This window comes from Nicotiana tabacum, chromosome 8 (assembly GCF_000715075.1).
Source record: "Nicotiana tabacum cultivar K326 chromosome 8, ASM71507v2, whole genome shotgun sequence".
NCBI classification, from domain to species: domain Eukaryota; kingdom Viridiplantae; phylum Streptophyta; class Magnoliopsida; order Solanales; family Solanaceae; genus Nicotiana; species Nicotiana tabacum.
Window position 1 is genome coordinate 202,918,723 of NC_134087.1, and position 72,089 is coordinate 202,990,811.

General features: G+C 37.4%; 3 protein-coding genes, 1 long non-coding RNA gene and 1 pseudogene across 6 annotated transcripts in view; 1 reads left to right on the top strand and 4 right to left on the bottom strand.

Moving 5' to 3' along the window:
• Positions 1–28,022: 28,022 nt before the first annotated feature.
• On the top strand, positions 28,023–35,107 carry LOC107785436 (uncharacterized). Of its 3 annotated transcripts, XR_012694416.1 has the most exons (4): positions 28,023–28,547; positions 31,322–31,396; positions 32,761–32,813; positions 34,277–35,107. It is a non-coding gene; the product is annotated as an uncharacterized LOC107785436 (long non-coding RNA). The 3 variants fall into 3 exon arrangements; XR_001647868.2 differs by lacking the exon at positions 31,322–31,396 and having other exon boundaries at positions 34,277–35,028; XR_012694415.1 differs by lacking the exon at positions 28,023–28,547 and having other exon boundaries at positions 28,554–31,396.
• A 1,607-nt stretch (positions 35,108–36,714) lies between these two features.
• Positions 36,715–39,589, bottom strand: LOC107785434 (putative pre-mRNA-splicing factor ATP-dependent RNA helicase DEAH2; annotated as a pseudogene).
• Positions 39,590–39,822: 233 nt separating this feature from the next.
• On the bottom strand, positions 39,823–40,803 carry LOC142161719 (putative pre-mRNA-splicing factor ATP-dependent RNA helicase DEAH2). Its single transcript, XM_075220790.1, has 3 exons — positions 40,792–40,803; positions 40,315–40,502; positions 39,823–40,228 (listed from the first exon to the last, which is right to left on the bottom strand). The coding sequence occupies exons 1-3, from the start codon at positions 40,801–40,803 to the stop codon at positions 39,823–39,825; spliced, it is 606 nt and encodes a 201-aa protein (XP_075076891.1).
• A 5,807-nt stretch (positions 40,804–46,610) lies between these two features.
• Positions 46,611–47,136, bottom strand: LOC142163498 (zinc finger BED domain-containing protein DAYSLEEPER-like). The gene is made up of 2 exons (XM_075220791.1): positions 46,704–47,136; positions 46,611–46,621 (listed from the first exon to the last, which is right to left on the bottom strand). The coding sequence occupies exons 1-2, from the start codon at positions 47,134–47,136 to the stop codon at positions 46,611–46,613; spliced, it is 444 nt and encodes a 147-aa protein (XP_075076892.1).
• A 17,907-nt stretch (positions 47,137–65,043) lies between these two features.
• LOC107774542 (putative RNA-dependent RNA polymerase 5) overlaps positions 65,044–72,089 on the bottom strand; it is a 10,390-nt gene continuing 3,344 nt past the window's right edge. Inside the window, exons 5-19 of the mRNA XM_016594094.2 lie at positions 72,005–72,089; positions 70,895–71,096; positions 70,718–70,805; positions 70,390–70,530; positions 69,873–69,947; positions 69,673–69,744; positions 69,409–69,515; positions 69,126–69,274; positions 68,479–68,704; positions 67,477–67,702; positions 67,097–67,239; positions 66,342–66,513; positions 66,086–66,224; positions 65,840–66,003; positions 65,044–65,364 (exon numbers count right to left, since the gene is read on the bottom strand). The exon at positions 72,005–72,089 is cut by the window's right edge and continues 69 nt beyond it. Coding sequence (XP_016449580.2) covers positions 65,089–65,364; positions 65,840–66,003; positions 66,086–66,224; positions 66,342–66,513; positions 67,097–67,239; positions 67,477–67,702; positions 68,479–68,704; positions 69,126–69,274; positions 69,409–69,515; positions 69,673–69,744; positions 69,873–69,947; positions 70,390–70,530; positions 70,718–70,805; positions 70,895–71,096; positions 72,005–72,089 — 2,265 coding nt within the window. The 3' untranslated portion in view covers positions 65,044–65,088. The remainder of the gene's footprint in view (positions 65,365–65,839; positions 66,004–66,085; positions 66,225–66,341; positions 66,514–67,096; positions 67,240–67,476; positions 67,703–68,478; positions 68,705–69,125; positions 69,275–69,408; positions 69,516–69,672; positions 69,745–69,872; positions 69,948–70,389; positions 70,531–70,717; positions 70,806–70,894; positions 71,097–72,004) is intronic.

Sequence of the window (72,089 nt, forward strand, 5' to 3'; positions counted from 1 at the left end):
GGTCTGAGAGAGATGATGGGGCGAGGGCGGGTTTGGTCTGGGGGCGGGGGTATGGTTTGGACTTATATACGGGAGGGGGCGTTTGATCTTGGCCGTTGGATCATTCACGATCAACGGCCCTGATCACTTCACTAAGGAGGAACGGTGTCGTTTGGAGTGGTACTGGGCGGTCCGGGTATTGGAATGACGGGTCAGGGGTCGGGTTTGGTCAAGGCTTTAGGACCGTTTGATCAGCTGAAATCAATGGTCCAGATTGAAACACCTGAAACAGCGTCGTTTGGTTGAGGCTGGAGACGGGTCTGGGCTAGTTGGGCCAGTTTCGAACGGGTTTGGATGATTTTGTGTTTGGGCTGGGGATTTTTGGCCCAGATCTTGTTTCCTCTCTTTTATTAATTCTATCTTTATTTTCTTCCTATTTCTTTTATTCTTTTCATTCATTTTGATTTCTAAATTATTTTCTAAAATCATAAACCAAGTTAACTTACTAAAAATACCAATTATCTTTTAATAACATTTATCACATACAATTAAATGCCAATTAACAATAAAATCACACAATTCAACATTAAATGCTAAAAATGCCAAGTACATTATTTTTTATGATTTTCATTTTCATAAAATAAATCACTGGTTAATTAATCCTAAATTGTAAATGCAAATACAACACATATATTTTTGTATTTTTCTTAACTAAAGTAGAAATAAACACGCGCAGACAAAAATACCAATAAATTACAAACAACACAAAACCATTTTATTTTAAATTTTTGGGAGTAGTTCTCATAGAGCAAAAATCATGTGCTCACAGCTGCCCCTCTTTGTCCGAAAACACAAAGAGTTTTCGTGCAAAGATAAAGTGAGCGGATACGAACGATTTTTGCCCGTTGGAATACTCCGTGTGAAGCATTTTTTTTGAAAAGATTTAACTGAACCTTTGCTTCAAGGTTTCCTACATATCCCTTGCTAAAAGGGAATCAGGTTAATGTAGTTCGGGAAGTTTTGGTAGCTGGGACTACCATGGGACTACGATGTTGTTGTTACTGTTGTTGCATGCTGTTACCACTGCTTTTAGACCTCCTTATTACACCATTGCTAGAAATAAAACAAAAGTTAGACTAAACTAATGATTACAGAATCTTATCTATCTTCGACTTGCTCTTGTAGTCTTCTTTCTGATTTCTGAAGTGGGATTCGTGCTGGGGGTATTTTTGTTGTGACCCTCCGCATTACTGACTTCTGACTTGCTCTTGGAATATATTCCTCTGTTCTGCAGGCGGGCTCCTGACTTCATCAACTTCCAATATAACAACCTCCATTCTAACAGGCGGGCTCCTGACTCCTTCAACTTAAAATTTAACAACCTCCATTCTACAGGCGGGCTCCTGACTCCAACAACAACTTAAAAATAATTCAGTCTCCATTCTCCAGGTGGGCTCCTGACTTCATCAGCAACTTTGAAAAATAAATCAGCCTCCATTCTCCAGGCGGGCTCCTGACTCCAACAACAACTTAAAAATAATTCAGCCTCCATTCTCCAGGCGGGCTCCTAACCTCGACAACTTCTTAAAATGTAACACCTCCATTCTCCAGGCGGGCTCCTGACTTCAACAACTTCTTAAAATGTAACACCTCCATTCTCCAGACGGGCTCCTGACCTCAACAACTTCTTAAAACGTAACACCTCCATTCTCCAGGCGGGCTCCTGACCTCAACAACTTCTTAAACATATAACACCTCCATTCTCCAGGCGGGCTCCTGACTTCAACAATTTCTTAAACATATAACACCTCCATTCTCTAGGCGGGCTCCTAACCTCAACAACTTCTTAAAATGTAACACCTCCATTCTCCAGGCGGGCTCCTGACTTCGACTTGAAATTGTAACAACCTATAACACCTCCATTCTCCAGGCGGGCTCCTGACCTCAACAACTTCTTAAAACGTAACACCTCCATTCTCCAGGCGGGCTCCTGACTCCAACTTGACTTTAAAACACATCACCTCATTCTCCAGGCGGGTTCCTGACTTCAACTTCAACTTGAAATGACAACAACCTCCATTCTCCAGGCGGGCTCCTGACTCCATTAACTTGAATCATCTTCTTTCAACTGCTTCCCTCAAAACTGGCGTCTTATTCCTCCGAAAACTATTGGGGATAACACCGGTGTTTTATTCAAAAATATGCCATTTTCCTACTTCAAAGACTACTTTCTTTAAAGCTGGCACTTTCCTTCCACTGGAATTACTTCCCTCCGACTGGTGTTTTCGCTTCTCTGAAACCTACCGGGAATAACATTGTTGGGGAATTATCTTCCTTCTTTAAGACTAGTTACTTTCCTCCTTTTAACCATGGTGGGGATGACACTGATTCAAAGGCCACTACCTTTAAAACTTTGGGTTATCTTGCTTCTTCCAAGATTTCTTTCTTCAAAACTTACATTGCCTTCTCCCGTAAATTGCTGGGGATTCCACTTCCTTCAAGACTTGTGTTATCTTCCATCTTCCACAAGAAAATTTTCGGAATGAGAGAAAATTTTCTGCCGCGGTTTGATATTCTTCTTTGTGGTCATGTCTTCCCGCTGTCAATAGCATTTCCTTTCCCTGCTTCAAATCAAAGAAAAATTTGTTAGTTTAAAACATGGTGAGTGGTCTTGCCACTCCTATTGGGGATGGTTTTTCCCTTTTTCCTTTCTCTGCTTTGCGTTTTATTACAAAACTTGCTGGGGATGATATTATTTACTGGGGATGATATTCCTGCTGGGGATGGTTTTTCTTTTTCCTTCCCTTCCCGCTCTGTGTTGTCCGACCATCGCGAAACTTGGTCGATAATCTGTCGGAGTTGTTCATGTATCTCACAAATCTGTTGGGGATCCTCTTGGAGTTTGATCCACAATTTTTCCACTATTATTTTTCTGTTTTTCTCCAACTTCCCCTGGAATCCTAGATCAATCCATCATTTGGTCTTGCAACGAACGTCTTTCTCGTTCCATTGCATTATTTTTGGCCCGTCCTATCCACATTGTGCTTTTGCACCATCTTGGCAACTGGTAATAAGCTATGAAAATCCTTTTCAAAAACAAATTGCTGGGGAGATAAAGTCTTTAGACCAAAAATGAAAAAATGATGATTTCAAAAGATAGAAAAAGAAGAAGTTTTTCTGAACAAATGCTGGGAAAAAAGAAAGAAAAGAACTTATCTGAATGATATAACCGATCCCAACGATCATGTCGTGCATTCCGAATTAATCAACTTAGTCTATTTGTATCAATCAATCTTTCAGACGGCCTCATCCTGCCGGGGATAAACAAGCACTCAACCCTTTGCCAAATGTGGATCCTTTCCGCCAATCTTGTCTTGTCGCCTCATAGCACCCTTCGAGGGATTTTCACTAATAAGACTCTCTCATTTCTCTCAACTCCCGTCACCTTATGGTGCCTGTAAAGGTTTTCACCGATAAGACTCTCTCATTTTATTTCTCTCAACTCCCGTCGCCTTATGGTACCTGTGGAGGTTTTCACCGATAAGACTCTCTCATTTTATTTTTTTATTTTTTTCAGCTGGGGATTGGAGTGTTACCGATATGACTCTCTATGCTGGGGATTCTTTTCAACTATCAATTCATTTCCAGTTTATGAACCTCTTCTCTGCCGGGGATCAGAGTGTTATTCCCGACTTCCATTTGCATGACTTGGCACTTCTCGGATACTGATCGGGAGGTCTTTTTGCACATCAATATGGGCTTTTGTGTATGGCTAAAAGAAAAGGGGTATTAAAAGGTTCAAAATAATTTTGATGGGTAAAACATTACAACTCTTGGAATCGAACTTTCTTTCCAAAATTACCAACAAAAACTTCTGCCCCAGTTTTCTTGCTTGGGGATTTTTTTTTATTATTATTTTGGTACACTATGACCGAGCCGTGAGGCGCCTACGTATCCTTCTTTGAGGAATTAGGTCAAATGTAGTTCCCACGATTCCTTTGTATTTCTTTTTCTTGTGGCTTTTCTTTTTGTTTTGTTATTATTTTTTCTTCCTTTTTTTTTTCATTTTCGTTAGTGATTCCAAGAGAGGGGTATGAAAGAATAAATAAGGCTCAAAGGGGAAAGCAAAGGTTAAAGTGTTTGGATAGAAGAAAGAATTGCCTCCGTCATTTCATTCTCCGACAAATGCCAAGTATAAACAAACCACAATTACAATCAAAAGAAATCATACATAATATCTCTTAAATGCGTCCGAATTGATAGTCATGTCGACGCATTTCCCTTCAATATCTATTAAACATAAAGCGCCATTAGACAACACTCTGGTTACAATGAATGGCCCTTGCCAATTCGGGGCGAACTTGCCCTTTGCCTCAGCCTGATGTGGGAGGATGCGTTTCAGCACTTGCTGGCCCACTTCAAACTTCCGGGGATGTACCTTTTTGTTGTATGCTCTTGCCATTCTCTTTTGATACAACTGGCTATGACACACAACTTCCAATCTCTTTTCATCAATCAGGTTCAACTGCTCCAAACGGGCTTTGACCCACTCGTCATCATCAGTCTCAGCCTCAGCGACAATCCGAAGGGATGGAATTTCAACCTCCGCCGGTATTACTGCTTCAGTTCCGTATACCAATAAATAAGGAGTTGCACCTACTGAAGTACGAACAGTAGTGCGATAACCCAATAATGCAAATGATAATTTCTCATGCCATTGTCTGGATCCTTCTATCATCTTCCTCAGTATTTTCTTTATGTTTTTGTTGGCCGCCTCGACCGCTCCATTCGCCTTGGGACGATATGGTATGGAATTACGGTGTGTAATCTTAAACTGCTGACATACCTCTTTCATCAAATTGCTGTTAAGATTAGCACCATTATCCGTGATGATCACCTTTGGGATTCCAAATCTACATATGATATGGGCGTGAACAAAATCTACCATTGCCTTCTTGGTTACCGACTTGAAAGTTTTAGCTTCAACCCACTTAGTGAAATAATCGATGGTCACCAGAATGAACCTATGACCGTTGGTAGCTGCCGACTCAATAGGTCCAATGACATTCATGCCCCAAGCAACAAATGGCCATGGTGCTGACATTGTATGCAATTCTGTCGGTGGATAATGAATCAAATCTCCGTGTATCTGACACTGATGGCATTTTCGTATGCAATTGATACAATCACGCTCCATAATGAGCCAATAGTACCCTGCTCGAAGAATCTTCTTCGCCAACACATATCCGCTCATATGTGGCCCACAAACTCCAGCATGTACCTCTATCATAACTGTCGTGGCTTGACTAGCATCTATACATCTCAGTAATCCCAAATCTGGGGTTCTTTTGTACAACACTCCTCCACTGAGGAAGAATCCATTTGCCAATCGCCGAATGGCTCTCTTTTGATCTCCGGTGGCCTGTTCCGGGTATATCCCCATCCTGAGGTATTCCTTGACATCATAAAACCATGGTTTGCCATCCATTTCTTCCTCTATCATGTTGCAATAAGCATGTTGATCACGAACCTGAATATGCAATGGGTCAACATGAATTTTGTCTGGGTGATGCAACATCGATGCCAAAGTGGCCAAAGCATCGGCAACCTCATTATGAACTTTTGGGATGTGTCTGAACTCCACTGATCGAAATCGCTTGCTCAGATCGTGCAAACATTGTCGATATGGTATGAGCTTTAAATCCCCTATTTCCCATTCACCCTGAATCTGATGCACCAGGAGGTCCGAGTCTCCCAAGATCAAGACGTCCTGGACATCCATGTCTGCAGCTAACCGTAAGCCCAGAATACATGCCTCATACTCAGCCATGTTGTTGGTACAATAGAAACATAGCTGAGCCGTAACAGGATAATAATGTCCTATTTCAGAAATAAGTACTGCTCATATTCCAACTCCTTTCGCATTTGCAGCTCCATCAAAGAAGAGCTTCCAACCTGGTTCCTTAAATAATTTCAACTCATCTATATGCATCACTTCTTCATCATGAAAATATGTCCTCAATGGCTCGTACTCTTCATCAACAGGATTCTCAGCCAAGTGATCCGCCAATGCTTGGATCTTCATGGCCGTCCTCGTCACATAGATGATGTCGAATTTTGTGATTAATATCTGCCATTTCGCCAATCTCCATGTAGGCATAGGCTTCTGGAAAATATACTTCAGTGGATCCAAGCGTGAAATGAGATAAGTAGTATATGATCACAGATAATGCTTCAATTTCTGGTCCACCCAAGTTAGGGCACAACATGTCTTCTCAAGTTGAGTGTACTTAACCTCATATACTGTAAACTTCTTGCTGATATAATAGATAGCTTGCTCTTTCCTTCCTGTAATGTCGTGTTGCCTCAGTACGTAGCCAAATGAATTCTCCAGGACCGTTAGATAAAGAATTAACGGTCTCCCCGGCTCAGGTGGAACCAACACAGGTGGACTTGATAAATATCCTTTAATTTGGTCAAATGCCTCCTGACATTCTGACGTCCATTCTACCGCAGCATCTTTCTTCAGTAGCCGAAAAATGGGTTCACAAGTTGTTGTGAGTTGAGCAATAAACCTGCTGATATAATTCAACCTTCCCAACAGACTCATTACTTCTGTCTTGTTCTTCGGCGGTGGCAAATCTTGGATAGATTTGATCTTTGACGGGTCCAACTCAATACCTCGCCGACTGACGATGAATCCCAACAGCTTTCCAGATGGAACACCAAATGCACATTTGGCCGGGTTGAGCTTAATGTCGTACATTCGAAGTCTTTGGAAAAACTTCCTTAGGTCTGCCACATGGTTTTCCTGACGCTTAGATTTTATGATCACCTCAATCTCTTTGTGTATCATGTCATGAAACACCGTAGTCATTGCTCTCATGTACGTTTCCCCAGCGTTCTTCAAGCCAAAAGGCATTACCCGGTAGCAATAAGTCCCCCACGGCGTAATGAATGCCATCTTTTCCGCATCTTCTTCATCCATCAGAATCTGATGATACCCAGCATAACAATCTACAAAAGACCCGATCTCATGTCCGGCACAATTATCGGTCAAGATATGGATATTGGGTAATGGAAAGTTGTCCTTGGGTCTTGCCCTGTTCAAATTGCGATAATCGACACACACTCTAATCATCCCATCTTTCTTCGGCACTGGCACCACATTAGCCAACAAATCAGGATATCGAGTGACCCGAATAACCTTTGCTTGCAGCTGCTTGGTTACTTCTTCTTTAATCTTCACACTTATATCTGTCTTGAACTTCCTCAATTTATGCTTGACGGGAGGGCACGCCGGGTCAGTGGGCAATTTGTGAACCACTAAATCCGTGCTTAACCCCGGCATGTCATCATACGACCATGCAAAAACATCTTTGAACTCAATAAGTGCTTTGATTAGTTCTTCCCTTGCCAGGTGTTCTCCTTCGTTTCCCTCGGCGCTCTGGCAGTCGGTGACTCTCTTCCTCACTTTCCCTTCTAATTCCAGCAGATTGTACTCTAGATATTCCAAATTTTAACTAGCTTTGGCGGCACTCTATTTCCACTCGTTGATTTGATCATTTGATGGAAGACTCCTCCACCAGTCTAGCAAGAGTGGGGGCATGCTAATCATACCAAAACTTGGGACCTCGTGCCTCATTTTCTGCAAAATAAAAGGGTTAGGCCCTTACCCCCACCAGACTCGAGTATTTAATATCAACAATTAGCATAAACGCATCTAGTTCTCCAAATAAATGCACATAACGTGATGATGTTCGTTTGGGTTTTAGGGAAACCCAGTGGACTGTGGACAAGGCTATCTTAAAGGATCATTATGTGGACAACATAACTGACCTGGCTAGGTTTGACCATGATGCATGCACAGTTAAACAGAGTAAGGTTTCTATGGGGTTTTAGACTGGTACCCTTGAGCGGAAAACTCAAGGGGGAAAGGCACGGAACCGTCGACTACACCGTTGATCGACTAGTTTTACTGCAAATACGCCTTTTCCGAATTTAGGGGGGTTATAATATCGGAAGAGCGCAACCACTCATTATAAGCGTTGCTATAGTATTTTGTTTGCACGAGTGGAATATGATGTTGATCATGATTATGCAATAATTAAAGCAGATTGTCAAGTATTTGCACGTTAGGAAAGCAGTAAATACAACAGTTTTTCATAACTTAAAGCGGTAGTAAAGGAAAGCAGTAAAGGAAAGTAATAAAGGGAAGAAACAAAAGACAAGTCAGTTTTGCAATCGAAAAGGAAATTGAATGCTTAAAAGAAATAAACAAATAATTACACATAAATAAGCATAAATTCACAATAATAGTCTGAAATGGTAAAAGCCTAAAAGTCCCCAGCAGAGTCGCCATGCGGTCGCGCCCCCTTTTTCTCACGAAATTGGGTTTATGATATTTAGGAGACAACTCGTTCCCTTTTGGGAATTGGGTTTTAAATTGAAGAGTCACCACCTAATGATTCAAGTGCATTAGAATACTAAAAAGGGTTTGTTTTGAGTAACCAGAGATTGTGTAAGGGCTTGAAATTATCCAAAGGGGAAGGTTTTAGGCACCCCTCAGGATCCACTAGTGTGGTTCCCCGCCAAACTATTGTTATGACTTAAGTGCAAATAACACATATGCAAATAAAGGCTTCAAATAAGAGGGGATTTTCACGTAATGGTTACAAATAAACAAAAGTAAGAAAAAGGAACTAAAAAGAGTTGATTTTCTTAAAAGAAATGGTTTAAAAAGATTTAAAATAAACAAAGAATACAAAAGGAAGGAGGGGGGGTCCTAGGTTTATTAATAATATGGATCATCCCACACAACATCCGGTAATCACTCCTCAGTGAGGGGCTACACGTGATGTTATCGCGTGGTCATCATATCCATATCTACCCTTTCCCACTCTGTTAAGGTATTAAAGCGCGGAATGGTCTTGTTTACTTATTGCATGCTATTACCCACCCCAATCCTATCAGCCCTGGAGGCACTTGGGACTACTAATCTTAGAGGGAGGAGGTATTGGGCTTATTTGTGGTTTCAAAAGGTAAAATACTAAGGCGACAAATAAAATACATATAGCAAGTTTAGGGAAGCATATAAACAAATAAAATGGCTCAAACAGACCTCTTTTAAACCAAAGAAAGCACATAATGTAGCATGACTGTATGTACTATTTAGGGTCTGATTAAAACTTAAAAGGATCGAGGTAGATTGATTTATTACATAGTTCAGATAAGAAGCCCGAATCAAGCCTGCTTGCTGGTTGTAGCTGATAAAAAGTCTGATTCAGTTTATAAACTTTCACCCTATGGCTTGCCGGAGTGTTATATGAAGACCCTATAGGCATGATATCTACCGATTCCAGAAATAATGAAGTAAACATAAATACATACTAATTTAAGAAAAAATCATCTGTTATTAAAGAAAGGCAAGTTTTAGCAAAAGAGCATGTGTCACTGTTACTGGCTTTAGACTTATAAGTGAGTGAAGCGATTCAGATTCGATTAAAGCTCCTATAGGCATGCTTTCTATGTGTTGTCGATTTTGGACACTTTTGTAAATATGGTATAAAATGCAGAAGTCCTATAGGCATGGCATCTAGATGTTGAATTTCGTTTAAAGCCTATGAACATGATATCTAATTGCGGTTGATTATTTAAGACCTATAAACATGTTTTCCTAATGAGGAATGCATATCCAAGATTCAGAAAGAACCTATAGGCAGGATATCTATATGATACGCAGAAAATTCAGAAATTCCTATAAGCATGATTTCTATATGATATGCAGAAATTCAGAAATACCCTATAGGCATGGTATCTATATGGGAATGCAAAATTCCTATAGACATGGTATTTATACATGAGAATGCAGAAATTCTTAGAGACATGGTATCTATATGAGAATGCAAGATTCCTATAGACATGGTATTTATATGAGAATTGCATACATAGTTACCCCTCCCTTTTCACTAGCCATCTTCGAGAGTCTTATTACAAAGTTATTATATCCCAGAAAGAGTAACGTAAAGAAAAAAATACAATCAGAAAAGTACAACCAAGGAGAGCCTGATTCAGACTTCCTGTCTGAAGCATGAAGTAAACCAACTCCAAGAGATCTTATTTTAAAGCCTTTCTCCCATCTGGATGTGTTAGAGTTCCCTAAGAGTTTCATAAGAACTCCGGGCAGTGCTTACACCCAAATACATTATAGATGAAGACATAGTGTAGTGTAAAAGGGTCAGCCCTCAGGTGTCCAAGTTACGAGGGAACTCAAGGTCCCAAGGCAAGGCTCACAAGAGGGGGGCAGAACTTAGGGACTAAGAGAGGGTGCAAGTGCAGAATTCTGAAAAGGGGAAAGGGGAAGGGAAAATAGGTCACGTTAATACACATAGGGGTATAGGGAATGGGGAGGTGGTAAATAGGCAAAGATAGGCTGATGGGCATACCCAGCAATGGGAAGTGCTGGCACACCTATAAGCTTGTTAGAACACACTGTTTAGAGGTTAGAATGCCTTAAGGGACCAAGTTCAATCCATGGACAATAACTTACATATTGCCATGTTTTAAACCATAACTCAAAACACAAAAGGGGGTAGGGAGCAGGGATTCATAGCAGAAACAGATAGAAAGAAATCAGTATGCTAGTTTAAACATTGAACCCTACAGAAACGGTAAATAAACATGGAAAATACATTGTTGTGATGCTGAAGCTTAAATTAGGACATACCAGTTTCAAAGAAACAAATAGAGAAATGCAGTAGTCTTGTAAAAGCCACAGTGCAGACAAGAAGAGAGAATATTGTTATGTATAAGTAAGAGTTCAGAAGGATTGTGAAAAGTGTGTCTTTGTGAAAAAGGGTCATGCCTTTTATAGTATGAAAATCATGAAAAACTAAGGTAAGAAAATAGTTAAGGAACTGATTGTCAATCAATTACACAAGACTTCCCTTAATTAAGGGATTCAGATTCAAACGGGTAAAAACAATTTAAGAAAAGAAAAATGAATAAGCATTTTGTGCACAACATGCAATTAAGGGTAAATACATAAAGGTTATTTAAGGACAGAATTTCTGAAATACGCGGTTGCACAAACAAGGCAAGAAAATCAATTAACAGCCAGTAAATCAAAGGTCAGGGATCTTGCAAGAATGAACCGAGTCAGAAAAGATGAAGAAGGGTTTTAACTTAGGCCGAGTCACAGAGAAAATCAGCAAATAATGGAAAGAAATCAATCAAGCCATATTCAGAAGGAAGTTTGAACTAATTGCAAATTTGAAAACCATTTTAGAGGGAAATTCATCATATATAAGGAGCATACGAACATGTTAAGCATGAAAAAGACTGTGGTGTCATTGTAAAATCAGTAAAAGATCCAGTACAGAAGAGTTTAGCAAGAGCTGGAATCATATGAAGAACAAATGTTTTGAAACTCATTTCAGAGATTCAAAATAGGTTCAGAGGTCTCAGAAAGAACTGAAACCTCTACCATGTTCCTCTCAGCAACTGAAACTTGTGAGAAACATGATATAAAAGTAACATGCAGAGCATAGCGGAGGAATTCAAAGAAAATAGAGTAGAAGAAGCTAACACGAAACGTAATGGAAAAGACTGATAAGATTAGTAGCAAAAACATGCTGAGAAGTTTTTAGAAGAAACTTAAACAGAACTTAGTAGAAGGAAAATAGTAAAACACTTAAGAACACAGTAGAAAAATATAGTAGGAGAAACATATCAGAACATGGTAAAAGAAAGTACCAGAACACAGCAGAAAAGCATACGAGAACATATTATAGGAAAACACAGTAGGAGATGCATACAAGAACAGGGTATAGAAAACACAGTAGAAGAAGCATACAAGAACATGATATAGAAAACACAGTAGAAGAAGCATACAAGAACGTGGTAGAAGAAAAAATATAAGAACATAGTAGAGGCAGATGCACACAAAAGAAAAAAGAAAGGAAGTCAGAGAAACACTTAAACATTTTTCCAAAAAACCCTAGATCGGAAAAGAAATGGTTCTGAAAGTAATTTTGAAAGAAAAGCCAGAAAAACCATTTGAAAACTTAGGGAAAGCATAGATACACAATAGATCTAAAAGAATCGGAGAAAACCTCTAAGGGCTAGGGTTTCAGAAGAACCCTAGAAGTAAGAAAGCCTTTGAAAAGTCACCGATTTGAGTCGGAGAGGTCAAAATCAGGCTCAAACAACCATGGTATGCCTGAGCAAGGCCGGAGATGACCATGGAACCTCGAATCAATAGAGGTCTGGGTACAATCCTTCAAGTTCAAGCCTTAAATCTTCAGAAATCAGGCATGTGGGAGTCATAGGAGGCCGATGTAGGACTCTCATAGCCTTGGAAGCCATAGATTCCGGTGGCTTTCAGGGCGGAGATGGTATGAGGCGGCTAGGGTTTGAGAAGGTTCGAGAGTGTTTGAGAGAGTGGAGGGTTCAGAGGTGGCTGGTAGGTGAGAAATGAGAAGGTTAGGGTGGTCGTTTAGGTTAAAAAAGGTAAGAGTGAATAGGGGTCGTTGATCTCAATGATCAACGGTCAGGTTGAGAGGGGTTTGGGTCGGGTTGGATTTAATTGGGCCGAGTTGGGTAGGGTAATTTTAGAAATTGGCTTGGGGTTCAATTGGGTTTAATTGGGGTAGAATTTAGGCTAAAATTGAAATAAGTAGGGCTAGTATTTAAATAGCCACTTTTCCCTTATTTATTTTATTAAAATAGTAAAATGATTTTCGGAAACAAATTAAAGGTACTAAATTAATTAATAATATGTAAATATTAAATTAAAAATACTGGAATTAATTTTATAATTATAACACAATTAAATCTAAAATAGGCTAATATTGCAATTATATGCAATTTAGCTTTAAATACTAAATAAAAAAAATGTGCGAAAATTACCTTAGCTATATTTTGGTATAAACAAGAGAATCAAATAAATGATTTACCAAAATGCCAATTTTGGAACACTTATTGGTTTTTCTTGATAAAATACGATAATAAAATTAATTTAAAAATCTTTAAAAAATTGAGAAAAATAATAGGACCTTGGGATATGCTTATATATGCATATATATGTTGATTTAAAAGGTGTTATACTTATGAAAATATATAGGGAAAAATTGGGTATCAACAGCTGCCCCTCTTTACCCGGAAAGGATGAAAGAGTTGTCGGGTAAAGATATGATGGTCAATTAGACCGAACGGAATGATTTGAAGAATTTGACCAAGCTCTGGCTCCTGAGCTGCCTACATATCCCTGGTCTTACAGGAATCAATTCAAATGGATTCCAAGAGTTGTAAATATATTAACCTCGTTGTCTTAGTTATTTTGAGATTTTATCCTTTCTTTCTAACCCTGTCCAAAAGCCATATTACGGTCCAAAAAGACCTCCCAGATAATCTTTGAGAGTGCTGAGTTTAGACATGCCAAGAGTATATGATATTTTTACCATGGTAATGTCTTGTCATATGCAGAATCAGAGGAAATAAGAAGAAAAGAATAAAATGAGAGAGTCTTATTGGTGAAAATCTTCACAGGCACCATATGGCGACGGTGAGTTGAGAGAAAGAACAAAATGAGAGAGGCTTGATGGTGAAAACCCTTCGGGCACTACAAGTCGAATGAGAATCGTGAATCAGAGTGGATAATTGGAGCATTGAATCCCAGTTTCACGGTTTAGGGGTATATCAAGAGTTGAACATCAGGCTTGCTTGACAGATTAGGCCACAAGTGCATTTCATGGTTGTTAGTGTTGGTATCCACATCTGATAAGTTTCTACTTTGTAGTTTTCTTGTTATGAATCATCTATTTCCACTGTCCTTTACGTTATTCCTTTCGTCTTGTTTACTTCCTCTTCCCGAGTCTATTTGGTCAGAACAAGTGAGAAATGACTTCAAAATTTACCACCAGATTTCCAATTGTACAAAACGGGATCTGGCTAGCACATCAAAATGGCATAAGTTAGGAAAGAACAGCATGCGCACTGAGTTGGTAACAATCAACATGCTTTGGATTCATGTAAAATACAAAGGTTTGGTATATGTCAATTCATGAACAATGCAATGGACAGAGTATGTTGGGTGAACGGATCAAAGGTATTTTCTGTGATAAGGTTGAAAGAGAAGGTGGCTAACCAATGACAAGCAAGGTCTCCCAAGCGAAAGTTAAAGTTATCATGACAAGTGAAGGAGCAATAGACCTCAAGTCCAAGGCCAGAAAAGAATAGCAAGCGCATCGAGTTGGTAAAAATCAATGTGTTTTGGGATTCATGTGAAATACAAATGTTCGGTAAATATCCAATCATGAGCAAAATGCAACAGATAGAGGATGTTGGGTTTGAACGGATCAGAGGTATCTTCTGGGATAAGGGTAACAGAGAAAGTGGTAGGTCAATAAACAAGCAAGGTCTTTTAAGTTGAAATCCAAGTTATCATGGGAAGTGAAGGAATAATTGCCCTCAAAGCCAAAGCCACAAACCAACCACCATATTTATAAACTCACAAGTTTTTTTTTTAAACAGGGACGAAAATTGTGTCCAAATCAAAGCTTGGAAGTTTGAATTTTTTTCAAGTGTCATGCCCAAATTTTGTCAGCACAAAGGCGGTTTGAAAAGGAGAAAGAAAAATTTGTTCGATCTGCAGGAACCCTCCATGAGGAAAGGCATGATTCAGGGGCAAGGAATTTTGTTCGTTTTGTAGAGATCCTCCAGGAAGAGAGCGCGGCTCAGGTGAGTTCATTCTCGGCTTCTCAGGACCCGCCTGGATAATGGGATTTAATTTGAAGTTTTCAGGACCCTCCTGGATAATGGGAACTAGTTTAAAATTCAAACATGCATGAGTAACAAGATCTAGCATAAGTCTTACCCCAAAGAAATATAAGTTGGCCATAACGAGATTTAGCGGAAGTCATACCTTTAGGAAACATAAGTTAGCTTTAAAACTATCATTTAACTAGGAGTTTTCAGGACCCTCCTGGATAATGAGATCTAGCTTTCAAATTCTTAGAGATATTTGGTAACATGATTCGATTAACACTCATAGATGTTCCCGATATCAAACTGGGGCAGAAAATTTTCTTTTGTTTTGTTTGTTTTGTTGTAATCAGGTTCACAGGCAGCAGTTTCAGGAAATATAGTTAAAGTTTGGAAATCAGGAGCCCACCTAGAGAACAAAGGGAAGCAGTTCAAGTTTCAAGAAAAGCAGTGCAAGTGTTGGAAATCAGGCGCCCACCTGAAGAAAAAAGGGGAGCAACAAGGTTAAAAGGAGTTTAGCAATCAAGATCCCACCTGAAGAACAAAGGGAAGCAGTTAGAGTTTCGAGGAAAAGCGGCGCAAGTGTTGGTAATCAGGAGCCCACCTAGAGAACGAAGGGAAGCAGCAAAGTTCAAAGAAAGACAGCAATCAGGAGCCCACCTGAAGAACAAAGGGAAAGCAGCAAGGTTCAAAGGAGTTCAGCAATCTGGATCTCATCTGAAGAACAAAGGAAAACAGTTCAAGTTTCGAGGAAAAGCAGCGCAAGTGTTGGTAATTAGGAGCCCACCTGGAGAATGAAAGGAAGTAGCAATGTTCAAAGGAAGACGGCAATCAGGAGCCCACCTGGAGAATAAAGGGAAAGCAACAAGTTTCGAAGGAAGATAGGTCGAGTATTGGCAATCAGGCGCCTACCTGGCGCATAAGGGAATTCACTTCAGGATGCAATTCAAGTCAGCAACAAAAGAAGCTCGTGGCAAGAATGCGAGTCAATAGTCTGAGATGATCAACGGAAGTTATTCACAATCCAGAATTAAAAAAAAGGCAAGAAGTGAATCCAAATGCAGAAGTTGATGAAAGATGTGAGCTGCTCGAGACATGACTGAAGTCACAAGCATGATATGTCCAGTTTTGATCCGAAAATCCAAAGAAGAATGAACTAGCACCTGCAACTAGCAAGCATCAAGGTTCAAATCCAAATTCTACATGAAGAACCATTCAAGACTCAAGATCAAGCTTCAGAAGACTTATAGATAGGAATCTTGTAACTCATAGTTAACAGGTTTAGTTAGTCTTTTTCATTTTTGATTTTTGATGTAATAACAGGACCACAGATTGGAACCTCGGCGTACTCGATCGGCTCTCCACCTCGGTATACTCCATCACTGTTCCTATTTCTGAACTACATGTGGCCAGATTCCTTTATAGTTGAGGATATGTAGGCAGCTCGGATACCAGGGCTCAGTCATATTCTCCTTCCTCTTAGTTTTGGTCTCCTAAATAAGGGTCGGGTCAAAAAACTTATCTAGTCGTTCTTTGTCTGAAAATACTTTGTATTTCCAGTCAAAGAGGGGCAGCTGTAGACATGTGATTTTTGACCCTCCCCAAGATTTTACATATTTTAGCATGTAAATATTTTTTAAGCCTAATATAGCTATTACAACTCATTTTTACTCTTTTACTTTTATTTTATTACAAGAAACGAAAATTATAAAAATAGGTTCATTAATGTTTTGTAGTCATTTTTAATCTAGAAAAATACTAAAAAATAGTTTTGTTTTAACAGTTAGTCTTATTTTAATAATTATTTTTACTTAAGTAGGGTTAATTAATATTTTTGGTAATATTTCTATATGGATAGATTTTTTTAGTTAATTAAGCTAATTTTAAGCAAAACTAGTCATAAAGGCCCATAATTCCTAGGTCTATAACCCTTAACCTAGAAAACCCTACAAATACCTAGACCCCTAGAGCTAAGAGAAAAGGGGCTGAAAAGGGAGACAAAAATAAGGCCTAATACATAGATCTAAGGATCCGCCGTTCTTCAACATACACGGCCACCCACCCCTTTCTTCATCTTCTTCAAAGAAACACAAAAGATAAAACAGAGCTTCCCCTTCAAATTTCAACGCTGGAACCAGCCGAAAAGAGAACAAAAAATGAAAAAATAGACCTAGATGCCAAGAGTTGAGACCCGCCGCTGACACCCCAAACGACCCCTGAACATTCTGTTTCTTCTTCAACAAAAGTCATGACCCCTCATCTAAAGACACACACACAGCCATATACAGAGAATAGAGTGAATAAAAATGGAATTCGACTGAAATTTGGATTTGAGTTCGCGTTCGATTCGAGAGTCTTGGTGCCGAGTCGAGTTCCCAACTGTTGCTTGAGGCTCTAGTCACAATTTCTGCTCGTTTCTTTTTTGCTATTTCACAACTGATTTCTCGGAGTCTAAGGCATGTGTATTCATCGCTTCTTTATTGTTAATTGAAGAGAATTTCGGCTTAACAGGTTTGTTCCTGTATCATTCTTCTTTATTCGAACTTGTTTCGGATGGATTGATCTTTGGAGTAGTTGTTTTATGTTTAACTTTCTCTCTATTCGAGTTTACATTTTGTGTCAATTGCGTGTTCATCGAGTTCTTCTGTTGAAATCTCGTAGATTTTAAAAGGGCATAAATTATTTGGATCTCTGTTTGATTTAGTTAAATGTAAGTAGATTAATATTGAAGTTGGCTTTCTTTCTCTTGTGGGAAGAGCATTTGGTATTACACCATTAATTGAAACAAAGGGTTGCTGCTGTCTGGTTGGTGTTATCTGGAAAAGGACGTTGTATGTGCTAACCTTGGTGATTCTAGAGTGGTATTAGGTCATATAGGGAGATCAAATAAAAATTTTGCTGAGCAATTGACCAAGAATCATAATGCCAGTATCAAGGAGGTTAGGAAGGAACTAATGTCATTGCACCCAGACGACACACACATTGTGGTTAATGACAATGGAGCATGATCGTGTTAAGGAACTGTTCATTCAAAACCCGAGATAATTTTTTTTTAAAATCATGTTGTATAAACTTTATCAATACCACATTCTGTAGTACCTCCAAAACAAACTTGATACTGAATCGTAAGAATATCTCAGTCTAATCAAATGCGTAGTTGCTCTAGGCGCGACTAATAATGAATCATCATGGCTACGGATACAGTTCCCGTGGAATGATTACGATACGTGAATCTCCATCTGAGTGTGCATTTCATATGACCCGATTCTAATTTCCAACAAGGTTAAATAGAACATGTCGTGAATCACGGGCGCATTTCATATAGCGTGGCTTGCGATATGTTTTAAATAACCTTGAATTAATTCTTTAAATAAATAAAAGCGGCTAAAAGGTTAAAAAAGGCACAATAGGTTTAAAACGTGCAAAAAATCAGATAATTAGGCCAATAATAATAGTTGAGTGACCGTGCTAAAATCACGAAACCCGGAAATGCCTAACACCTTCTCCCGGATTAACAGAATTCCTTACCCGGATTTCTGTGTTCGCGGACCATAAATAAAGAGTCAATCTTTCCTCGATTCGGGATTTAAACCGGTGACTTGGGACACTATAAATTATCCCAAGTGGCGACTCTCAATTTTAAATAAATAATCCCGTTTCGATTGTCACTTAAATTGGAAAAACTCCCTTATATACCCTTGCGGGTGTGTGAAAAAGGAGGTGTGACAGCTCTGGCGACTCTGCTGGGGAGAAGAACCCTGAATCCCTGGTTCAGGGTTCAAGAATTCGAGCTTAGAATAATTGTTATATTTGGCTTTATTTATTATCTGGTTTTATTTACATGCTTGGGCCTAATATGCTAAGTGTTCCTTTTACCGCTTTGATATTGCTGAACTGTATATAAATTGATACGAAACCCTCCTCTCTCTAAGTCTTCTAAATCATCTGGAAAGTGTGCACTTCATGTGACTTCTCTTCTGTTAAAGTCATATTCCAATTTTAGAACGAGGTTCGGACAAGTTGCAAAGCCAGTGAAGCTTCTGTATTCTCGGTACGCTCCCCCCCCCCCCCCCCCGCTCGAGCTGTCCACTCGGGTAAGCCAGGTCTAGAACAAATAAACCAGGTTTTTAAACCTAGAATAGCATAGCCTCATGCCGGATCCCTAGTAGGAACGTTTTTTTGCATCACATGCATTTGACTTTGGGAACTCAACACAAGGGTTGGGTCCGTTTAGGACAGGTGTACCCAAAAATAACAGACTATCTTGATGCATCCTACGTGCTACATGTTGCATTTCTTCAAGGGTAAAAGGGTCATTTGGCGGACCAATGATAGTTGAGGGCCAATGAAAAATATAAAAAATGAAAAAAAAGAGGATGAAGTGTGAAAAATAAAGCAAGTAGTGTTCGATTATGTTTTCTGCCACATTTTTATCAAGACAAAGAAAAAAATGAAAAATTCAAAAAAAAAAGATTTTGAACTTTTTCATCATTTTCCGAAAATCAAAAAGCAAAAAAAAAAAGAAAGGGAAAAGAAAATCCAAAAAGAGTTTACGTGTTTCATCATTTTTCAAAAAAAGACAAAAAAAATTATTTTCTCTAAATTAGTTGTTTTTTTTAATTCTTGCCCGTATCCAATCTGTCTGAACTACGCATACCTGATTCTCGTCTTTTGGGGCGTGATACGTAGGCAACCCACATAGGGTCCGGTCTTCCTAGTGAGTTAAGGTTCTTGGCTTCGCGTTGTCTTAGCCAAATCTTGCATTATTGGCCAAATAAGTCATTTTGCAAAAATAGCCTCAATCATGTCTTGCATGTGTCTAGCAGGGAATGTTATTGTCTCACATAGTGTTGGTTTAAGTTTTTTCATACAGGTGTGGATCTGCTTACCGGAGTTTGAGCATGACAGACACCCCAGGACCATCCAATCAGGATCGCTTATTCAAGAGTTGCTTAAGAAGATTTTTGTTTTTATTTTTTATGCTTTGAGTCTGCTTTTCTTTTTGTGTCGTCTTTTACCTTCAAATTTTGTACAGTAATGCCGAGTTTTTGTTATTACTTTCTATTTTATATTTGAAAAAGTATGTTATAACTCAAAAATCCAAAAAAAGAGATTTTGCATTTTATATTTCTGTTAGAAGTTTTCTTTAGAATACTAATTCTAGAAATGAAAAAACAATTCTTTAGAGGCGGCTTTTCCTTTAGAAAATTAATATCTAGAACTCAAAATAAAAGTTATTTTTATATTTCCTTTAGTATATTAGGACTAAAAATTCAAAAAAAAGGAATTTTCTTTTAGTACCCCTTTAAAAGTTTTCTTTAAGATATTAATTCCAAAAATTCAAAAAAAAAAAAATCTTTTGAGGTTCTTCTTTGGGAAATTGCTGAAAAATGGATTAAAAAAATTCTTTTTATTTTTACTAGAACTTTGGGATATTGTACATAGAAGAAAAGAAAAAATTCTTTATCTTTTGTTTATCATTAGAATTTCTCCTTTAGGTAATGAAAAATTGAAATTCAAAAATATTTTTTTTATCTTTTTCATTTCTTGGTTCGAAATCTTTCTTTCAGGATATCAAACGAAACTCAAAATATTTTTCTTTGGTTTATTCTTTAGACTTTCTTCCAAAAAAAAAAAATCAAAAAATATTTTTCTATTCTAGGGTTTTTTCCTTAATAATTTCTCATAAAGTGTTTGTTTCAAAAAGAAAAGAAAAAACATGCCTGTTAAGCATGAGTTTAGAATAGGTTATAGAACATTAAGTCGAGAAAATTCAAAAAAAAAGAGTTTTGCTTCTTTTATTTCTCTTTTATCATCAAAATAGTCATTAAGGTTAAAATAAAAGGAGAACGTCAGTTTGTTTACTTTATTCTCGATCTTCCCGAACTACGCAAAGATCTGATTCATGCGGCGTCATGATACGTAGGCAACCTATATAGGGTTCGATCGAATCATTTTTTTATCAAAAGAAAAAAAAGGAAAAAGAGGGAAAAAAGATAAAAGGAGATGAAGTTACGGGATGTGAGAAATGAGAGGAAATAAAAGTGTGATAATTAGAAAAAAAAGGAAGAAAAATGAGCAAGCAAGTGCTAAAAAAGGCAAAGAAAATAGAGGATTGAAACGAACAAATTGAGATAATGCCAAATGACCTTCATACCCTCGAAGTCATTTTAGAACCAATAATTATGACTAGGTGCATTGCACATAATGTGAGATTATATTATGTTAAATGCCCTAACGCTAACGTGATGACTTCATTTTGTTATCTTCATAGCAGACGAGTGGTTGATTTGTGGTTCTTGAAGTAGTAACTCCTCTCTACAACATAAAGTCAAAAGGCAATGGCGGACAACAACAGAATTGGGTTGGTTGATACCGGTGCCCGAAAGCAGTTGGTTGAACGGGACACTGGTTTGGCTGATGAGGTAAGGATGTTAAGACAACACATGACTGAGATGTATCAGGCCTGGATGACTGGGAAGGCACCATCCCCGCTACCACCTAGCTTCCTAGATGCTGCCCTTACCCAAACTCCTGACACAGTGCCAGATGATTCCCCATACTCTCCAGATCCACCCGTTTATCATGGCTTTCCCAACCGCCCTAGTAGCTCCATTACTCATCTTCCAATTACCTTTTCTAAAAATTGCCCTCCTGTCTTATCCACTATCCCCAACAATGAACACCCACTCAAAGCTCACGATGCCCAATATTACCCCTTAGAGGTTGCCCACAAGGTTCCTGACTCATACAATCGGAACCCTCGGAACGAGCTTCATATAGAAATGAGAGGTTAGTAGGAAAAGAAGGGCGGGATGAGATATCCAGGAAGCTGAAAAGCATGCAAGGGATGGGAGACAAGGTTAACATGTCTTACAAAGAATTGTGTATGTTCCCCGACGTTCGCCTGCCCGCGGGGTTTAAAGTGCCAAAGTTTAACTTGTATGATGGGTGTGGAGATCCGGTAGCCCATTTAAGGGTTAATTGCAGTGAAATAAGAAGTGTTGGCGAGAAAGATGATTTGTTGATAGCGTATTTCAGTGAGAGCTTGACTGGGGCAGCTTTGGAATGGCATAATCGTCAAGATGTCGGTAAGTGGCATACATTGGGCGACATGGCTCAAGATTTTGTTCGACACTTTCAATACAAATTAGACATTACCCTAGACCGCTCCTCCCTATATAAAATGGAAAAGAAGCCGGAGGAAAGCTTTAGGGAGTTTGAGCTCAGATGGAGGGAGCAAGCTGCTCGAGTCAGCCCCCCGATTGGTGAAGAAGAAATGGTTGAGCTTTTCCTACAAGCTCAGGGGCCCACCTGCTTTAGTCATTTGATTCTGACCTTGGGTAAACCTTTCTATGATGTGGTAAAAATGGGAGAGATGGTAGAAGAGGGAATCAAGTCAGGCAAAATCATGAGTTATTCGGCATCGAAAGATACTATGGAAAACATTCAAAACATCGCAGTAAGTTCAAGTGGAAGAAAGAGAAATAGAAAAGATGATCCGCTGGGCATTCCTGCTCAACGCTTTCAACCTCGTCATCGACCCCGTGATCTCCTTGTGCACCAGATGATCCTCCCCAATGCTACTTCTCTTCACGTAACCCCCAAAGTCATACATCACTTTCCTAGTACCCTATCCACAATGCACCACCATATGCTCCACACCCATGAGGCCCGCGATAGCCCGCACCACTTCCCCAAATGTCTTACCCGCCTCCTCAAGCATATTAGCCACCTGCCCGCAAAAGGTTCCAACAGAGGCCGGAATACAAACTGAAAAGACTGCTGAAAAAAAAGGCTTTCACCCCTATTGGAGAATCATATGCCAGTTTGTTCCAAAGGTTGAGGCAATTGGACATGTTGAAGCCGATTCAAATAAAAATGTCAAACCCTCTGCCAAAGAAGTTTGATTTTTCTCAAAGGTGCGCATATTGCTCCGATGCCCTGGGTCACAGTATAGAAAAGTGTTGGCACCTAAAAATGCAATTCAGAAGCTTATTGATGCAGGTGACATTGTGGTGCAAAATCCAGATGCAGCAGACACTAGCCAAAGCCCATCGCCTGTTCGTAATGAGATGCATATGGTGGGTATGATTTCTTTTGAAAAGGAATATGAGAATTCTTCTGAGATCCTCGAAGGTCCACGCACTACAAAGATTTCAGCGCTATCAGAGGTTGATCTTAAGAACGAGCCGGCAAAGGGAACCCAAAAGCAATTTGTAAAGAACAATGTGATGAAGACTTGGGAAGGTCATAGTATTGTTGATGCAGAATTCAGTGGCTAAGATGTTGAGCTTTGTGATTGGAAAGATGCTCCTTTCTTGGTTAGCCAGGGAGGAGTATTTGTGGTTTATTTTGTTGACATTTCTGTTGTCCGGTTTATTTCAGGGTTGTAATACGAATAATGTCTTGTGGCTCAAACCCTTCTATCCTTTTATTTTGCCTGGTTTGTTTAGTCATAGTAACTTGTTTAGTGCTATCTAGGTTTTTTTCAGGGTTGTAACCCCAATTTAGTGCTTGTTTTGTTGTTAAAACCCCTTCACCATTTGTCTAATACAATTTTTTGTTTTCTGTTATTTCTAGTCATTTTTGTTTAGTTCTCTTCTCCTTTTATAGTTCTCTTCATGCTGGTTCTGGTGACATGACATGCACGCATAATTCTAGGCCTCGTCTTAAAAGTTAGTTTAATCACGAGGCAATGAAACAATTTTGAAGATGATAGGGACACTTGAGGGAAATAGGTACAGATTTGGACATTTTGAGAACATTTGAAGCCCAAACCATGTGAAATTGGGGCAGATAATTTGGGAAGTTAATATGGTGGCAAGAATTTGTTAAAGGAGAGTGCATCCCGGACAATTTGAAGCAAGCGACTTTGAGTTCAAGTGCATCTCAAGTTACAAGGTAAAGTCAAGAATGTTTTCTCTGAATTGACGGAGGATATCCATTGTGAAGAGGGAATCACCCAACGGAGGTTTTGTACATGACAAAGTGCTAAAGAAAAGTGGAAGGCATATCAATGATATCAATACCGAAGCCGCAAAAGAAATATTGTGCATGATCTTCAATTTTTATCCTCAAGTTGCATGTGTTGGTACTTGGCATTTTCAGGGGTTGGGAGGCCCTCTTTCAGCTACCCAAATACTTATATCATTCGATACCCTTTTGAACATATACTAATTTCTTTGACCTCCCCTCTTTTGGAATCAAGTTAAAGTCACACGGGGAAAAAAAAGTTCATGTCCCCATAAGTTTATTTTAGAATGTTCATTCCAAAAGGAAAAATTCAAAAAAAAAAAAGAGAAAAATAGAGATAAAGAAAAAAGGAAAAAAAAAGGAAAAAAGGGAAAAATAAAAATAAAAATAGTAACAAAAAGTAGTCTTGTGAACTACGTTCGACCTGATTCTTGTCACCACAAGATACGTAGGCAACCTTACGGTTCGGTCATACCAAATAAAATATTTCATAATCCCATGAAATCGAGAGTGGGGCAGTCTTTCTTAGTAACTCCATCAAAAGAAAAGAAAAAAAGAAGAAGAATCAAATTCCCTTGTTTTAGAAATTGGGGCAAAGTTTTTAGAATGGATTCCAAGAGTTGTAAATAAATTAACCTCGTTGTCTTAGTTATTTTGAGCCTTTATCCTTTCTTTCTAACCCTGTCCAAAAGCCAAATTACAGTTCAAAAAGACCTCCTAGATAATCTTTGAGAGTGCTGAGTTTAGACATGCCAAGAGTATATGATGTTTTTACCATGGTTAATGTCTTGTCATATGCAGAATCAGAGGAAATAAGAAGAAAAGAACAAAATGAGAGAGTCTTATTGGTGAAAACCTTCACAGGCACCATAAGGCGACGGTGAGTTGAGAGAAAGAACAAAATGAGAGAGGCTTGATGGTGAAAACCCTTCGGGCACTACAAGTCGAATGAGGATCGTGAATTAGAGTGGATAATCGGAGCATTGAAGCCCAGTTTCACGGTTTAGGGGTATAACAAGAATTGAACATCAGACTTGCTTGACAGATTAGGCCACAAGTGCATTTCATGGTCGTTAGAGTTGGTATCCACATCTGATAAGTTTCTACTTTGTAGTTTTCTTGCTAGGAATCATCTCTTTCCATTGTCCTTTATGTTGTTCCTTTCGTCTTGTTTACTTCCTCTTCCTGAGTCTGTTTGGTCAGAACAAGTGAGAAATGACTTCAAAACTTGCCACCAGCTTTCCAATTGCACAAAACAGGATCTGGCTAGCACATCAAAGTGGCATCAGTCAGGAAAGAACAGCGTGCGCACTAAGTTGGTAACAATCAACATGCTTTGGATTCATGTGAAATACAAAGGTTTGGTATATGTCAATTCATGAACAATGCAACAGACAGAGTATGTTGGGTGAACGGATCAAAGGTATTTTCTCTGATAAGGTTAACAGAGAAGGTGGTTAACCCATGACAAGCAAGGTATCTCAAGCGGAAGTCAAAGTTATCATGACAAGTGAAGGAGAAATAGACCTCAAGGCCAAGGTCAGGAAAGAACAGCAAACGCATCGAGTTGGTAAAAATCAACGTGTTTTGGGATTCATGTGAAATACAAATGTTCGGTAAATGTCCAATCATGAGTAAAATGTAATAGATAGAGGATGTTGGGTTTGAACGAATCAGAGGTATCTTCAGGGATAAGGGTGACAGAGAAAGTGGTTAATCAATAAACAAGCAAGGTCTTTCAAGTTGAAATTAAAGTTATCATAGGAAGTGAAGGAACAATCGCCCTCAAAGGCAAGGCCAAAAACCAACCACCATATTTATAAACTCACAAGTTTTTTTTTTTTAAACAAGGACGAAAATTGTGTCCAAATCAAAGCTTGGAAGTTTGAATTTTTTTCAAGTGTCATGCCCAAATTTTGTCAGCACAAAGGCGGTTTGAGAAGGAGAAAGAAAAATTTGTTCGATCTGCATGAACCCTCCATGAGGAAAGGCATGATTCAGGGGCAAAGAATTTTGTTCGTTCTACAGAGATCCTCTAGGAAGAGAGCGCGGCTCGGGTAAGTTCATTCTCGGCTTCTCAGGACCCACCTGGATAATGGGATTTAATTTGAAGTTCTCAGGACCCTCCTGGATAATGGGACCTAGATTAAAATTCAAACATGCATGAGTAACAAGACCTAGCATAAGTCTTACCCTAAAGAAATATAAGTTGGCTTTGAAGTTTTCATTCTTAGGATAGGATTTAATTCGAAATTTTCAGGACTATCCTGAGTAATAGGACTTATATTTAAGACCTCCATTAGATAACAGGATTTAGTGTAAGTTCTTCCATAGGGAAATATAATTTAGCCTTAAAGTTGTCACGCTTAAGATGAGATTTGATTTTAACTTTTAGGACCCTCCTGGATAATGGAATTTAGTTTTAAGACCTTCATAGATAACGAGATTTAGCGGAAGTCATACATTTAGGAAACATAAGTTAGCTTTAAAACTGTCATTCAACTAGGAGTTTTTAGGACCCTCCTGGATAATGGTATCTAGCTTTCAAATTCATAGAGATATTTGGTAACATGATTCGATTAACACTCACAAATGTTCTCGATATCAAACTGGGTAGAAATATTTCTTTTGTTTTGTTTGTTTTGTTGTAATCAGGTTCACAGGCAGCAGTTTCTGGAAATACAGTTAAAGTTTGGCAATCAGGAGCCCACCTGGAGAACAAAGGGAAGCATTTCAAGTTTCAAGAAAAGCAGTGCAAGTGTTGGAAATCAGGCGCCCACCTGAAGAACAAAGGGGAGCAGCAAGGTTCAAAGGAGTTCAACAATCAAGAGCCCACCTGAAGAACAAAGGGAAGCAGTTCAAGTTTCGAGGAAAAGCGGCACAAGTGTTAGTAATCAGGAGCCCACCTGGAGAACGAAGGAAAGCAGCAAGGTTCAAAGGAAGACAGCAATCAGGAGCCCACCTGAAGAACAAAGGGAAAGCAGCAAGGTTCAAAGGATTTCAGCAATCAGGAGCCCACCTGAAGAACAAAGGGAATCAGTTCAAGTTTTGAGGAAAAGCAACGCAATTGTTGGTAATCAGGAGCCCACCTGGAGAATGAAAGGAAGCAGCAATGTTCAAAGGAAGACAGCAATCAGGAGCCCACCTGGAGAACAAAGGGAAAGCAGCAAGTTTCGAAGGAAGACAGGTCGAGTATTGGCGATCAGGTGCCTACCTGGAGAATAAGGGAATTCACTTCAGGATGTAATTCAAGTCAGCAACAAAAGAAGCTCGCGGCAAGAATGCGAGTCAATAGTCTGAGATGATCAACGGAAGTTATTCACAATCCAGAATTAAAAAAAAGGCAAGAAGTGAATCCAAATGCAGAAGTTGATGAAAGATGTGAGCTACTCGAGACATGACTGAAGTCACAAGCATGATATGTCCAGTTTTGATCCGAAAAGCCAAAGAAGAATGAACTAGCACCTGCAACTAGCAAGCATCAAGGTTCGAATCCAAATTCTACATGAAGAACCATTCAAGACTCAAGATCAAGCTTCAGAAGACTTATAGATAGGAATCTTGTAACTCATAGTTGACAGGTTTAGTTAGTCTTTTTCATTTTTGATTTTTGATGTAATAACAGGACCGCGTATTGGAACCTCGGCGGAACGGCACCTCGATTGGCTCTCCACCTCGGTATACTCCATCACTGTTCTTACTTCTGAACTACACGTGGTCTGATTCCTTTATAGCTGAGGATATGTAGGCGGCTCAGATATCAGGGCTCGGTCCTTCCTCTTAGTTTTGGTTTCCTAAATAAGGGTCGGGTCAAAAAAACTTGTCTAGTCGTTCTTTGTCTGAAAATACTTCGTATTTCCAGTCAAAGAGGGGCAGCTGTAGACATGTGATTTTTGACCCTCCCCGAGATTTTACATATTTTAGCATATAAATATTTAATTTAGGCCTAATATAGCTATTTCAACTCATCTTTACTCTTTTACTTTTATTTTATTACAAGAAAACGAAAATTACAAAAATAGGTTCATTAATATTTTGTAGTCATTTTTAATCTTGAAAAATACCAAAAAATAGTTTTGTTTTAACAGTCAGTCTTATTTTTATAATTATTTTTACTTAAGTAGGGTTAATTAATATTTTTGGTAATATTTTTATATGGATAGATTTTTAGTTAATGAAGCTAATTTTAAGCAAAACTAGTCATAATGGCCCATAATTTTCAAGCCCATAATTTCTAGGCCCATACCCCTTAACCTAAAAAACCCTACAAATACCTAGACCCCTAGAGCTAAGAGAAAAGGGGCTGAAAAGGGAGACAAAAATAAGGCCTAATACATAGATCTAAGGATCCGTCGTTCTTCAACATACACGGCCACCCACCCCTTTCTTCATCTTCTTCGAAGAAACACAAAAGATAAAACAGAGCTTCCCCTTCAAATTTCAACGCTGGAACCAGCCGAAAAGAGAACAAAAAATGAAAAAATAGACCTAGATGCCAAGAGTTGAGACCCGCCGCTGACACCCCAAACGACCCCTGAACATTCTGTTTCTTCTTCAACCAAAGTCACGACCCCTCATCCAAAGACACTTACACAGCCATATACAGAGAACAGAGTGAATAAAAATGGAATTCGACTGAAATTTGGATTTGAGTTCGCGTTCGATTCGAGAGTCTTGGTGCCGAGTCGAGTTCCCAACTGTTGCTTGAGGTTCCAGTCACAATTTCTGTTCGTTTCTTTTTTGCTGTTTCACAACTGATTTATCGGAGTCTAAGGCATGTGTATTCATCGCTTCTTTATTGTTAATTGAAGAGAATTTCGGCTTAACAGGTTTGTTTCCGTATCATTGTTCTTTATTCGAACTTGTTTCGGATGGATTGAGCTTTGGAATAGTTGTTTTATGTTTAACTTTCTCCCAATTCGAGTTTAGATTTTGTGTCGATTGCGTGTTCATCGAGTTCTTCTGTTGAAATCTCGTAGATTTTAGAAGGGCATAAATTATTTGGATCTCTGTTTGATTTAGTTAAATGTAAATAGATTAATATTGAAGTTGCCTTTCTTTCTCTTATGGGAAGAGCATTTGGTATTACACCATTAATTGAAACAAAGGGTTGTTGTTGTCTGGTTGGTGTTATCTGGAAAAGGACGTTGTATGTACTAACTTTGGTGATTCTAGAGCGGTATTAGGTCATATAGGTAGATCAAATAAAAAATTTGTTGAGCAATTGACCAAGGATCATAATGCCAGTATCGAGGAGGTTAGGAAGGAACTAATGTCGTTGCACCCAGACGACTCACGCATTGTGGTTAATGACAATAGAGCATGATCGTGTTAAGGAACTGTTCTTTCAAAACCCGAGTCAATTTTTTTAAAAAAATCATGTTGTATAAACTTTATCAATACCACGTTCTGTAGTACCTCCAAAACAAACTTGATACTGAGTCGTAAGAACATCTCAGTCTAGTCAAATACGCAGTTGCTCTAGGCACGATTAATAATGAATCATCGTGGCTACGGGTACGGTTCCCATGACATGATTATGATACGTGAATCTCAATCCGGATGTGCATTTCATGTGACCCGATTCTAATTTCCAACAAGGTTAAATAGAACGTGTCATGAATCACGGGTGCATTTCATGTAGTGTGGCTTGCGATATGATTTAAATAACCTTGAATTAATTCTTTAAATAAATAAAAGCGGCTTAAAGGTTAAAAAAGGTACAATAGGTTTAAAACGTGCAAAAAATCAGATAATTAGGCCAATAATAATAGCTGAGCGACCGTGCTAAAACCACGGAACCCGGGAATACCTAACACCTTCTCCCGGGTTAACAGAATTCCTTATCCAGATTTCTGTGTTCGCGGACCATAAATAAAGAGTCAATCTTTTCTCGATTCGGGATTTAAACTGGTGACTTGGGACACCATAAATTATCCCAAGTGGCGACTCTCAATTTTAAATAAATAACCCCGTTTCGATTGTCACTTAAATTGAAAAAACTCCCTTATATATCCTTGCGGGTGTGTGAAAAAGGAGGTGTGACAAGAGGTCTCTGCAAATTATTTTTGTCTTTAGCGCAAGAAAAGTCCTTTTTTGTAGAGGTCATGGCCTCAATCACTTCCTTAGTAAATGTGCTTCCAACTCCAGATGTTCCAATTAAAGCAGTTGGCTTAATGGCCTAAATTGTTTTTCAAAGTGTTAAATCATACAAAATGTGTTTCAACGTGGTATTTCACGTGTAGGGAGCTCATTGATCAAACCTTAACAACATCTAGGAGATCGCTGACAGGTTCATGTTCATGCGCCCAAGGTTTCTTGAAATGAGCCCATAGTTGTATTGAGAGGCGGACCCAGAATTTTAACACGATGGAGGCATCATTATTTTGCTTGACCAGCAGCCCCTAAAGACTTTTAGTGTTTAAGGTGTCAAGTTATTTATATAATCATTTTCAAATTGTACACATATAAATATACAAGATTTTCTGTCGAAATTTACGGGGTCAGGTGACCCCTCAACACTATACATAGGTCCCCCTCTAGTTGTAATAAAAAAATCAGTCACTACAATATTATGCATATATAGCTACAAAGTATATCATAGCTAAATACAAAAAATCCCGTGGCTAAACATGTATTGATTAGTTTATACACTATTTCATTGGTTTTGGATTGTTTCGCACCGAGTTGAGGGTTTGAGCATAATCTTGGACCGAAAAGTGGACTTCAGAGCGAGGTGAGTCTCCTTTCTAACCTTGTAAGACGGAATTCTCCCCATATGTGAATTAATTGGATATGTGCTCCTATTTGTGGGGGCTACGTAAGCACAAGGTGACGAGAGTCAGTGCGTAGCTACTATTATGCATAAGTCCGGGTAGTCTAGGACCCAAAAGCATGCTCTACTTGAAATATTTGGAATCTTGTTGTCGATTTAAAATGCTTAAATCATATTGAATTGGTAAATGAATTTCTAAAGGAATTAAACATCATTTTCTTGACTGTTAAAGAGAACTGCTATTTTTTTGGGTAATTGTTTTTCTCTGATGAAGTTTTGATTGACTGTTTGAATGCGTGTTTCTATATGTACCTGCGTCGCATGTATGATTCGCGAGCGGGATGATTGTTTATTTATATTTGACCGTGTCGCATGTATGATTCGCGAGTGGGGTAATAGATGCATCTATGGTTCGCACCATTCGACCCTCTGGCAGTGCACAATTTAAATATTTGTTGGATCGGGCCGTACGACTTCAACATGATTTGCACATGCTTGTATTGCTTGCCTTGAAATTCGTAGATGTTGATATTTATTTCTCTCTGGACTGAGATAAACGTATAAATGATGAAAATGAATTTGGAAATTTCCCTATGAATAAGAGAATTGTTTACTTGCTTCATGCTATTGAGTTATAACCATTTTTAGAAAAACCCTCGATTTACTATATTATTGGTATATTATTATTGGACTACTAGTAAGTGTCGAAGTCGACCTCTCGTCTTAACTTCTTCGAGATTAGACGGGATACTTACTGAGTACACGTTGTTTTTGTACTCATGCTACACTTGTTGTGCATTTTTGTTGCACGGGCGCATGTACCCCTAGCGGCCTAATGGGCGTAGCAGCATGGATGATACGGAGACTTAGGTGAGCTGCATCTCTCGAGGCAATCCGCAGCCGGTATAGTCTCCCAATGAATAGTATTTACCTTGTCCAATTTGTATTCCGGACAGTTATTGCACTTCATTTGATTTCCTAAAAACAGCTCATGCACTTATGACACCGGGTTTTGGGATGATTATGAGATTATTGAATATCAAGTTTGTTAAAGACATCATCTTATTTCAATGAATTTCATTATTTATTGTTTAATGTATAAAAGGAATGATTTCAATAAATACTAAAGTGAGAATTTAATTAACTTCTTGGTGTTGACCACGTGTAATTTGCTTGATATTTGGATTGTTATTTCAACATTGAAATTAGCGAATTTAATTGGAAGAAACAAAATTCCACCATTCTAAGAGTTTGAAGCTTTCCAAGAACATACAATTGGATTTTGTGAATTATTGAAGCTTGATCCATGCCATTGGGGTTTGCTCGGCTTGTATAGGAATCTATGATTGAATTTTAGTACATTTAGTGAAGAACTGAGGAAGTTAAACTGAAAGTTTTGAGCAAAAACATGATGAACATTGAAGAATATTGTTGATGTATTCGTCCAATATTACTGGTCCACAAGTTGTGCTACAAAGGCAACATTTTACACTAGCTCACTGTATTACTATTACTACTATTTAGAAATGGGAGTTCAAGTGTACGAACATAGCATTAAAAAGTTGTACGAAGAGCAACATAAAATGTACTATAGTGTTGGGCTTAAGTGATTGTTGAATAAACACGTGTAATACGCGTGTTCCTAGATGTACCAGTGACAAATAGTCCTTTTAACTCTGCATTTATTGCTCTCCCTTCCTATTTGTACAATAAAACTCATGCATGTCCATCTTTGATTGGGGATTTTTTTTTAAATTTCTAAATTCTCTATTTTAGTTGTATGTTATCTCTGTTGTGTAATTTATTTTGTTCAGTTCGGTGAATTTGTTTATAGGCTATGATGGTGGCTTTGGTGTAGAATTCTGACAATACTTAAAATTGATTTGTTTATTGGATTAAGAGTGTTGATGTGTACATGTTCGGCCGAGTGATTGTAATATAACATATGTGTTTTTATGGGTCTATATTCTTTCATAGATCTCATGAGTCTATCCATTTTTCCTTTGTTTATATTTGATGTGGCCTCTTTATTTCTAGAGTTATTTACTGTTTTTAGTTTATTGTACTTTTTTTATTTGTAATAAAATAATTTCGTGTCTATATCGTAGTTTGCTATTCTATTTGAATACTGTCTTGCTAGAATTTTACATGCATATTACTAGTTATGTCTTATTTGCACATCATTTTGTCTTTTTAATGAATTTTGTCTTTATTACTAACTGTTTAGCGCAGATTTAAACCGAAAAATTTGATTTAAAAAATAACAGGAATGTTGAAGTTGACTATACATCTATGGTGTTTGATGATATGTCTGCAAGAGGTAAATCCAGATTCATGGTCAGTGTTAATTGCATTGCGCTTGCAGACTGCACTTGAGGAAAAAAGTTTGCTTCTTTCTTTCTCCTCTTTTTTTCCCCCAAGCTTAATAGCTACTTCAAAACTCTACAATATTCTGATTCCTGAAGATCGCGAAATTAAAATTTCTACTTTAGTAGCTATCTTACTGGCTTCAAGTCAATCTGATGAATTTGTAATAATAACTATTTTGTAATAGAAATTCCTTAAAGCTTCCATTAAAGAGTCATATGTTGCGTCTTTCATTCCAAATTCTGTTTATAAGATGAGGACTCTGCCAACAAATTTTTAAGTAATGGATAATGAGAGATGCATATGTATAGTGTTTTACATAAACACTGTTGAATTCATTCTTTTACCTTCGTATCTTATAAAAGGCTATAGTAAGAGATGATACTAATATGACAGAGTAATATACAAGCAAGAAAATATTTAGCCTTCTAAAGAATGTGCTTCTCCTGTGAATAAAAACAAACAAACCAATAATGATGCAATTCATTATGGTCTGGCCATATGACAAACCGTGAAGGATAAATGTCATGCGAATTGACTCAATTGCTTATGTCTACTTGTGAATAAATCTTTTTATTTACTACAATGGTTGTTACTAGAAAAGAATTTAAGGACTATTAAAGTATGATGTTTGAAGCTATTTATGCAATGACGGTTGCATATAAATAATCTTGGTTGTGGTTGCTTATTTGGACAAAAATAATGACCTAATACGAATTTAACTAATTAAAGAGAATTTTCTTTTCTTTTCTTTCTTCCAGATGCCATGAAACTTTTTTTTATGGGTGCAAGATACCCTAAACTTATAGTGTGTAATAAGACTAAATGGTGACTAAATACTTGTGATATTTGAACTTCTTGCTTGCCTCTCTATTTTCATGATATAAATGAAATATGATTCTTCTTTTTGGGTTTAATTGATGATATATTGCTTCTAATACTAAGTTATTTTCTTCCATGCTGGTAAGCTTACTAATTTCCGGAGCAATCTGTCATATTGGTTTACAAGTGTGTAAAATGTTCATATAAATACCTTCATATTGGTTGTATATTTCTGATTTTTATCCTTTTTTCCTGCTCTAATATACCTTTTGATTTAAAGTTAGAAATGCTCTGCATATTCCTTTTTGATGCATTAAATTTCAGACAATATTGGTGCTTATAGTCCAGGAGGGACACCGATCTTATACCTGCTTATTTGTAAGGGTTTTCCTTAATTGTTAAAGCTGAAAAATAACTACTCCAAGATAATCTTTTTGGCTCTGCAAACTGAGGTTCACGTAAATCACGCTTAGTCTTTTATCCAATTTACTTGAAAATTATGGATGCCCTTAATATAGATCAATGAAATTTCTTGATAAATGTTCTCTACCCAAGTGCCGGAAGATCTGCTTATGGTGGTTACTACTTGGACAGGTTGTCTGCAGAATATATTCATGCATATGACTGCTATGTGAAGTGTAAGGAAAAGAGTTCCATTCAAAGAAGAAGCCACCAGTACTACTATCTATTGTAAGAGAAAAAGAATTTTTGGACCAATAGTACCACTAGATGCTAGATATCACCACATTGTAAGACAAGAATTGAACGGCAGGCCAGCCTATAAGTCGCATAACTGAATCTGCCACAAACCACAAGGTTAGCAGCAAGCTGGTTCGTCGACCAAAGCTATAATGTTCTCTCTACACAAGTCCAACAAAGGTAGTTCGACTGCAAGCCCATGACAATTCTGTACCCTCCAAGTTTGTTTTTCCAATAGTATTATCTCAAAAGCCTTCGCTAATGTAGGCCTCTGTGAAGTTCTTCAGCCTCCTTGCAGGAAAGCAAGTTATCTTATTCACTATTGGTTCCCACCTGTAGCGCATCTATACCACACATGTTCCTTGAAGTAGCAAATGGTGTCATGATCAATAACCAACCATGTCTGTGGAATTTAGGCACCCTCACTGCTATTCTGGCATTTGTTAATAATCAACTCAGCAACAAAGTGAGGACATAGAGCAGGTTTTTGCTTCATCTTCTCTACATGGTTTTTACTTTTTCTTTTCTTCAGAATTTGATAGACGGCGGTGACATTTTTCATTAAAGATCTGTAGTTAACGTTAGATGAACTTTGCTAATAATGTCTCCTACCCTGATGATAGTGCATGTGTGATGATTTGGCATCAGTAGCGGCAAAGTTTAGCATAGTTTATCCTTGGATTCTTTTAAAAAATATAGCTCTCTGCACGTCTAAATTTATACTTATGACATGGTTATTGCACTTATTTGGTATACCATAATTACAAATTTGATTGCTTACATAGACTTGCAAAATAGGGTTTGGTATATAAGAGCTAAATTTGTTGAGAACAAAGGTAGTATTGGAGCTATAAATAGAAGCTACTCAAATCTTCGCGTCTTTAAAGGACTGAATGTTAATATTTTTTAATGTTCGTCAACAACCATCTTTGACATCTATATTAAGGATTACAATATTGTTTCCAACTTTACCCCGACATGATGTTCAGGGTTGATTATTTTTGTCATGTTATGTAGACTCAATTATTTTTAAATTATTCTTAATTTTTTATTTCATAAATTTGCTTCTTTTTAATTTCGAAAATACTATGAATCACAATTGGTAGGAAAGGATAAAACGACTAAAAAATTCGTCACAATCTCTAAGCTTCTAGGTTCAAATTTTCTTTTTATCAAGAGGAATAAAAGACATTGAACATTTGTAATGAATGGAGATTACGATTCGAGTTGTTGGGCCCGAGCTGTCAGGACTCAACTAGTTTAACTTATGAGATACTCTACAACTCTTACCTCATATGCCAAAATTAGCCGACTTTGAACTAACTTATTCGCCACGGGCAATGTTTACTATGTAACTTATGAAATACTCTAAGGACCCGTTTGGCCATAAATTTGGCCAAAATAAATTTGAAGTTTATTTGGCAAAACACTTGACTCATAAGCAAGACTTAGATTCGGGATTTTGAAGCCACAACCTATTCACTATGTGCAACACTTTGCACTACCTTGTTGTAGCTGACTTATGAAATACTCTAAAGACCCGTTTGGCCATAAATTTTGCCAAAATAAATTTGAAGTTTATTTGGCAAAACACTTGACTCATAAGCAAGACTTAGATTCGGGATTTTGAAGCCACAACCTATTCACTATGTGCAACACTTTGCACTACCTTGTTGTAGCTGACTTATGAAATACTCTAAGGACCCGTTTGGCCATAAATTTTGCCAAAATAAATTTGAAGTTTATTTGGCAAAACACTTGACTCATAAGCAAGACTTAGATTCGGGATTTCGAAGCCACAACCTATTCACTATGTGCAACACTTTGCACTACCTTGTTGTAGCTGACTTATGAAATACTCTAAGAACCCGTTTGGCCATAAATTTTGCCAAAATAAATTTGAAGTTTATTTGGCAAAACACTTGACTCATAAGCAAGACTTAGATTCGGGATTTTGAAGCCACAGCCTATTCACTATGTGCAACACTTTGCACTACCTTGTTGTAGCTGACTTATGAAATACTCTACAACCCGTCTTATATGCAAAATCTAGTGTCACCTAAAATAAAGAAGCAACCGATAAATAGGCAAAAACGTCTGAATCTCTCATGTCGAAAGCATTCTTTAAGCTATACGCATGTACACAAATGAGACAAAGGCAATACTACTTGCAGCAAAGGGCAAAAAGATGATAAACTTTTGCTGCTCTTGTATCACATTTAGTCTGTTATTATCTGTAGCAAAATTTCAGAAACAGGTTTGATCTTGACAGTGGAAGTCACATTATCTATATACAACTCCATCAGCAACTACGGAAATTGGAAAAATGAGACCTACAAATTAAAGACATTCTTAAATGTAATGAATAATAATCACAGGCTACTGCACATCATAGTAACTAATTCTAAGTAAATGAACGATGGCATATCATATGTCTCACAAGATTTAATTTATAACGTAAACATGTAAAGCTGTTAATATCAAGAGTAACATTACTTAACAATAACAACATACACAGTAGAATCCAATATAGTGGGGTTTAGGGAGGGTAATGCGTACGCAGACCTTACCCCTACCTTGTGAAGATAGAGAGGTTGTTGCCATTAGGCCCTCGGCTCAGGAAAGCATAACCACCACATTACTGAAAAGAAAGACAAGAAGAAGAGTAACATTACTTATTACCAAAAAAAAAGAGTAGCACTACTTAAATTCTACGAACTCAAAATCGAAGTATTAAAAAAATCTAGCCCAATTATCACAAATTAGAGAAATAACAGTTTCTTTAAGGACTTCCATATCAGAAGTTTTCACAAGTACAGTTTATCCAAGGAAAACAATTTGACTACAATTCAAGACTTTGTTAAGAGTTGAGCTGTAATTCACATATTATAACTCCAACGGTATGCATAAGAAAAGACAAGGACCTTACCTACAGGCTACAACTATACATAACGCGTTTAAGACATATTTATATAGAGTCATTTGACTAATTTATTGTAATTTTGATTAAGCTAATTTGTTCTATCAATATTATTATTAGAGAAGATAGTATTCATTTTCTTTGAGCTGCAACTTAAACATTCTTTTAATAACTATTTTACTTATGCCTCTTTTTACACGATAAAAACCAAGACTACTTATGCCTCTTTTTACACGATAAAGAGCAAGAAATGCATACCCAGCAACTATATTAGTGTTTGCTCTTGCTTTTGACTTTTTCTTTGTGCCGCTTCTTGTAGAGCAACTCAAGTACCCGCTTTGCATCACATTCTGGATAATTTGTAAAATCGTAATACTCCGGTGCAATATCAATCAACCTGAACAAAATGTCAATTGCACAAAAGAAATTAAATTAACAAGTCAATTTATAACAGTGCTGCAGTTTAAAGATAAGTACATAAAAAGGGCAGCCCGGGGAGCTTTAGCTTCTGCTATGCGCGGGGTCCGGAGAAGGGCCGGACCACAAGGATCTTTTCACTAAGGGCAGCCCGGTGCACTAAGCACATAAAAAGCAAAATTTACCATTCACCACGAATGCGTGTCACAGTATGGACGAAAATCCTAGTGGTCAAGATACACTTTTTCATAGATAACCCATTCTGGCTTGTCATCCAGGCATACTGAAGGATGCAAGTGAACCTCTGCAAAATTTTTGTATATATACATGTGAAGGCTCTCTTACATTTGAATTCAAAAAAACGAAGTTTCCAAAAGTAAAAGCACTGCAGTAATGTTTAATTATCACATTTATATCTCAAAAAAGGATGTTGCCTGCACACTTACTTGATTGTCTTTCACAGTCAAATAATGACCAATCCGTTCGAGATGGGCAACCCGCATGAAAGATCCAGCTACCAGGGCCTTCTTTATATTTGCACAGTAGTCACGGCTGTTGGACTCTGTGCTGTACAATGTTAGTCCCAAACTGCCCATTATTCATGAAATATTTTGCCTCACTTTTTCTGCAGTTTGTAGGACCCTAAGATTGATAAAACTGGTATAGTACCACTGAGGAACCTCTGCAATCAGGAAAAATTGCCTATTAGAACATAGAAATAATGACTTTCTTAATTGAAATAGAAAAGTGCTGTAGATATTGGGTTAAAAAACTCACCATTTCTCTTGAAGGCCTTATATAGATTCAGCAAAGCAAAATGATCGCCTTCTATGTGATTAAAACGACCCTTTGCCTCATCTGCAGCTTTCAGAGCTTCCTTGGGCTGGAAAAAACAACAGGGTACTAGAGGAAAAACATAAGGTTTTTTAGTAAATCAAACATAGAAGGAAGGAAGAATCAATCACCAAGTAGAGAATGAAGCAAAAAAAAGATACTAGCTTTATCAATCGATAGAAAAAAGAATTCTCAACCTTTGAACCAACAATAAGGAGGCAAGATATAGTACCTGAGAGCATGGAACAAATTGAAAGAATCTCACTGGAGCATTTGAACTGAGGGCTGACAGTAAGCATTTTCGCCATTTCTGGATGAAGAGGAAATGCGCTCATAGTCTCACCCAACTCGGTCAAGTTTCCTTCATCATCTAATGCACCCAAGTAGTTTAATTCATCCAGTGCTCTAATCAAGGTCGCAGGGGCAGGAGGGTCCATATAATCAAAATGGACCAGGTCATGAACACCTAGCCTCATCAAAGTTAGGCACATTGTAGCTAGGTTCGAAAGACACATTTCTGGGTAGATCTGCAGTTTCAACCCATTGAAACTTCCCTCGGTGTAAAGCCAGAAGCATTTCCCTGGTTGTGTGCGTCCAGCACATTGTGCTCTCCGGTGGGCACTTCCCTTGGAAATAGGAGACACCAACAAAGATTCAATATTATTCCTTGGGTTAAAAATCTTTTGCTTTGCCAATCCCGAGTCAACCACATAAACAACGCCATCAATTGTGAAGGACCTTTCGGCAATGTTTGTAGACACAACAACCTTCCTGCCAGCTGGACCAACCTCCACCAACGGAGGGGAAGGTTCGAAAACCTTAAGTTACCTAGCTAGGGGAGTCTTTAAATTAAGATGCAGTACATGAACAGGCCCCACGGGAGAAGATAGATAGAATATGCCTGTCAAGAAATTACAAGGAAATTACAAGACGAATAAGTGAATTGGGTGAGGAAGTGGGGCATGTTCATGTTCTGCCTCTTCATTCGAAGACTCCCTTAGCTAGGCAGCTTAAGGTTTTCGAACCTTCCCCTCCGTTGGTGGAGGTTGATCCAGCTAGCAGGAAGGTTGTCGTGTCTACAAACATTGCCGAAAGGTCCTTCACAATTGATGGCGTTGTTTATGTGGTTGACTCGGGATTGGCAAAGCAAAAGATTTTTAACCCAAAGGAACAATATTGAATCTTTGTTGGTGTCTCCTATTTCCAAGGGAAGTGCCCACTGGAGAGCACAATGTGCTGGACGCACACAACCAGGAAAATGTTTCCGGCTTTACACTCGCCTTGTAATTTCTTGACAAACATATTCTATCTCATCTTCTCCCATAAGGAAAACAAGAATGCCGCCAGGAGGTTCACTCAAATGTATCTGCAGCACAATCAAGATGGCAGCTTCAATATAGTCTTCAATTGGGTCTTGCATGTAGACTATTTGCACTGGATTAAACCTTCCGGGAGCTTCCACTATAGCTGCACCATCAAAGTAACTCTGAAACTTATCAACCTCAAGTGTGGCACCCATAACCACCAGCTTGAGGTCCGGTCTTTTTTTCAAAACTATATTAAGATACCCCAATAGAGCATCTGCGACCAAACTCCTTTCATGAACTTCGTCTAGAATTATAACTTGGTATTTTTCCAACAGTGGGTCATCTATTGCTTCCTTCAAAGGACGCAATCTGATAAGTACCTGCCAAAGGGGAATACAAATTTGTAAGTGTGTATCTGAATTAAGAAAGTTCCAAAAAAAAATGTATGTACATACCCCAAGATAGTTGTTCCACTAGTACAGTCTTCAAACCAAGTTCTATATCCAACTTCTTCCCCAAGTACAACATCCATCTCTTCAGCAACTTGACGAGATAATTCAGCTATCTTCCGCGGCTGAGTACATGCAGTTAGTGTCTTTACATTTTCATCCACCTTTATTTCTTCTAGTATGTACTTCCCAATCTGTAATACAAAAAACAAAAAAGGAATGCTCACTTCACTGTGAAATTTCCCAATTCTTAACAACTAGAAATCAAAAATGGAATTGAAACAATAGCCAAACCTAAGTGTTTTTGCCACTTTCGCTAGGAGAAACCAAAATGACTACTTGGTTCCTACCGAATTCAGAGATGAAATGTTTCTTGCTCTCCCAGATCGGAAGTCGTTTCCTCTTTTCCGAAAGTTGGTGGTATCGGTGTGAGAAGGGTCTCCGAGTCCACTTGTTAATCAAAATAGACTCGTCGAGGCACACCTTCTGCTTCATTTCGATAACTAGAGAGGGGAAGAGAGACAGAGAGTTATACAACAACAACAACAACAACAACAATAAAAAAACAATGCATTCCCACAAGTGGGGTCTGGGGAGGGTAGTGTGTACGCAAACCTTACCCTTACATTTAAAGGTAGAGAGGTTGTTTCTGGTAGACTCTCGGCTCAGGAAAGATAAAAAGGAAGGGGGCAATGGCATGCAAACCAAGCGAAAACACAAAACTAACACTAGGCGGTGCAATTTGAAAACTAAAGCGAAGGCAACAACAAGTAATAACAGAAGTCTATAAAAACGAAAAATACACGAAAGACATTAAGTGGTGTACTATAGCTGCTGTAACAAAACAAAGACAAAGCATGATTACCTAACCCTCATATCCATGGTCATATCCTCAGTAAGTTGGAGTAATGTCATATCTTGCCTAATCACCTCTCCCCAATACTTTTTCAGCCTGCCCCTACCTCTCCGTTGGCCCTCCAAGGACAACCTCTTACGCCTCATTAATTTAACCTTTTTCTTTTCCTTTCCTTATTAATTCTACCATACCTTCATTTACTAAGATGTGGAAAAAGAAGAAGATTGTGTGCTGCCTTCTAGCATCATAACAATATCTAATTGGCATATGCTTATGAATAGGCTTGATACAGTTGCTCTAACTTACTTCAAACTGGATAAGAACAAGATTGGACTTAATTGAGTCACCAAACAGACTCTTGGTTCATACAGTGATGCCATACACAACATCTCTTTATTGAAAACCCAACAAATCGAACAAACATACAGGACATAATACAACTAGCTTCTCAAGCAAGGTTGTTTTCTGGAACTATATCCCTGAATACTATAACCAAAACAACTACTATTTTATAAAGTTGCTCAAAGATGTTTTCCTAAATGTGGATAGTGTGGATACAACTAGCTTCTCCTCCAAAAAGTTTTTACTTAAAAAAGAAAATTATTTTGGCTATTTGTATACTAATGACTCATGAATGTAAAATGCTAAGAGTGCTCTTCTTGATTGTTTGAAACATGTTTCAAGACTATGTCCAAATATAGGGTGGCAACAACAACAACAACAACAACAACAACAATTATGATTATAATAAAGCGCTTTAGAATACAGTCCAATACAGCTTCAGTTTAATATCAAATCCACCAGAAATTATCTAAAATTTATAGCAATAAAAGGGCTGGTCATTTGATCTATCTAAAGATTTATAATTCCCTTAATTTAGAGGAAATCAAGTAAAAAACGACTTGACTACCCATCCATATATAGAGTAGACAAAAGTTAAAACTCGATAAAATTAGTTAAATCAAATGATATAACAGAATAAGTACATAAATCAAAGGAGATAATAACATTGCACTATATTTAATCTAATGCCGATTAACAATCTACCACCAACGCTAAACCAAAATGAAAGAGAAAACAAACAAACAAAAAACTCTAAAAGAAAAGAAAACTATTGAATATACAATGGGAACGGAATTATGCAAGAAAGAACCCTAAAAGGTAGTACAAGATGAACATTCTTCCACGAATAAGAGGTTTCTGTCCAATTCTTCAAACCCTAGCAAATTTTTCTCATCTCTTCCCATTCCAAAATCTTCTTTTTCACTTACCCCACCAAAATCCCAATCAAATACTTCTAAATCAGTAAAGCCTCTTAAGAAACAAGAGTTCGAAACATCACTAGATGACTATACCCACAAAGTTTCTAGGTGATAAGAATGGGAGAAACTAACCAAGAAGATGGGATTTCACAGATCTGCGCAACGACACCCGCCGTCGTTAACCACCGTCTGCCGCCGTCAGTCGATAGGTGGAGTGAGAGAAATTGGAGAGGGAAAGGATATAGAGAGAGAAAATCGACGGAAGAAATTAGGGAAATAGGTCTGTTCTCTAATGGTTAATTCGGGTTCCGACGATCGCCATATTTTTGTTTAAAGTTTATATTTCCCACTATCACTTTTTTTTGGTCTAACATATTTTATTTTTTTTGACTTTCCGACTGAATGGCTTACAAATGTGAAGGCGGGAAATTCCCGCATTATTTTTTCACTGCTTAATCGGAATAACAGTCGATATTATTTTAAAAAAATAAATAATGAAATTACAATCATTTTTTGACTTCAAATTACAAATTTAGTCATATTAGCGACCGCCTAATATTCAGGCAAAAATTTCGGTCGGGGAATAATATTTTTTTAGTAGGGACATTTCAGATCTCCAAATATATGTGCACAATAGAAAGTTTAACTACTCTCGTCAAATTAGGCTAGCGAAGGTAAAAGATGCTAATAATGAGGATTAGAAAGGCTTGTGGTCTAGATGGCAACACATAAAGGTTTGGAAGTGTCTCGAAGAAGTTGGAGTAGGATCTTAATGCCAAAAGGGTAATTTATGTCCGTCCGAAAATTGCCCAAGGTTCACCATTGTGCAGCAGTCAAGCTTAGCCTTGACTTCAACCTTTCCAACACTTAGAATTATTTTAGGACATTTGGGACTTAGAGTAAAATTCAGGCAACAAGTAAAGTAGAGGCACATACGAAATTTATAGAAATCTCTACTCGTATAAGAACACAATATATGTGAATATAAGAACACAATAAAGTCAATCCTATGGCCAAGAACAAAGAACACCCTAGTTACCTTCCCCCAAACGATTTCGCACCCTTAGGAATTACACTTAAACGTTTTTGGTTAACACTTTACCACAAGACTAAGTTCTACCCTTTGGGACAGCCTTATGCACGTTTTTATAGTGCAGGCTTCCCAATTACACTTGGCAACATCTACGACAATCAGTTGACAAGCCCCAACTGATAGGCAAACATGACAGACATGATTAAAAACGTGCATCCACTTAGCCCCGTAATCAGACATGCTTGGATGTGGCAGTTGTAACCACTTAACTGCACTGTCATGTGTCCAGCACACTTTGTAACCACTGTCACACCTCCTTTTTCCCGAGGGGGATATAAGGAGTGTTTTCAATTTAAGTGACATTAATCAAAATGGGATTATTTATTTATGAGTCGCTACTTGGGATAATTTTATGGTGTCCCACGTCACCAGTTTATTTTAAATACCAAATCGGGGAAAATTTGACTCTGTTTAAAGTCTGCGAAATCAAAAGACCGGGTAAGAAATTCAGTTAACCCAGGAGAAGGTGTTAGGCACTTTCGAATTCCGTGATTTTAGCCCGGTCGCTTAGCAATTTATACTTGGCTTATTTTATCTAATTACTCATTTTAGGACCTATGTTTATTTTACCTTTACCGCTACTAATTACTTGATAACTCGTATTTAAAGAATTATCTTAAGACGAGTTATGCGTACGTATACTCGTTTTAGTTTGGTGCGTCAAGAATCACGCCATACGTACGTGTACACAATTTATCACGCATTATTACTATCAAAAAAGTTTGGCCGAAGTTGCGCGAATGCATACCTCGATTTATTTCCTTAAAAACTAATTTGAGATTATTGTGAGGCCATAAGAGTATGGAAGTCATTGTGGAAAAAATAAGGTAAATTAATTATGGAAAAATGGGCTAGTTTATAGCCTTATTGACACTTAGGCCATGTTTGGATTCAACACAATTGATCTAGTTTCTTGCAAAATTCAGCCAATGTGAGCACGTGATTTTTTTCCTATATGAGAATTACTCCCAAAAAATTTAAAATAAAATAATTTTCCTTTGTGTGCAATTTTTGAATTTTTGTGGCATTTTTTGGATAATTATTTGTATTTTTGTCTGTGCATGTTTATTTGTTATATTAATAAACAATATAAAAATATGTCGCATTTGCATTTAATATTTAATTCTACAATTAGGAGTAATTAAATTTGTTTTACAAAATGAAAAAAAATCATAAAAATATGTATTTTGCATTTTTAGCATTTAACGTCCAAATTGTGTGATTTTATCGTTAATTGCTATTTAATTGTGTGTTAATTGTTATTAGGAGTTAATTAGTATTTTGAGATAATTTTGGGTTTTATAATTTAATCTTAGCACTTTTAGCTTTATTAATTAGGAAATTGAATAAATAGAAAAGAACAAAAATAGAAGAAATCGGATTGGGCCTTTTCTTCAAATTTTAAACCAAATACCCAGCCTTCCCCTACGACCCGGTCCATTTCAAACCGGGTCGACCCAGTCCATAACCCCAAAGATCCAACCCCTTTCTTCATTTTTCATTTTTTCATTTCCCTAACCCTAAACCTAACAAACCACTCGCACCCCTCTCTTTCCCTCTTCTTCTCCAAATCTCCCAAAGCTCCCCTCCCATTAGGGGTGGGCGTTCGGTATTTCGGTTCGGTATGTAAGAATTTCGGTTCGGTATTTCAGTATTCGGTTTATCAATTGTGTATACCAAATACCATACCAAAATATTTCGGTACGGTTCGGTATTTACTATTTTGGTTCGGTACGGTTTCGGTTTAACAATCAATGAATATTGAATAATCAATGCTAAATTGTTAAATGCTAACGCCTAACCTAACAGTGCACAACTGCACATGCAGTCATGCACAATTGGAACTTGGAAGAGGAATCACAAATGTAGTGTTTTCAGTTTTCACAATCGAAATTCTAAAGTGTTTGCACTTTGCACAACTGCACATGGCTCATGGCTGAAAGCCTGAAACAAGAATAACATATTATTCTGCAGACAACAACTTCACAATCTGGCAACTGCAGATGCAAACTTGCACGCCAGATCTGGCAATCAACTTAATAGTTAACACTTAACACTCACAGTGCAATAAAAACACAGTCCAAACTTAAACACATGGCAGCTGAACACTTAAACTGTTAAACAGTTAAACTGCAGATGCTAACTTGCACAACTGCAGTCTGCAAATGCTAAACACATTAACCCAGTGCAATAAAAACACAGTCCAACAAATGCAGTGTTTGCACAATCGAAATTCTAAAGTGTTTGCACTTTGCACAATGTGCACAACTGCACATGGCTCATGGCTGAAAGCCTGAAACAAGAATAATATATTATTCTGCAGACAACAACTTCACAATCTGGCAACTGCAGATGCAAACTTGCACGCTAGATCTGGCAATCAACTTAATAGTTAACACTTAACACTCACAGTGCAATAAAAAGTTAAAAACACAGTCCAAACTTAAACACATGGCAGCTGAACACTTAAAACTGTTAAACAGTTAAACTGCAGATGCTAACTTGCACAACTGCAGTCTGCAGATGCTAAACTGCAATCCAAACTGCAGTCTGCAGACAACAACTTCACAATCTGGCAACTGCAGATGCAAACTTGCACGCCGGATCTGCAATCAAACTCGCGAACTTCTCCGTTATCTTCTTTCACCACAAAGTATTCCCAAATATCGGAGCGTTGAGCAGTAGCACGGGGCATGATTGCACTTGAACTTGAACCTAAAAAAAATATAAATCATATGTTAGAATATTATAGTTTGATGATAATAAAACAAAACTACAAACTATTAAGTATATCATTATCACCAAACAAATAGAGTATTAAACTTACCACTCAAGATGCAAGTTGCAACTATACATCAAACAATGCTAGTAGTGCTTCCATTATTTTCCATATCTAAAGATAATACGACCAAATATGTCATACAAATGAAAAGGCATGATATATTATTTTGAATTAAAATACACACAAAATATTAAAGCCTACCAAGCTCGAGTTCCTCAAGATACTTCAAGTCTTCTTCAACACTAATAGGATTCTTCTCTTCTCTAATCCAATCTTGAACACAAATAAGAGCTTGCACACATTTAGTAGTCAATGAACTCCTAAATGAATCAAGAATACGGCTACCAGTGCTAAACGTGCATTCCGACGCCACACTAGAAATTGGAATTGTCAACACATCACGAGCCAACTCCGAAAGAATAGGAAATCTAGGAGCATGTGTTTTCCACCAACTCAAGATATCAAATTCTTCACTAAAAGGCTCTTGTTCTTCACTAATGTATTTATCCAACTCCGATTTAGCACCCCCACTTCCATTGTCTTCCTTTTGTTTCTTTAAGCTAAGCTTAGTCCTAATTTTTGATACACTTATAACACTCCCACTAGGTGTATTAGATGTGTTGTTAGATGAAGTAGAACTAGATGGAGATTGAGGACAAGATTCGGTTGAATACTTTATTAGATACTCTCCAAACAAAGAATTCATATAAGCATACACCTCAACATTTATTTTCTTCCCTTTTTCCTCCCCAAAAAGTTCTTCAAGTGCTCCCTCAACATATTCAAATTTGTTACGTGGATCCAAGACGGAAGCAATAAAAATTATTTTATTCATCTTTTCAGGCTCACCCCAATACTTCTTGAACTTTTCTTGCATTTGCTCAGCCATTTTTCTCAAATGCCCATCCTCACTAGCTAAACACATTTTCAAATGACAATAAAGTTCAGATACATCCTCAAAATGAGAATTACAAGTGACATAACGTGAACCTGAAACTTTTTTAGTTAGCTCGTGAAATCTTGCAAGAAACACTATCACATTCCTCACATTCACCCAATCATCAGATTCAAGAGGACCTGCATTACCACCATCTTCACAAAGATGAGAACATTGATATGCAGAAAATCCATCATCAAAAAGATGCAACTTGTCAAAGGCTTTTTCAAATTGTTGTGTTGTATCCAACATCAAATAGGTGGAATTCCACCTGGTAGGAACATCCAAACACAACGTTTTGGTACATTCTACCTTTACATGTGCACAACACTGTTTAAACTTTAAGGTCCTTGCAGGCGAAGATCTCACATACCTCACAATATTTCTAACACGTGTCACAGAAGCATCAAGTTCTTTCAAACCATCTTGCACAATTAGATTTAGTATATGAGCCATGCATCTCACATGAAGATGTTTACCACTCATCATATTAGTTTTCCACATATCTAACTGTTTAGACAATTCTTTGACAGTTACATCATTTGAAGAAGCATTGTCCACAGTAATAGTGAAAACCTTGTCTAATTTCCATTCAAGCAAACAATCCCTAATAGCTTTAGCCATCTCTTCACCCTTATGACTAGTGATAGGGCAAAAATTAAGTATTCTTTTATGCAACTTCCAATCCCTATCAATGAAGTGGGCTGTCAAACATATATAATTTATTCTTTGTAATGAAGTCCAAGTGTCTGTTGTTAGGCAAATTTTTGGTTGTGCTTCTCTAAAAGAACTTTTTAGATTTTGCCTCAATTCACCGTAAACTTCATAACAGTTCCTTGTTATTGTTCTACGAAAAGGAATACGAAATAGTGGTTGAGTTTTTCTCATAAACTTTTTAAAGTCTTCATTTTCTACAAAGCTAAATGGCAGTTCATCAGTAACTATCATCTCAATTAAGGCCCTCCTAACCACTTTTTGATCAAATTTCCAAATTGATCCTTCATCATTTTGGCAAGATTGAAAATTTATCTTTGTTTGACTATTATCTTCTGCAATTTTAAGTGGATATTCTTTGCATCTAAGCAAATGATTCTTCAATCCTGTTGTTCCATTCTTAGATGAATTAGCAGCATAAGCTTGTTTACAATATCGACACCGTGCTTTCCCAACCCCATTAACCTCAAATTTATCAAAATGGTTCCAAACGTCAGACCTAGGTTGCATTGCTTTCCTTTTCTTGGAATCTTCACTATCAATGGTGTTGGTGTTACTATCTACCGTAATAGGTAAACTTTCAGTAGAACCAACATCACTTACTTTACTTGTATCTTCCATCTATACAAAATTAAACAAATATAAACATAAATTAACAATCAACAAATTAACTAATAACTACCTTGCTATCAATAACAATCAACAAATTAAGTACCTTGCTACCTTACAAAATTAAACAAATACAAGTATTATCTACCTTGCTACCAAAGTAACATGAGTTTTCTTATGTGTGCACATTATAAGTCTAGGATTAGCATTTTCAGTGGTATTTAGTTATCTTCAAGTATTATCATTTTCTAACTTTTTGAATATCAATAACAATTTCCTGTAACTTAGAATTTGCTGTAGAAACATTATTCTTGATAGTTTCTAAGGTCTTGATTACATCAATCATAATTGTGACAATAGAGCTGATGTAACACCATTGAGAACTCCAGCTCAGCTGAGAAGCTAAGAGAGTGACTAAATCTTTTCTTGAAATTCTAGAAGCCAACATACTAGAAGATACTGTATTTCATGATTTTCAAAGAGAGGAGTCTGCTATTGTTAGTTGCTCATATGAATATGATATGGTAAAGTTCAAAAAATCAGACCTAAACAAGGTAATACAACCAAAAGAAAGAGTATGAACGTGATACAGATGATATTTTCCTACTAAAGGGAAAAGCTCAGAACATCAGTTCATTCAATAAGCAATACAACCAAAAGAAAGCGAAACATACCTTTGAAATTGAAATTGAATCGATCTCGGAAGACTGGAACAGGACAGCAGCGTCTTCGACACTTCGTTTGCCCGGAATCGAATCGAGCTGGAAATCGCCGCCTATAACCCTAAAATAGTTTGATGTAGAAAATCAGAAATTAAATCTCAACAAAAACCTCAGAGAGTAGTCGAGTATTGGGATGAGATCATGAGAATGAGATGAGACTTACAAAACTTACAAAAGTAGTGAAGTTAACCGGTGAAGATGAGATGAGACTCGAGCTCGAATGTCGACTGGTCGTAACTCAACTCGCAGACTGATATCCTAGAATCGCAGTCGATTCTCGTCTTCTTCTTCTTCCCATTCTCGATGATATCTCCTAAGCACCGAAGGCTGAAACAGTAAGCAAACTGCAAACCCTAATACCCTATCTCGATCTCGAATTCTCGATGATATCTCCGACTCCCAGCCCTAGACCCCAAGTGTATTAACACCAAAACTCTGAGTGTTGGACTGTTGAGTGTTGGGAAAATGTCTAAGGTAGAATTGGGTTTGGGGCGCAGCTGGGCCTGGGTATGGGCGTGTGGGTTGTGGCCCAAAGTCAAATAAAATAGGTAATTGGGTTTGGGGCTTTGGGGTTTGGGCTGTATTAATATTACCAAATTTCGGTATTTTGGTTTACCGAAATAATTCAATTATAAAACCGAAAACCGAACCGAAATACCGAAATTCAAGTACCGAATTAGACAGAAATACCGAAAAAACCGAAACCGAAATACTAAATTAATTTGGTTCGGTTCGGAATTCGATTTTTCGAATTTTATGCCCACTCCTACCTCCCATGGTTGCCCCTCTCCCGTCATCTCATTCATCCTCCACATACACACACACAGAGAGCAACACACACACAACACAGCCACCCTCGTCGTCGACCAAAACGCAGCGTTGTTGCTGCTGCTTCGTCCAGTTTCGTCCAAACGACCCCTGACCTCTCTAACACAACCAGCTTCGTCAAGCTCCAGCAGCCATCCCTGCTGTTTCATCTTCTGCTTCGTCTTCGCCTCGTCGCCATGGCTGCCATTGCTTGCTCGACGACCGTGGCTGCCACTGCTTCGAGCTCCAGCCACGAACGACCACAGCTCGATCGTCACGTCCAAATGAGCATCGTCGCCTCCATCGCCCGTCCAGTTGAGCAGCGTTGCTGCTACTGCTTCGTTCTTCTTCTTGTCAAAACAAACGAACCGGCATCGCCACTGCTGCGTTCCTACTCGTCGAGTTATTTTTTGGGCAGATTCGAGTTTATTTTTAGTTTCAAAGTTTCCAGGTAGATTTGTTTCCGTTAGAGTTCGTCGTTTGTTCCGATACGGTTAGTTGGTTTAAGTTTCAGTTCTGTCCGTATTTTGTTTGATATTCTCGGATCTGAAATCAGTATATGTTTGATTCTTTTCTTTGTTCGTTTGTTGTCATTTCTTGATTATTTCTTCAGTTTGTTTTTATGCATTTGTTCTTGTTTAGTTTTAATATAGAAGTGTGTTAGTTTAATCACTTGAATCCTTTATCTTGGTTGTAATATTGTTAGATTTAATTTGAAGTTCGATTGATGATCAAGTTTAGTGATTGAAATCTTCTTGCTTGTTCCATTAAGTTTGTTCTAATATGAATCTAACTCTGTTGTTAATTCATGAATCTTGTTCCATTAGGACTTTGTTTAGTGAGTTCGTTCATTCAGAGTTTGATTATTAGTGTGGTTAATTGGTTAGATGAATTGGTTATAGCTGTTGTATTTTGGTTAGAATTGATTAGGCGAATTGGTTATAACTGATGGGGGTAGAATGGTAAATTGCAGTATTTTCAGGGGTAAAATGGTAATTTCAGTAAGTTCGGAGGTGTATTTTTGGAATTGAAAATTTGAATAATTATTTAATCTGAGTGGTCCGTCCACTAGGCATTAATAATATTACACTAGTACATGGTGGGGGACAAGACATAATGGGGTGGGAATAATGTATTTGTTTAATATAGTGGGGGACAAAACATGTATGCATGAGGAACAAGGGATTTAAATAAGAAAAACATTAAGTAGTGGGGGCAAGACATGCAATTATGGGAATATTTCGGGTTAGTGGTTCAAGACAAGACTCTTGGTTATAAATAGAGTCATTTTTACATAGTGCAGGAAGATAGAGGAAAAAGTTTAGAGAGTTGACTGAATTTTAAGAAATCAGAATTTGAGAGCAAAGAGAGAAAAACAAGCTGAACTTTTACTTGAATAATTTCAGGCTGCTTTTCCTTGAGTGTTATTTAAAAATCAGTAAACTACTGCGTCTTGGATCCGTCTCTCTTCTGCTTTGACTGCGATTGCATTCTGGTACTGCTGGTTTTCAATCTGTTACTGGGTTATTCTACTGGTCATTACTGGTTTTGCTATATTGTTGAACCTGTTGTTGCTGTGTATTTACACTACTGCTGCTTCTACTGATCTTCATCTTCTTTCCTTGTTTTCCAAATACCAGGTACACAAACTGATACACTGGTTCATTTTGTAAGCTACTCGAAGCATGAATGCAAAAATGGGAAAGATTTGAAGTTGTAGTTTAATGTAGTCTTTTCTTTCTTTTACTGTTTGTACTTAGAACATTCTATGCGCTGCCCATGTAAACTCTGGTTATATACTGCATCTCGGTTGTATATATGTTAGCTAGTTGCCTTCACTAGAATCAGGTAGTTGTTGGTTATGTATAACATGGGCACTATCCTATAGCAGTTTAAGTTGTAAACTTCTTCCCCGTAGGTTTTTAGTTTAAAAGGACTAATAGTGTAGTTGTAACATTCTGCTAGCTCAATTTGTTCGACTAAACAGCATGTTCCAAATACACATCAGGCCTTAGGTTGATTACTCAATAGTTCAAACTATTTTAGTTAACAACTTGCTCATCTAAATTCGTTAAAAACGGGTTTCATTAGGTATCACTTTCATTTCGGATTCTTAAAGTTTGAACATGTGTAGAATCATTTAGCTAAGCCCAACATCTGAATAAGGATGGCACAGGTCCAGTTTTACCCCTTATACATCGGACCTGGGCCCATAATTGTTAACCGACTGCTCTTATTGTATCGTTTTCAGATTTAACGACTCACTTTCGAAACTCAACTATAATAACTCGTGAGCATGTAAATAAGTTAGAACTCTTTTTCTTTCATTATAGAGACGAACGAAATAGAAAATATAGTCATTATAGGTCGATCCTTTTAAAACAAAAATGAGGCGTGCCTTGCCAAACAAAAATGCAAATTGCGGGGCCCTCAATAATTGGTCATAATAAAATACTTAGAATTTGGGATGAGCCGTTTAGCGAATTTTTGCGGCCTTCCTCAAAGATAATAACGCGTTAGACTTTTTAGGCGCGATTTTTAATTAAATTACATTCTTCAATTCGGGTGCGCATTTATGTGACCCAAATCCAAATCTCAACGAAATCGGAATGTATTAACAACCACGAGTGCATTGATTGTGACGTGGTTCGAGATGCATTTTCACGACGTTGCAATTCTATTAAAAAAATTATAATAAAAGCGGTTTAAACCTAATAAAAGCACACAAGTTATAACATGTATTAAAATCAGATATTTAGCCATTATAACAATTTAAGCGACCGTGCTAGAACCACGGGATCCGTGGGTGCCTAACACCTTCCCTCGGGTCAACAGAATTCCTTACTTAGAATTTCTGGTTCGCAGACTTCATTTGGAAAGTCGAAAATTTCCTCGATTTGGGATTCAAGATAAACCGGTGACTTGGGGACACCAAAAGCCAAACCTTTCCCAAGTGGCGACTCTGAAATAAATAAATAATCTCATTTCGAATAATGTCACTTAAATTGGAAAAACTCCTTCACGCATTAATCCTTCAGGGTAGGCGCGCAAAAAGGAGGTGTGACAGCCAATATCAAATTTTAATATTACCTAAAATCCCAACGGCGCACGTCTCATGAGACAACAAACTTTGTTTGTATTGCTAATTTTTTTTTCAAATCAACTAACAAACAAAAGGGGAACCCAAATTATAGATATTTTAACTATTTCCCAAAGAAAATAAGCAGAGTATTCAAAATTAGAATATAAAGCTATCAAAACCAAAGAGCAAATCAGATATTCAAAACCATATTAATAAGGCCTCACTTTATTCAAGCTTCACACGGACCAGTCAAGATGAACTCCAAAATGAAGATCCAAATTTAGAAGTTAAAAAGAAACTGACCTTAATTAAACAGGAATGGAATTTAGCACTCAGCAGACCATGGACGCTTTGGCAACTCTATCGAGTCGTCAGAAATTCGAGGCTCGTTGGCAAGGAGAACTTCGAATCCCAAAATTTAAAACCTCACTCGACTGAAATTAGCATGTTTTAATGGTAAGGGCTTGCATTTTTTAGAGTGGCTTTGGAGCTGAAATAGGGTGGTTTGGGGCTAGTTACATGTTGCTGAAACAATGTGATTGTTAGGCAGCAATTTTTTATGAAGAAAAGGTGGGTTTGAGGTTAATTTCATGGCTGTTTTTGCTTGGAAACAGAGATGGGTTTTTGACGAAGTTTATGGTGGCGGACGGAACTGAATTTTATGAAGTTCTTGGATGCTTTTTGAGCTGATTTTGGGGTGAGTTTAAGGATGATTTCAGTGGTTTGGGGTGAAGCAATGAGGTTTTGGACCTGCTACATAGCTGTTGTGAAAATTATAGGAAACTTCTAGACATTTTAGAGAGCAAAATATCACAAGTTGTAATTTTCTATTATTGTTCACTAACTGTACAAGTACATGTATTTATACATTGTATCCAACTGCCTAACTAACTTTATATGTACACAGACTTATTTTACTGGGGTACAACTGTCTTAGATGGTTAAGATTGAAAATGTCCAATGGTTCGGATTCTTCCACGTGGCAACTACTATGTGCCACTTATCAACTCCTTTGTGTGACTGACTTTATTGTGTAAGGTCTCAAATGAGAGACTAAGAAATGTCTTCAAGAAAACCCTAGCCTGCATCACCCATATCGCCAACACCCCCCCTCTCCCCCTCCCCCCGTAAGGTGGAGGGTGAAAAATAAACCCTCAGCTTGCCTAACAAAGAACGATGAAGCGGACCAGAAAGGGGTTTGGTGAAGACGTCGGCTAGCTGTGAGTGCAAGGGAACAAAAGTTAAGGAAATCAAACCAGCCTAAAACTGTTGACGCACGAAGTGGCAATCAAGATCCACATGCTTCATGCGTTCATGAAAGACCGAATTTTTGGCAATGTGAATCGTCGTCTGACTATCAAAGTAAAGGGGAACCAGCATGGATGGTGGAATAGAAAGGTCATTAAGCAGACGAACAAGCCAAGTTAGCTCAGCGACCAGCCGACACATAGATCTATATTTAGCTTCAGCGGATGAAAGGGAAACAAACAGTTGTTTCTTGGATTTCCATGAAACAGGGAAACTACCAAGGTTGATAAAGAACTCACTAATAGAATGGTGAGAGTCCGGGCAAGAACCCCAATCGGAGTCGCAAAAAGCCAACAAATCAAGAGATGGGGCAGCAGACATGAACAAGCCCATGCCAGGGTCAAGCAACAGATAACGAAGGCAGTGGAAAGCAACAGATAAATGAGAATCACGCAGGGCCTGCATAAATTGACTCAAGTGCTGAACGGCAAAGCTCAAATCTGGGCGAGTATGTGTCAAAAAATTCAATTTCCCCAAAAGGCGACAATACACAGTAGGGTCAAGAAGAAGAGTACCATCATCAGCATGCAGCTTAATGGAAGGATCTATAGGGGAAGAGGCAGTGGTCAGGCCAAGGCAATCGAATTCAGAAAGAAGCTCAAGGGCAAATTTGCGCTGAGTCAGGATGAGCCCAGAAGACACACGAAGAACCTCCATTCCTAGAAAATAAGATAAGTTCCCTAAGTCTTTGATTTTGAATTCAGCATCTAGAAATAATTTTAAATCATCTAATTCTACCATATTATTGCCGGTAAGAAGTATATCATCAATATACACAGCCATCAAATAAAATAGAATCCCCAGATTTCTTATAAAATAGGGAGTAATCATTCAGGGAATGACTGAAACCTTTAAAATTGAGAGCAGTAGTGAGGCGAGCATACCACTATTATGAGGCTTGACGAAGACCATAGAGAGATTTCTTTAAACGACAAACCATATTAGGAGCATGAGGAGTAATCCTAGCCTGAAATTTTATATAAACCTCCTCATGTAAATTACCATGTAAAAACGCATTATTAACATCTAATTGATACAAACCCCAACCTGTCTTAACTGCCAAAGCTAAAATGCATCGAATAGTGGTCATCTTGACCATAGGGGAGAAAGTCTCCGTAAAATCAATACCTTCACATTGTGTATCACCTCTAATAACAAGTCGAGCTTTCAACCTCTCTACACTCCCATCAGACTTCAACTTCACCTTATAAAACCATTTACAAAGGATGGATTTCCTCCCAACAAGTAAAGGAATAACTTCCCAAGTCTCATTGGCTAATAGAGCATTAATTTCCTTACCCATAGCTTCTTGCCAATCTGGGTGTGAAGTTGCCTCAGAATATGAATTAGGCTCATGAACCCAAGGTAAGATGCTTAGGAGTTTCTGGATGGAAGGAGATAGAGTAGCAAAAGAAAGATGTTGTGTAAGTACGAGATAAAGAAAGCAGGAGGTGGAGACATCAGTAAGATGAACAACTCTACAAACATAATCAACTAGATAGGCAGGAGCCTTATGCTCCCTAAAAGACCTGCGCAGAGCTGTGTGAAAGGTAGGAGAAGAAGTAATAGGAGAATCAGAATGGGGATTATGAGAAAGAAAAGAAGAAACAGAAGAGGGAGAGATAATAGAAGGAGTACATTGGCTAGCAGGAGTAGATGAAGAGGGAGAACTAGGAGAGGTAACAGGAGAAGGTGGAGAAAAAAATGTAGTAGGAGAAATAGGTATAGGATCACATGAAGAGGGAGAGATAGGAAATAGAGGTGGAGGCTGATCTTGTAAAAAGGAAAATGGGAATATAGTTTCATGAAAGACAACATTTCTGGAGACAAAGAGTTTGCGAGTATGAATATTGAGTAGTTTATAACCCTTCTTACCATAAGGATAATCAAGAAAGATGCAAGCATCAGCTCTAGGATCAAGTTTACCTCTATGGTGGGATAAAGTAGAGGCAAAACATAGGCAACCAAAACTGCGGAGAAAAGTATAGTTAGGAGCCTTATGAAATAGAACCTCATAAGGATTTTTATAGTCAAGAAGTTTAGTAGGAAACCTGTTTATTAGAAAGGTAACAGTCAAGAGACATTCACCCCAGTAACAAATGGGACTTGAGACTGAAATAGCAAAGCCCTACATGTTTCCAAAAGGTGTTTGTGCTTCTGCTCAACAACCCCATTCTGTTGAGGGGTGGCAACACAGGAAGTCTGATGAATAATGCCTTTATAAAGAACATAAGCAGTGGCAACAATGCTACTACCTATTTCAAAGGCATTGTATAACCTAATCTTTTTAATTTTGGTATTAAATTGGGTTTTAACCATGGAAATGAAAAACTGTAGAATAGTGAAAACATTACTTTTAGTACTTAACAAATAAGTCCAAGTACCTCTACTATAGTCATCTACTATTGTAAGGAAATACTTAAAACTATCATGAGTGGAATTCTTGTAAGGACCCCGGTATCTATGTGAATCAATTCAAAAGCATGTGAAGAAGAGCTGATGCTAGTAGGAAAAGGCAATTTATGTTGTCTGGCCATTGGACAAACAGTACAAGAAAAATCAGTCACATTAGAATTGTGTTGCATACAACTAGGAATGTATTTTATACTGGATGGAGGCAAATGCCCCAATCTAATATGCCACAATTTTGTGCAAGAAAAAGGAGAAGTAAACATATAAACATTGGAACTAGATACTGAAGGTAAAGTAGCAAATTTAGTAAAAGGAGTGACTAAAGTCTTATTTTTTGTGTGCAGGGAAGCAGAAGACTCTGCAACTTGATGAGTGGAATGAAGAAGATACAATCCAGCCTGAATGTCACCAAGAACTCGTGTCCTCCTAAAAGAAAGGCCCTGCAAGAAACAGGAAGAATCACTAAAAGTAAGGATAGAATGAAATGTTTACAAAGTCTGTGTACAGAAATTAAGTTGAGCTTAAAATCTGGTACAAATAGGACTGTGTGTAAGGTCAATTGGGGATGAACAGTGACTTGACCAGCATGAGTGACTTTAACTCTTTGAGAATTAGGCAAAGTAACATTGATAGGTTTAGCAAGGAGTGTGACATTAGTCATAATGGCAAGATCAAAATTCATGTGTTCAAATGCTCCAGAGTCAATGATCCATAAATGAGTTTTGGTAGGCTTAGGAAAAGAAGCAGAATGAGGTAGGAATATACCAGCACAGTTGGCAATTGCCTAAGTGTTAGAAGATGATGCACTATATTGGCCAACTTTGACCTGTTGAAGTATTTCCATTAATTGAGCAAGTTGATTTTGAGTAATTCCAATTGTAGCTTCATTTTCACTTGTATTCATCTGCCCTGTAGTTTCTTCAGAGAATATTGCAGTCCCTTGAGCTGAAGAATGATATTTGGGCTGTTTGTTGGTTGCAGGTTTAGAATTTTGTGGATAGACATGAAGCTTGACGCATCTCTCAATGGTATGCCTTGCTTTCTTGCAGTAGTTACAGAAGAAAGTCTTTCTATTTTCCTGATTGCTTCTATAATAAATTAGTCAATTTCCTACATTCATATTAGATTTCTGCCTACTTTGACCAAAATGCTGCCCAGGCACAACAAAAGAACTAGATTCACTAGGATATTGGGCAATATTTTGTATACTCCTCTGTCTCTCTTCTTGTAAAAGTAAGTAATATGCTCTGTCAATAGTAGGGGAAGGGTGCATCATCATTATACTTCCTCTAATTCTAGTATATGTCTCATTTAACCCCATTAAAAACTAAACCAATTTTTGTCTCTCTTCAATAGCATGATTTTTCTCAAGTGAGCCACATTTACAGTCTACACAAATACATACAACCCTAAAATCAATCAGCTCTATTTCATCCCATATAGCTTTCATTTTGTTAAAATATATTACAATATTACTTGATCCTTACACAATTTCTAACAATTGTTTTTGCAATTTAAATGATTGTACGAGATTAGATTGACCATACTTGTCCTCCAACTATTTCCATAAAATCCTCGCTGATTTAGAGTGAATTATACTTGACCTAATTTCAACTGTCATAGAATTAAGCAGCCATGCAAACACCATATCGTTGCATCTAATCTAGTATTTAAGTTCTGGTGCTCCATCCTTAGGTCTAGGTAGGGTTTCATCAATGAAACCCAGTTTATTATTTGCCGATAATGCAATTAACACTGATTTTCTCCATCCTTCATATCCAGATCATCAAAAGGAGGAGATACAAGTGCCATACCAGGGGAATCAGAAGCATACAAATAATATGGATGATCACAATTAATTTTCTCCATTGGAGTCACGATCGCAGATTCAGAATTAGAAATTATACCTGAAATTACAGAAATCGCTGCAGAATCCAGCGAAACAGGATTTGACATAGAAATTGGAGTAGAATCCAGTGAATTCAAATGAAACTGGATAATAAATCCAGAAAGATTGACAAATTATCGTTGAACAAACAAAATCTAGATCGAAAGATCTAGCTCTAATACCATGTGAAAATTATAGGAAGCTTCTAGATATTTTAGAGAACAAAATATCCCAAGTTGTAATTTTCTATTATTGTCCACTAACTGTACAAGTACCTGTATTTATACACAATATATGACCGCCTAAATAACTTAATATATACATAGAATTATTTTAGTGGGGTACAACCGTCTTGGACGGTTGAGATTGAAAATGTCCAATGGTTCAGATTCTTCCACGTGGCAACTACTATGTGCCACTAATCAGCTCCTTTGTGTGACCGGCTTTATTGTGTTATGTCTCAAACGAGAGACTAAGAAATGTCTTCAAGAAAACCCTAGCATGCATCGCCATATCGCCAACTGCATTTTCATGGAGTCCGTAAAGATATATTGACATCGTTTAAATGGTGGAAAACCAGCACTTTTTATGAAGGAAGAGAAAGGCTACTGCTATTTGCTCTATTTGTTCCTTTCCCTTCTGTTTCTCGTCACTCCCTTTTCACCCCTTTCTCGATTCTTTTTTTTTTTTGTGTTCTCTTGGTTTTGAGAAAGAGATGAAGAAGATAGGGAGGGGAAATGGCTACTGGGTTCTCAAAAATGGGAGGGTTTTGGCGTTTTTTTTTGTTGCTGAAAGAAGATGTCAAGGTTGTCGTTTCTCTATTATTTTTCGTTCCTCTCTCTCATTTCTTTGGACTCTTAGAATGCCCTTTTTGTTAGAAGAAAGAGAGGATCCTAGGTGCCAACTTTATGTATTATCACGTGAGAGTGAGAATAGTGGGGGTTGGAATCAAATTAGTTATGCAAGGTGGGGATTTTCCATTAGATCTCAATTTTTCCTTTTGATTTTCTCTTAAAAGATAACAAATCAATAAATAAAATAGAATCTATTCCTACTAAATTAAAAATAGTAAGGTAAAAGTATTACATACTCAATATTCATTTATTTAAAGCCTCTAACTTAAAAATAGCACTAAACTAAATAAAACTATATTTTTTAAAACTTTTCTTTCTTTGTAAATGAAAAATAAAATTAGTACTCTAAAAATGTAACTCTTTTTTGTAGTTTTTTTTTTAATTTGATCAAATAAACCTACTAAAAGTGAAATAAAGGCTAAAATATCAAGATTAGACTTAGAAAATATTTACATACTAAAAAGTGATGAAAATTTTAAATATAGTCAAAAATTAGGTGCTCACAACCACTGCTTGTGCACTGCATGTGCTTGTTTTGGCCAACTGTTGCACGCCCAAGGCTGGCATTGTGCCAAGCCTTGCCCTTTGACACTGCTCTACCGCAATGTCTATGCAACAACTTGTCGCCTTGCCATTGTCATGCCAATCCGCACATCCATGTGAAATGTGCCTTGCCTCTGTCAAGGTGCGTTTATCAACCCCGCATAGTCCGTCATGTCGAGTTTTCTGTCATGATATTGCCCTAATTTTTAGGTTGTGTGACAAGACCATCATAAAAATCCTTGTTACAACCCACATTTATCGAGGAACGTTTTCAAGGGGCTAACAAACCATCCCCACCCGAAGAATTCGGCGTCCTCGACGAAGCAGTTTCCGCATTTTTCAGCACCATCATAGGCCCTAAATATGTCATCTCCTGCTCATGATCTTCCTCGTTAGGCTCATCTCCACCTTTTTCATCAACAAACAAAGTTTTAAGTCATTCAAGTTTTGAACAATCCCTCACCACGTGTTATCCTTTACAAATAAAACAACCATCAAACTTGTTGTTTTGTTCCTTGTTTGTCAAAGGTCCAGCTCATTAATTTTCCTTTCCATTATCATTCCCCTCAACAACATTTCCCCTGTCATTCCCATTTTTTCTCCACTCTTTTGTCTTGTCCTTGTTCCCATTTTAGACTTTGACGTGGTAGAAAAATCAGAATATTCATGCCCCAACTGGAAATCACCCAAAGCATCCGCAACAATGATGACACTAGAAAGGTCTTTCATGTTCTGCCTTCGGAGTTCTATCTGCGCCCACGACTGCAACCCGTACAAGAAACTATATAGTTTGTCTTCCTCAGACATGTTGCTTATATCCAGCATCAAAGAGCTGAAATCTTTGACATAATCCCTAATCATTCCAGCTTGTTTCAGCTTTTCCAAATGTTCTCTAGCAATCCAGCCTGCATTGCTAGGAAAGAATTGATCCTTCAACTCTTTCTTCAGTCATTCCCAAGAGTTAATCTTCGTCCTACCAACACTTGCATCATCTGTCACATACATCCACCACTAAAGATTTGCATCGTCCACCAAGTACATAGTTGTAATGGTAACCTTATCATCATTTCGCACATGGGCAGCCTGAAAGTACTGCTCCATATCCCATAAAAAAAGTTTTGAGTTTCTTGGCACTCCTTGCACCATTAAACTCTTTAGGCTCAAGTATTTTGACCTTGGTACGATCTGCCCTATGTTGTACATCATCATTGTCAACAACACGATGCAACAACCCATTTTTTGCTTTCAGATCTATGCACTCTTGGCTCAGCCTATTCATCTCTGCCTCAAGATAGGCAAGACGAGTCATAATAGTAAAAAAAAAATTCACTATCAACAGTTCCGACGAGTGCTTCCAATGCAACAACATTTTCCCTTAGTTCTGCATTACCACCGGCCATCTTTCACGAAATTCAACCACTGAACATCATGTTCGCCCCGATCCAGCCACGCTCTGATACCAGTTGTCACAAAAGTGATTTATGTCAGTCCGAAAACTGCCCGAGGTTCACCATCGTGTGACAGTCAAGCCCAGCCTTGACTTCAACCTTTCCAACACTTAGAATTATTTTAGGATATTTGGGACTTAGAATAAAATTCAGGTAGCAAGTAAAGTAAAGGCACACATGAAATTTCAGGAATCTCTTCCTACCTCATATTATATGCGAATACAAGAACACAATAAAGTCATCCTTATGGCCAAGAACAAAGAACACCCTAGTTCCCTTCCCTAAAATGATTTTCCATCCTTAGAAACTACACTTAAACGTTTTTGGCTAATATTTTTCTACAAGACTAAGTTCTTCCCTTTGGGACAACCTTATGCACATTTTTGTAGTGCAGGGTGCCCAATTATACTTGGCACATCTAAGACAATTAGTTGACAAGCCCTAACTGATGGGCAAACATGAGAGGCATGATTAAAAACGTGCATCCATTTAGCCCCATGATCAGCCATGCTTGGATGTGGCAGTTGTAACCGCTCAATTGTGCTGTCATGTGCCCAACACACTTTGTAACTGCTGCTTATGCACTGCATGTGCTTGTTTTGTTCAGCTGCTGCACGCCCAAGGTTGGCATTGCGCACAACCTTTGCCTTTTGACACTGCTCCACCCCAATATTAATGCTACAACTTGTCGCCCATGACTTAGCCGCACATGACTGCTGCCACAGCTGTTTGCTCATGTCAAGTCGCCCCCAACTTGATCAATCTGCCCACGCATGTGTCATTCCTTGTCTTGTCTTGCCTTGCCTTGTCATGTCTTGGCCCCTGCTTTGAAATGTCTTTGCCTTATTGTTGTCATGCCAATCCGCACATCCATGTGAAATGCGCCTTGCCTCCGTCAAGGTGCGTTTGTCAACCCCGTATAGTCGAGCTGCCCGTCATGATGTTGCCCTAATTTTTAGATTGTATGCCAAGGTCATTATGAAAATCCTTGTCACAACCAACATCTGCCGAGGAACTTTGTCAATGGACTAACACTTACCAAGTTATTTAATGTTATACTAAGAAGTGATAGGATACCCAACAAGTGGAGAAAAAGCACCTTGATTCCAATTTAAAAATAAAGAAGAATCTCATAAAGGACACATGAAGTCATCGCTGGCATGCAAATGAGCATTTAGTCCACACTTTGTTTATCCTAGTTATAAAAGAGCTAATCGATACAACACTAAAATTGAGGTCTCATAGTGTATGATATTCGCTGACGATCTCCCGCTAATTACGATACCAACGAGGAGGTCAACCAAAAGTTTGAACTATGGAGAAATATTATAGAAATAATGGGTTTTTGGATGCACGCGCGAGTTTAGTAAACATAAGAAGCGTGAAATTGAGATAAAATTAGATGAGTTTTGCATTGCCTTGATAAATGCAAAAGTTAAGATATTTAGGCTCGTTGTTCCAAGATAATGAAATTATAGATGTATATGTTACATGTATAGTACAATGTATCCACAAGATTAATGCTGCAGAGATGTGAATGTTAAGATAGATGTGTAGTCATATAAAACCCGATAAGATTAGAACGATTGCATTTGCTAGAAAATTCAAGTAGCGTACAACAAGGATAAAATAAGTGAAAGGTCATTTGGGATGATTTGCTTTTATCGTATGTCGACCTCGAGATGTACTGGTCCATAAGTGTAAAACCATGGTTAATGAAGGTATTATAAATTATAAGGTAGACTTAAAATCAGATAAAAGAAAGTTGTCTTGAAAGACCTACAATTTTTATGACCTAAGAAGAAAAGATAAGGTACACGAGAAGAAAAAAATCTATATGGGTGAAACCTATTAGTTGAAAAAATGTGAGAACTTCTAATGCATTTCATTGTATCTCATAATATTTGCATGACATGAGCATAGATAGAGTAATATAGTGACTGATGATTAATATAACTGATACAACTTAATTGAGATTGAGGCATAATTATTATAGTAAACAAGTACCAAGGGAAGGTGGAGTGAAAAGATAACTATCCTTCCATTTCAATTTACGTAAACTTATTTGATTGTGTCAGAGTTTAAGAATGAAAAGTAGAATTTTAAAGCTGTAATCTTGAATATGGCTGTATTGCTGATATAGTGTAAATATGGCTCTCACCCTTCAAAGTCTATATCCCACTATTTAGGGATACTTGTCAATTAAGGGTGGCAAAATGGTTAAAAGAAAATAGTTAATCACCCATATCATCCACTAAAAAATGGGTTGGATAATGAAGTTTTAGAAAACGGGTCAAATATGGATAATAACCATAATATCCATTTAGAAAATGGATAACCAACGTTAACCAATAGATAAATAATGGGTCTAACTTTTACATTTGTAAAGCCTCAAATTGGGGTTCCTCAAGTTAGGGAGACTAAAAATTCTTCCAAAAATGATCATATGCAAGAAGTCATGGATAATATGACCATATTATCCGTCGGTTAATCCGTTTTTTATCCGTATTAAATATGGGTGGAGTCGGATAATTTATCCGTTTTTTATTACCCGTTTTCAACCGAACCATATGCAATCCTACCCGCCCGTTTGCCACTCCTAATGTCAATCAATAACATTAACTCCTCCGCTATATAGTGTAAAAAATATCCAATTTCCATCCTTATCATTTATGATATCCATTATTAATTTGGTCCTTTTTCTCTTTCCCATAAACAAAAATTTGACGTAATCTCCTTCTCGATACTTTCATGATTCATCTTCTTATTAGGCTAAAGCGAGGGGTCTATTTTTCGATAAATGTTGCTACATAACGTAAGATTCTTTCAGTCATCATATGGTAAGTAGTAGTAGTAGTTTTGTGCTATAATATGTAATGTTTTGTTTATCATTGCATAGTTATGAAAATTTCCCAATATTTTGAGCTCATAAGGTAATATACAGTTACAAGGTTATATATAATGTGTAGTCCAACAACGAGATTTTGTTAGAAATTATGTACTTTGCGCATATACTGTGTGTATATTGTTTGCTTTTATTAAAAGGTTCTCCCAAATTAAAAGTAATCTGCTAAGATTTATAATTAAATGTCTCTATGACACCTCATAAAGTATGATTGTTTATATGTAGATACTGTAATTTCTAATTTAATGTTCGACTAAATTAAAAACACAAAAGTTTTGTGCAATATAAATAGGGCTAATGTCACGTAGGTTTTCTTTTCTAATACCCTTCGTCTTGGTTTGAAAGAATAATAATCGCAAGACCTAGGATTTCATTGTCTCTCGTGGATTCAGGTACACTTCCACATGATTTGACAAGATCATGATTTTCATCTTAAAGATTTGGTCCAACATTGACTGCATTTTTTAAAATATCCAGATTTTTTTAAAAAGTCATTTAGGAAAAAAAAATAAGAACCCAAGAAAAAGCAATATATACACTAAATTGTCAATACATATTTTACTTGTTAGACACTTCTTTGTTCCTCAAGTTCAATAATTTGTGCAATATAGAAGGTGACACAGCCATGATTTTTTGGTTATGTTCTTTTGCATGAAGCTCAGCATGAAGTCTACAAAGAGCTGAACCTGCAACTTTCCATGCAAAACCACATTTTTTGACGTCTCCGATAGCCTTTGCATAATCGTAAGTAACGCGATAAATAGCAAGTGCATCGTTAAATATGTCCGTTGTGCTCCTTGCACTCTCCTCCATATCCGGCGCTTCATATAGCAACTACATGAAAAATTGCAAAATTCATGATATTATATTGGGGAATCACAGGAGATAATGGAGAAATGGGGACAGTGAGAACTGAACTCATAGTTATTGTATTGAAAGCTCCCCCACCGAAACCTTCGTGGTACTCACGATGTCATCTTACAAGGGAAAAGGTCCAAATTTACCACTATACTATACGAAATATCTAGTTCTACCCTAAGTTATACTTTGGAGTCTTGCCTTTAACGGAGCTCCCACATGAACTGAGCTAGCCTCGTTTATACTTTAGTTACGATCCACGATGGAGATCCATTAGGGCCAAGGGAAAATGTGAGACAATTTGATAACAGCAAAGGTATGATTAGCAACAAAGTACAACGGAAGGTAACATTAAGAGATATATCATATAGTAGAAGGTATTTTTCACCTTTTTTCCCTTCTCACAATGATGGTTGAAGTTAATTGCTTAAGATTAATAGAAGAAGGTTACCTGTTTGTACTTTTTAACAACCTCGTCCGCTAAGTCATTTTTCGATTCACTGCTGGTGTTCAACGCTTGCATCATCTCAAATCTGTACTTTTTGTACCTTTCCTCCCATAACCTCAAGCATGTCTCGGGGATTTTGACCTCAAAAGCAGGAAGTTTCTTGATTTCTGGACATACAAAAACAAGATATATCACATCCACAACTAAAATACAATTGAAATCAATGAATATCTTGAATCAAACACTTGCCTACTGCAACTGCTGCTTCAGCTTTAAAGGACTTAACCCTGTCATAAATTTCTCCTAGTACTGAAGTAGAGATATACTCTTCTTTCTTTTCCAAGAAATGTGGAAACTTATCCACTTTCAACCTTTTCGGGATGTAGACCTGTGGGTAGAAATTAAGATTTAGGGAACAGGAAACACTCACTTAAAGAGCGTACAGTGATTAAGTAAACGACGGTTAATAAGTATATCAAACAGAGATCAGGTCAAAGCAACCAACCTTATTCCCACTTTTGGGGGCGTCTATAGCGTCATAATACAAATCAGTCAACTCAAACAACTTTTCTTTCATGGTCTTTGTCTCTTCATTCTCTGTGGTGTTATTCTTCCTCAACATCAGAAGTCTATCCATGAGCGCCAACCAGCTTGAAGAAGCGTCAGCCATACTATAGCTGAAAGAGCATTCTTGTTTAAATAAGAATTAAGACATCTTCACAAGAGGAATTAGGAAGTTTTTTCATTGATGTTGAAAAGGACCATATTTTGAAGAAATTCCAAGGATTTAAATGCTTAGAATCATTAGCTCGGGGACTTTTTCGGGATGAGCATTTTTTACTATTCACGCATACAGAAACTGTATGTTGCACTCTTCATGGAGCCAAGAAGACATGTTTCAGATAATATTTGTTGAAGTGTGTGACCATCTCATCTAAAAGCTTAAAGCTATTAGAGAGCACACTTTTATTTACTTAATTATGTCTTCAACATGCCCCCTCATGTGTGGGATTGATTCTTTTTTACGAGCCAAGCACGTGAAAATTCTTTTTGATATTGAGTGGCGGTCAGGCAGAACCTCTGCCTACTCTGATACCATATTGAAGTGTGTGATCATCTCATCTAAAAACTTAAGCTTTGAGAGAGAGAACACACTTTTATTTACTTAATTATGTCTTCAACAATATCAAAGAGACATATTACAATTTTGGAGGGCAAAAAAAAGGGAATTCTAGACTGAGGTGATACAATAATACATACTTTGGCATCCTAGTTTCTAGGAATGTCTGAAAGAGCTCATGTTCCATTTCCTCGGCAGAGAAGTCTTTGGGCTCCCTATGCAATGCCTTTGGTGTTGAATGGATTCTGCACCACGGTCTACTTGCATGGTAATATTTTAAGAGCTGAAGAATGCAACATAATATGCTCAAATTGGACAGAACTCATAGAGTATTTTCAATCATTCAAGAAATGAAAAGACAGCACGATATGTTCCATTTTGTTTTTAAAATTTATTGTTTTCTCATTATCATTTCTAATTGGAAATGTAGAGTGAAATGAATGGCGCAATCTGAGACAGTTCAATTATATCATTAAGCAAAGAAATTAGAACAATTAGCCAGAAGTAATAAAAAGTTTACCTGGGGGTTTTGAGAGACCCAATATTTATCTCCATCAAAATCGCCATTAGCAATTTCAGTGGCTGCAGATCTTGGACCTTTGGTCGAGAAAAATATTCCATATTTAGCATTTCCAACTACGTCACCGAGGTTCTTCACTGGGACAGCAAGTAGTCTGTGGATATCACCAAAATGAAGTCCGGGATTCCTGTATACTAGTACCTCTCCAGATATCTGTCCGTGTTCACTGCATAAAATTGTTGAGTTTTACTTTGTAAGTTTCCAGTTTGACTTTTTAAAAGTAAAGGCATAGCATCAAAAGATGACACAAGTTACAAACATACATGTGCTGAAATTACTAGGTCAAAACAATTACTTATTAGGTTAGTTAAACTTTTACTCAAGACTAATAAGAAAATATGGATTGATGAGACGTTCCGACGATCAATGGCTAAGTTGACGACGATACAGAAAGAGCCCAGTGTATCTTTGACTAAAGTGCAAATCCGTGGTGCATGGTAAAAGCACCTAGCCAGTGGCAAAGCCATGAATTCTAATAAGGGGAGTCAACATAATGCAAAAATGCATGTCTAGGGCTCGAACCTGAAATAAAGCAATTTTTTAGCCACATTTACCACTAAAATAGAATCTTTCCAATATATCAAGGAGATTCAACTACTCCCTCCCAATTTATATGGAACCTTAGGATTTCGAGAGTCAAACGAGTTCTCTTTTGACCGCGATTTTTTCATCTCTTTTAAATATTTTGAATTATTAATTATTCTGGCTTATAATACTTTTTATGTAGTTTCTAAATATGTAAATTTTCAAAAAACTTAAAGATTCTATGTCCGAATTCACGGTCAAAATTAAGAAAGTTCCGAACAATGTCACATAAATTGGGACATAGGGTATGTGTTTGTGTGCGTACAAATACTTTTACTTTCCGTATGTGCACGGTATATTTTTTGACGAGGAATTGGATTACAAGGGTCATATATGATGCATTTAAAGTATACTTACAGAATAACACAGACTTCATGAGGATTTAAAGTATCCGTCGGATCAGCTGTCCCCATTAAATAGAAAGTATCAGAGATAGGAAGTTTTCCTCCTTTTAGCCCATTTCTTTCTTCCTTTGCCAAGGAAGATAAGCAACACCTAAGATACGGTTCACAGAGAGGTACTCCAGCCATTATCATACCCGTGGCAATAGAGGCATCATCACGATCTCTATGGTTCGCTGCAACTGCACGGAGATATAACCAATAAAACAAAAAAAGTAAAGGTCTGATTTGGTAAAGCAATCAACAGATACTTAGAACAGAGTCATGCATTTTAAGATCAATGCAGGTAAAGGAATACTACGATTAAAGCTTCTGTATCAAATCGGAAAGAAGGCTTCAGACAATGTTTATTTAAAACCAGTACAGGCACCAGCTTGTTAATTGTGCAAATAAGCATGTAATGTTTTCAAGACATCATTTGAAAGTTTGAGAACCAAAATGTTACCGCATGCTGAAATTTAAGCAACACTACGCATAAGTTTAAAGTTTTCGGGTAATAGTATCTGAAGGTCCACATTTCTCCTTATACGTGGTAGATTATAACCATAAACAATTGCAAAGAGACTTAGTTTTATTGTAATTTTTTTCTAAACCAAGAATTACCTTTTAGTGCTGTCACCTCATCTGAGTATAACCTTTGTGTCTCCTCCAAAGTGTTATTCAGTATATCAAAGAAATACTCTGCCGGAACACCTCCATAGGTCAACAGAGCAATAAGAGTTCTTGATAGATAAGTATTCCGAGGTTTAAAACTGAAAGAAGAACATAAATGATGTTAGTTGCACACAGTCATGAAAGTAGCATTTTAATTTTCATGTTCCGACGAAGATTCCAAGGTGAAACTTTATCTTTCTACTAATTGAATTGACTAAAAAGCACAAAATACCTAGGTGTAACTATTTCCAGCGAGTTAAACATTCGAGTTCTTGACAATTTTGGGTCAGCCTCAACCTTGATCATTGAAGGCCTAATCTGAATCGTGCACCGTGGCAGCTAATATTTAAGAACAGAACATTGTATCTATTAAGAAGTTGATTTGGCAAACTAAATACATAATAGAGTAAAAATCTGCTATAACACTGCCATGCAATAAGCCAATTAAAATGGAACAGACTGGTTTTGATCGACGGTGTCTTAAGGAAGATCTTACCTTTCTATTGACTAGAAGGGTTCCCTTTACAGCAAGACCATTGTAGAATAGACGGCACTGCATTAACAAAGGCTAGAAAGAGAGAGAGACATGTAAACTGAATAGATAAGAAACAAGGTGAGTTTGTTTAGTGATAACAGATTGCTAATTTGCAGCAGTTTGGAATCCAAATCAATTGATAAAACATCAAAAACATTTACCGGTTCCCCACTCTGAAATTCTGCCTCTCCCACCTCGGATGAATTCTCCCCAGGTTCAACACCATTGGAATATCTCTGAAATAGTTAATTCAAAATTTAATAGAAAGTTGTTCAAGAGAGACGAAAGGAAATTGTTGCAAAGAAACGGAACGATGAATTTGTCAGATATTTAAATCAATACAAGCATGAAGCAAACCGAGCAAGAGACCGATTCGTGTGCATTGCCTAAAATTAAAGAACATTAAGAAAATAACATAATTTCAATTGAATTATGAGGGCCATCGGACTGGGTAAAACCTAAATTAACCTTGGTACACTTGCGGGAAACTCCTTGCCGAGGGCCTGTGCACCCCCGGGATTAGTCGGGGCTCTTAGAGACTCGGACACCCGGTGCAAATAAAAAAAAACATAATTTCAAATGAATTAAAAAGGAAATCAAAGTCTGCAATCCGAACACATCCTTCCAAGTTTCTGCTACAAAAGAAAATGCTTAGTGAACTAGGTCCAACCAGATTACCTCTAACTTGGCATTCTTATACTTCACATTGAAAAAATCTTGTGGACACTTTCTTGCCAAATCTTCCGAAATATATCCTGTCCCATCTGTGTGTATAAGGGGTTTTCCATCTTCGTCATAGAGAGTACGTCCATTCTTGTCCTGAAATTATTTATTTCCAAAAATAGAAGGTGATATTTAAATAGTAAAATGAGTGTGTTATCTTGAGATAATCGAAGAACAGGATAACTGACAAGAGATGGCATCGAAGCGCACAAAGAAAAGGAAATAGCAATGAAAGTATACATGATTATATATACACATATTATATGTTTGATAAGTAATATACATGACAATATATATCTTCAATTCTGTCAATATTCACTGAATTCAGATCAACTTGAAGCTTTACTGTCGTGGATAAAATTAGGGAGAACCTGCATTATCAGAGTAACTATGTAGCTCAGAATGAAAGCAAGTATCAATTAATTAATGAAAAGTTATAACAGTCGGGGAAATAGCAAACCTGGCCATGTATTTAGCCATGCTAGAGACCATATGTACATGCATGAAACGACACCTTGCTTTGTGGACTATCTTGTCGTACAAAATGTAAGTTAAATTTTCATAAGGATTAAGAGATTCCATTCGAACAAAGTAGCATTTGACTGTATCGATCTTTTCCTCTTTGTCCATTGAATTTTTCTTCTTCCCGTCATCCTTATAAACTGCACAAGTACCACAATGACACAAAACCTCATTGGCATCATAAACACTTGAAAACGATAATCTCTCAGGGGTTTCCCACCCCGATTTTGAGCATACTAGTGAGAATGACACTTCCATTGATTGGGAACATGAGAAGCTTCATTAAAAAGCTACTTGTGAAAACAGAAGATCCACATTGACATAGGCCAATGCAAAGGTTCTAAGACGAGGATTTCTTTTAATTACAAGTGATTGTAGATAAATAAGCAAAAAAATTGCTCTTTCAGTACAACACTTTCATGTTTGAAGACCACCGATGTTAGATGGGAGCAAACGTTGGGCTTTAGAAGTTAGAACCAAACATATATATGTTGTAGAAACATGTGTTAAGATGGATCTACGATTATTCAAGAAAAGACAAGATTATATATGACTACGGTGCAAGTATCACACAAAATATAAAATAAGAAGAGGTCAAGTAAGATTGTTTGGGGCATGTCTTAGGTAGACCTTCATATACACCGGTTTATAGAAGAAGTGACAATACGATAATTAAAGATGATAAAGACGATGAGATAGACCTAAAATCACATGTAGAGAAATTGTCTCAAAAGACCTACATACTCTTAAAATTAAGCAAATTTAGCTTAGAACACAAGTTGACTGAAACAAACAATCCGCCTAGGCGATTCCAACCAGCTTGGATTAAGACTTAGTTATCAGTAGGTTCAGTGTTATTCAATCTATTTATTCTACCTTATTACTTATATGTTAAGGTATGAATAAGTGTAATTAGAGAATCTTCAATTTTAGAAAGCACAAAATTAGCATCAATCCTCGTGAAAACATCTAACAAAGGGAAGTTTGAAATTCTTCTCATTTTTCAAAAAACAAGATAGATTAGACGGCATATAGATAAGGTAATTACCAAAAAAGTGATAGCGCCTCAAACCAATAAGAATTCCATTCTTAACAATCTCTTGTGGACACCTTGGGGCTTCTTCCATAAACCT

Excerpts from the sequence above, each read along its gene's own strand:
- LOC142161719 (XM_075220790.1), bottom strand. Across the intron at positions 40,229-40,314 it reads AGTGGAACAACTATCTTGGG|ATTGCGTCCTTTGAAGGAAG; the intron begins GTATGTACATAC and ends GGTACTTATCAG.
- LOC142163498 (XM_075220791.1), bottom strand. The coding sequence starts at position 47,136 with ATGAATAAAATAATTTTTATTGCTTCCGTCTTGGATCCACGTAACAAA.